The sequence below is a fragment of the Lactuca virosa genome, chromosome 6, assembly GCF_052849685.1.
Source record: "Lactuca virosa cultivar CGN04683 chromosome 6, Lactuca_virosa_CGN04683_v6, whole genome shotgun sequence".
Taxonomy (NCBI): Eukaryota; Viridiplantae; Streptophyta; class Magnoliopsida; order Asterales; family Asteraceae; genus Lactuca; species Lactuca virosa.
The window spans coordinates 249,160,817-249,232,905 of record NC_136431.1 but is presented as its reverse complement, the minus strand read 5'-3'; the positions used below and the strand labels follow the sequence as shown (position 1 = coordinate 249,232,905).

General features: G+C 39.7%; 5 protein-coding genes across 5 annotated transcripts; 3 read left to right on the top strand and 2 right to left on the bottom strand.

The window, feature by feature from the left end:
* Nucleotides 1-22,554: 22,554 nt before the first annotated feature.
* On the top strand, nt 22,555-23,193 carry LOC145122430 (uncharacterized). The gene has a single exon (XM_079058034.1). It carries the CDS (start codon nt 22,555-22,557, stop codon nt 23,191-23,193), a length of 639 nt encoding a protein of 212 aa, XP_078914160.1.
* Nucleotides 23,194-23,226: 33 nt separating this feature from the next.
* On the top strand, nt 23,227-25,227 carry LOC145122429 (uncharacterized). Its single transcript, XM_079058033.1, has 4 exons — nt 23,227-24,077; nt 24,202-24,253; nt 24,359-24,554; nt 24,917-25,227. Exons 1-4 carry the CDS (start codon nt 23,227-23,229, stop codon nt 25,225-25,227), a joined length of 1,410 nt encoding a protein of 469 aa, XP_078914159.1.
* A 13,258-nt stretch (nt 25,228-38,485) lies between these two features.
* Nucleotides 38,486-40,353, top strand: LOC145119596 (protein PAL OF QUIRKY-like). Its single transcript, XM_079055272.1, has one exon. The coding sequence runs from the start codon at nt 38,664-38,666 to the stop codon at nt 40,077-40,079; it is 1,416 nt and encodes a 471-aa protein (XP_078911398.1). The 5' UTR covers nt 38,486-38,663; the 3' UTR covers nt 40,080-40,353.
* Nucleotides 40,354-41,132: 779 nt separating this feature from the next.
* Nucleotides 41,133-43,721, bottom strand: LOC145120156 (putative pentatricopeptide repeat-containing protein At5g52630). The gene is made up of 2 exons (XM_079055967.1): nt 43,462-43,721; nt 41,133-43,306 (listed from the first exon to the last, which is right to left on the bottom strand). The coding sequence occupies exons 1-2, from the start codon at nt 43,552-43,554 to the stop codon at nt 41,216-41,218; spliced, it is 2,184 nt and encodes a 727-aa protein (XP_078912093.1). The 5' UTR covers nt 43,555-43,721; the 3' UTR covers nt 41,133-41,215.
* A 2,212-nt stretch (nt 43,722-45,933) lies between these two features.
* On the bottom strand, nt 45,934-49,842 carry LOC145119128 (serine hydroxymethyltransferase 2, mitochondrial). Its single transcript, XM_079054756.1, has 15 exons — nt 49,590-49,842; nt 49,459-49,509; nt 49,259-49,345; nt 48,761-48,882; nt 48,595-48,671; nt 48,381-48,505; nt 48,206-48,298; nt 48,025-48,117; nt 47,696-47,893; nt 47,384-47,488; nt 47,223-47,288; nt 47,054-47,131; nt 46,661-46,772; nt 46,418-46,528; nt 45,934-46,323 (listed from the first exon to the last, which is right to left on the bottom strand). Exons 1-15 carry the CDS (start codon nt 49,683-49,685, stop codon nt 46,175-46,177), a joined length of 1,563 nt encoding a protein of 520 aa, XP_078910882.1. The 5' UTR covers nt 49,686-49,842; the 3' UTR covers nt 45,934-46,174.
* Nucleotides 49,843-72,089: the final 22,247 nt, after the last annotated feature.

Sequence of the window (72,089 nt, the reverse complement as noted above, 5' to 3'; positions counted from 1 at the left end):
GAGATTTACCGAGTTACCCGAGGTGAGTCTTCTCACTATACATTACCTAGAGTGGTATTTGTGTGTAGACCCGAGGGTCTTGTATGCTATGTGTATATATGAGTTTATGTGCATTGTGTTATATGTATGCTATGTGTTGAACAGACCGGGCCGGAGGGCCCAACGATATAGACCGGACCGAAGGGTCCAACGACACAGACACACTATTGGAGTTTTATACATTTTGATCGCGGGAAGGCACTGGCATTATCAGTACACACTATTGGAGTTTTATACATTTTGATCTTGGGATGTGTTTTTATATATTCGATATGTGATACATTAAGATTTGAGAATATTTATGAATGAAATTATATCCTTAAAAGTGAAAAATTGTTTTGAAATTTACGGTGTTACAAGCATTTTGCCCAAATCCTATAACAGTAATAGGCGACTCGGGCATCGAAGTCATCGGGTCCACATCTCATTTAGGGACCACACCATTCACTACAATGGACTCGGTAGAGATATCACCAGCCAAATAGGATATGAGCTGAAAGGGGAATTTACTCCCATCTACAATAATAAATGAGCACGAGAAAACACCATGAGGTAGCACTTATATCAGGAGATTACCCACAACCAAGGAAAGAGAAGACAAAAGAACTTATGCTAAATTCAGTAAAAAGGTCAGACAAACCTGCATGACATATAGATAACACTGGTAGTTGACAACGGGCTTTCCAGATGGGGCTCATATGACACAAAGCAAGTACAACTTCTGACAAAAATTCCCTCTTTACACGGAAATGGGAAAATGAAAGCACAAATGCACGAATATCGGCAGACAAATATACAGAGTCGTCACCAAGTGAAACATAACAAGGGACAAATGGTAAACATAAGCTATGTATGTCCACTTAGCAATACCCAGTTCCAATTATAACGAGATAAATCTAGAGAAAGAGGAAAGTGACGACTACTGAAAGAAAAACAATCACTATACTTCTTCAAGCGGTAAAAATAGCGAAACAAGGAGACGTCAAGTCGTATCTCATGAGCAACACAAAAAACTTCGAAAATAACAATCTTTGACACTGCATTCAGACATAGTTGCACAATATGAACTTTATAATAAAAAAGAACTTCTAAGAAGAAGCGAGAAGGGGGTAACCGTAACCCACACACCAGATGTCGAATATAGAAACCAGTCTTACCAGGTGGGGCATCAAGAACATACGAAGATGAAGATGGAACTTGGAAACCCAGTACGGGCTAAAGGTGATATTTATGAGTGTATCGCTCCAGCATGCAGTAGTCCACTTCGGACACAACTACAGACATATCATCATCCATAGAGATGGGAAAGTCAAAGGGAACATAATGTAAAGAAGTTTCCACAAGAACAAATCAGGATTACCCGATAAATAATCAGAGGGACCGGTTAAAGTATTTATTAAGGACAATCTAATCAAAGCAAGAAAGATGACTTGTGACGGCGCAAGCATTTAATGCACAACATGCGAAGGATTTTACAGTACCTGATATGGATTTACAAGTCCGAATGACAAAAATATTTCGGCAATATTCTTTTACCCTTCATACGGGGGGCTTAATGGTGTACGAGGCTGATAGTTCGAGGAAACCCAGTACCGTCCCGGTACTCACCATGTCAGCGTTACATGCATTGCCACTTACTTCGGACAAATATCAATTCGAATACATCGTACGCAAGCATCGGAATCGTATCCCATGAAATATGAAAAGTAGTACGAAGCAAATAAAATAAACAAGGAAATGACAGGAAACACGCCTGCTCGTAGACAGGGTCATAGGTGGAGGTCCTGTCAATGATATGGAATTTTCTAACCACATGCAGCCTATAAATACCCTCAGAGACATAATAACCAGTAGGGTAAGTAAGGAGAACATATATTCCTTAACACCAAAATTCTTAATCCAACTTAGGCATCGGAGAGCTATGTCGGGGTCCGACCCTCGACATGGTTCTCTAACCTAACTCTTGTTTATCTTACGCAGAGTGAATTCTCAGACGCTTATTAGACCAAGACCCTTTGGGTGGAAGAGCTAAGTATGCACCTGGAGTTCGTCGTACCAACAATCTACGCCCTGCGTAGATCGAAATTCAACATTAAAACTTATGAATAAGGGGAAGGAATTTACCTTCAAGGATCGGTGTTACAAAACATCAAGCGTTTTTTCTTGTCCACACCTTATTAGTACTATAAGATATTTGATGTTCAATTTGCATTCTTCGATATTTCATCATGTGAAATCGTCTTCCTCCTTGATCGATCATATAACATCTTCCAGATATTGCTCTTTCATCATCAAGTTATCACATCTTGAAGTCTTATTCCTTCTGATGCCCTCATCACATTATCCATGTAATCTTCACCTTTCATCACAAATCACATAACTTCTAAGTATGGCTTACAAAGGATCTCTCGTTAAACTACTCATCACGATAGTTTAGTAGCCTAGGGTAAGGTAATCTCATCGGCTTATCATTGTCACCTTTTAGTTTCCATTTTTTTATGATTCGAGACGGCCTTCATATTGTTTGTCTTTTTTTAGGCTCAAGAAATATCCTCATATATCTTACATTAATCTTCTTTCCTTGTAGTAACTTCACTCACCAATCTACTTCATTAGGTTAATGCACTATTTCTCGCCTTTTAATAGTGACTTGGTTTCAAAAGGACACCCTTCTTCCATAGCTACCATTACAATTGACACCTGATCCATATTTACACATCACAACCACCAAACTATGCCACCACCACTACCACCACCACACTTGTAACGTCCCAAAAATGTCAAAAAAATTTAAACTTTTCAAAACGATCCTTTTACTAATAAAATGTTTACAAAAATAGTGCTCTCAACATTAATTAAAAATCAGAGTTTCCCAAGATTTGTAACGACCCAATTTTCAAAAGAAAATTTTCATTTTTAATTAATCAAAAACACTTTTCCATAAACCATGAAATCACAATACATATGTTTTCAAAATTCATATACATACCAATATTATTTCCAAACATCAGAGTGTCCCATAAAATGTCTGAGAGAGTGCATGTCGCGCTATCAAGCCTTGCCCTTTCCCTTGGGCTCAGATGTACCTGAAACAAATCCACAAACTATAAGATAATGCTTAGTGAGTCCCTCAGAGCATACCCCACACCCAATCCACATAACACATATCATATTAGCTATAAAAGCTACACATATCACACAAGCCATGCATACTAACATATAAGGATGTTGTGGGCTCCCCCATGGTATTATACCTTCATGCCATAGGCTCCCCCCATGGTCTTTACCTAGCAATGCCATGGGCTCCCCCACATGGTCTTATATCTAACTGCCACGGGCTCCCCCAGGGTCTTCCATGCAATAACATAATAATCAACTAGCATATCATATATCACAGAAGTATCTATCATACTACACAACTCATACATAAACATATAAGGAGGTCGTGGGCTCCTCCCAGGGTCTTACACCATCATGTCATGGGCTCCCCCACAAGATCTTTACCTAGGAATCCCATGGGCTCCCCCACATGGTCTTATATCCAACTGCCACAGGCTCCCCCGGGGTCTTCCATGCAAATATCACATAATCACTAGCATACCAGTTAGCATAAAGCTAACTATCATACCACATATCTCTACTATAGCTAGTGTACCATATATCATAAAATGGGTCGGCCTTGGTGTCGTAGACCCATAGGTATGGTGAGAAGACACACCTGTTAGATGATGAACTAACAAGCTAGAATCAGATATGTCCCTCGTGCTGCTCCAACTCAACTGCCTATAATCATTATGTGATTAACTTGTCATAATCCCATAACTACCCTTAAAGTCAACCCTGGTCAACCCTGGTCCAAGTCAAGGTCAACAGTCCATGTTGACCTCAACTCGTAGAGTGCATCCAGCAACTCGTCGAGTTCCTCCCGAGTCCATTTCACTGTATCCCACATCAACTCGCCGAATCACCCTAGTGGCTCGTCGAGCTCATCATATGACCAGAAAACCAATGTCTAATCAGACCAAAACCCTAATCCTTCACTGCACTCATTCAGAAACTCAAAAATAAGCAAACCCTATCCTGAATCGTCGAGTCAGCTAAGGGACTCAACGAGTTCCTTCAGTCCTTTCCAAGTTCAGCCCTTTTCAGTGGGATCTAAGGTACCAAACTTCAGATCCAAACTCCCCTCGTGTAGATACCACGTAAAGTTGCAAGCTTTATGTGCATGCAAGGCCCTCCAAGGCTATAACATCAAAATTATGCTTCTTCCAATGTTTTTGTGCATGGAAAGGGGCTAGGCTGCATAAAGTGAGCAACTTTATGCCATTGGGAACCTTGAGAGGTCCATATTTGGATCCATATCCTTGTGATAAGTCCAGACCCAATCCTGACTCCATTTTGCACCAAAAATGGTCATTTACTTCCAAGAAATGGGATCTAATCAACTAGAGATCAAGGTGACGACTTTATACCTCAAAATGATGGCCAAGACAGAGTAGATGTCAAATCTACTGCTCCTCCCCTTGCTCCTTCCTCTTCAAGCTCTAGAATCCTTCAGAAATTCCCCAAAAATCACTCACAAAGCTCTTACTCTCTCTCAAGAAGGTGCAAGGTTGAATTAGGTTTTTCTCTGGCTAGTAGGGTGATAAGGGAGGCCACAAGAGGCGGGTTATGTTCCTTAAATAGGGTGCAAACCCTAAAAATTAGGGTTTCTCTCTACAGCTCCTACTCGTCGAGTTGGGGCCTTCCGACTCATCGAGTAGGACCCAAATCCCGCGTCCCCATATAGTCTCTACTCGACGACTTGGAGCACCCAACTCGCCGAGTCCATGCATAAAACCCTAAAAATGATATAATTAATCAATACCTGGAACAGGTGTTACAAGTCTCCCCCAATTGAACTAGACTTCATCCCCGAAGTCTGCTGGTCCAAACAGATCCGGGTAGTGGTCTCGCATCTCGTCCTCCGGCTCCTAAGTCCACTCGGAGCCCCTGCGGTGCTGCCATTGCACCTTTACCAGCTTTACTTCCTTGTTCCGAAGAACCTTGGCCTTCCTATCTAAGATAGCAACAAGCCTCTCAATGTAGTTCAGGCTCTCTTCCACCTGAATATCATCCAGATAAACGACTACGGCCTCGTCGGTGACACACTTCCAAAGCTGGAACACATGGAAGGTGTTGTGAATCTGGCTAAGCTCATCCGGCAGATCCAAGCGATAGGCTACCTTGCCCACCCTTGTCGTAATCCTGAACGGTCCTATATATCGGGGTCCTAGCTTTCCCCTCTTCTGGAACCTGATGATTCCCTTCCATGGTGACACCTTAAGTAACACAAAGTCCCCCACCTAGAACTCAAGAACCGATTGCCACCGGTCAACGTATCTTTTTTGACGGCTCTGCGCGACCTGCAGCTGGTCGCTAACCTACTGAATCAGCCCAGTAGTCTTGAGCACTACCTCAGTGCTCCCCATGACTCGGTGTCCAACCTCTCCCCAACAAATCGGGGTCCTACATCTCCTGCCATAAAACATCTCAAATGGAGGTCGATCGATACTGGCATGTTAACTTTTATTGTATGAAAACTCTGCCATTGGAAGGTACGTATCCTAAGTCCCTCCAAAATCTAGCACGCGTGCTCGAAGGATGTCCTCAAGGGTCTGGATCATCCTCTCGCTCTGGCCATCCTTCTGGGGGTGGTATGTCGTGCTAAAATGCAGCTTAGTGCCCAGTTCCTCGTCGAACTTCATCCAGAACCTAGATGTGAATCGAGCATCCCAGTCAGAGATTATCGACACCGGCACCCCGTGTCTATCCACGACCTCTCGCACATAAATATCCGCCAACTTCTCGGTGGATATACTCTCAGAGATCGGAATAAAGTGGGCACTCTTCGTCAATCTATCCACAGTCACCCATATGGTGTCCACACCCCTCGCTGTCCTCGGTAACTTCGTGATGAAGTCTATAGTGATCTCTTCCCACTTCCACGTAGGAATGGGTAGTGGTTAAACCTTGCCATGAGGCCGTTGATGCTCGGCCTTGACCTTCCTACAGGTCAAGCACCGCTCCACAAACCAGGCGATCTCCCGCTTCATGCAGGGCCACCAGTAACTTCGTCTCAAATCTCTATACATTTTTGTAGCCCCCGGATGTATAGAGAACTTAGATTTGTGGGCCTCCTCCAATATCTTTTGTCTCACCCCTCCAGTCACCGGTACCCATACCCAGCCACACTGTGTCAGAAGAGCTCGGCTATCCTTAACAAACAAAGGATATTGTCCCCGAATCCGCTCAATCTTCCAATTTTCCTTCTTCACACCCTCAACATGGGCCTCCTTGATCATATCCAACAACGGAGAGCTCACGGTCATCCTCAAACAAACGTTTCTAATCGGGGAACCTGCCGCCTTTCGGCTCAAAGCATCGGCCACCACATTGGCCTTCCCTGGATGGTATAGGATCTCGCAATCATAGTCCTTCAGCACATCCAACCACCTCCTCTGTCGCATATTGAGGTTCTGCTGATCCATCAAATGCTTCAAACTCTTGTGATCAGTATAAATGGTGCACCGCACTCCATACAGGTAGTGCCTCCAAATCTTGAGGGCAAACACCACTGCCCCCAATTCCAGGTCGTGAGTGGGGTAATTCGCCTCATGAGGCTTCAACTGCCTCAAGGTGTAAGCTATCACATGCCCCCTCTACATCAGTATCCCCCCTAACCCTGTGATCGATGCATCACAGTACACCACCAAATCATCTAACCCCTCAAGTAGTACTAGAATTGGAGCCTCACATAACCTCCGTCTCAGGGTCTCAAAAGCCAACTGCTGGTCCGTGCCCCCACCGAAATGTCACATTCTTCTTGGTCAGGCGAGTCAAAGGCACAACAATCTTGGAGAAATCCTGAATGAATCTCCGATAATATCCCGCTAGACCCAAGAAGCTTTGGATCTCGGAAGCATTCTTCGGTGCTTCCCACCGTATTACTGCCTCAACCTTGGCTGGATCAACCAAAATACCCTCTTGGTTGATGATGTGCCCCGAAAACTGTACCTCTCGAAGCCATAAATCACACTTGCAGAACTTGGCATACAGCCTCTCCGCCCTCAACGTCTCCAATACCTCCCTCAGATACTTCTCATGTTTCTCCTTGGTCTTAGAATAGACCAAGATATGTCAATAAAAATGATCACCGACCGATCTAGCATCGGTCTACACACCTTGTTCATGAGATCCATGAATGTTGCTGGGGCATTGGTGAGCCCAAATGGCATCACCACAAACTCATAATGCCCATACCGAGTCCTGAAAGCTGTCTTCGGTATGTCCTCATCCCATATCCTCATGTGATGGTATACTGATCGAAGGTCAATCTTGGAAAACCAAGACGCATCCTACACCTGATCGAACAAATCATCGATCCTCGATAACGGATAACGGTTCTTCACCGTTAGTTTGTTCAGCTCCCGATAATCAATGCACATCCTGTGTGATCCATCCTTATTTTTCACGAACAGGATCGGACCTCCCCACGGGGAACTGCTCGGAGAGATGAACCCTTGGTCTAGCAGCTCCTGAAGCCGCGTAGATAACTCCTGCATCTCGTTCGGTGCTAACCGGTATGGTACCTTCGCTATCAGAGCGGCACCCGGCACCAAATCAATGCGAAACTTCACCTGCCTCTGTGGAGGCACTCCTGGTAACTCTTCGGGAAAGATGTCCCGAAATTCCTGTACAACCGGCACTCTGCCCATATCTGTCGTGGTCTCAACCCTCGTATCCGAGATATAAGCCAAAAATACCATACATCCCTGCTGCAGAAATCTCCTAGCCCTCGCATCCGAACAGAGGGTTGGACCCTGCGAGGCCCTCTCACCATGAATAACCAGTTCTCCCTCACTTGGGGTTCGAACCCTCACCAACTGGCGCTCACAATCGATCATGGCCCCATTGGCCCCCAACCAGTCCATCCCGACAATCACCTTTAGCCCACGCAACGGTATCGGGACTAGATCAACACAAAACCTCTCCCCAAGCACATTCAGGACATAGTCCTGATACACCCTCGCAACACTCACAGTGTGGTGATCTGCAATCTCTACCTCGAGCAGGGAATCCAAAGTTCCCAACGCATCTCGAAACTTCTTGCTAAGTGCAAGAGACACGAACGATCGAGTAGCACCCGAATCAAACAAAACATGAGCCGACATACCATTGACCAAAAAGGTCCCTATACATAAGCATGATGTGTACATAAACAATGCAAATAATATAGAGTAGAGAAGAATGAACACACACCAGCCACAACGTCTGGCGCTGCCCGAGCCTCCTCAGGAGTCAACTGAAATGCACGGCTCTTCACCGCTTAAGCATCCGCCTTAGCAGGGCGGCCATCAGTAATCCTCATTGTGGCGATCGCAGGCGCCACCACTGCTCCTCCCCCTCCCTGCAACCGCGGACAAATGGCCTTTTTATGGCTAGTCTGGTTGCAGTGGAAACATATCAAGCCCTTATTGGGGCAATCCCTGCTCAAGTAGCCCTTCTGGCCACATGCGTAACATGCTGAGCCTGCTGTCTGACAAGCCCCAGCGTCTGATTTACCGCCCTGGCACACAGGCCATGGCCCTGCTGGCTCCTGCTGGAAGTATCTGAGGTCTTAGGCTTTTTAGCCTGACCCACCGCTGTTTGTGCTTGCTCCGGCTTCCGCTTGGTGCAAAAGTCCAACTCCATCTCCCTCTCGCGGGCCTTCTCTACTATCTCATTCAGGGTCTTGTACCATGTAAAGTTCACAAACTCCCGTATATCATCCCTTGGCATGGAATGGTATCTCGTCCTCCGCATGTCATCATCGGTAGCATAGTGTGGGATCAACAATGCTCGCTCCCAAAACTTGGAGGTGATCTCCGCCACAGTCTCGATGGTCAGTTGGAGCTCCTGGAACTCCCACACCATCCGTTTCACCTCAATAGCTTGTGCAAACTCCAAATCAAATTGTTGAACAAACTCGGCCCATGGTATCTCAGCTACATCGGCTGCTCCCACCTTACTAGTCACCTCGCCCTACCAGTCTCGTGATCTGTCTCTCAGCATACATGAAGCAAAACCCACCTTTGCTGCATCTGGGAAAGAACTCGTGCATTGGGCGTTCTCGATATCTGCCACCCAGTGTCGGCTCACAATAGGGTCCCTGACCCTGAAAAACTCCGGTGCTCCACACGCCTTGAACTCCCGAAACGAGGGAGTCCAGGCCCCGATCTGGCCCGCCGTAATCTCGGCTCTGAATGACCTGAGCCACTCCTCCATAATCTCCATCATCTCCTCCTTGACCTTCCCAAAGATCACTGGGGTAATGTCAAGGATGCCCTTCGTAACCTAAGTTGCGATGATCTCGCACAGCCTCTCATCATTGGGCTCAGTACCACTACTCGATCCTGATCCTGATCCCCCTGTCTCAAATCGTGTCACCACCATGCTGAACTGAAATGTCATAAATCATAATGATCAGGATATCTATATATGGGATCTTCCCACACCAGTCCTCCTTAGAGCTGTCAGATCTTACATTGGTTCGGGTACAAGTCCTGTGCTTTCAGTAGTACAGGCCCAATACTACCTTCCACACCTACCTGTACCTTTCCCAAGGCTCTACCTGATAACCATAATTCATCCCAACATAAATCATATCCTACAGCCTACCGCATATCTCAAATCCTAGGTTGTCCTAAGATTTTCTCTACTCACATCAATCAGACCAATCATACCAGGTTGCCTTTATGAATGCAAATTATACACAGAAGAGGATCAAATAGACTTTCGAATAAAAGATTCTACCCTAGGACCACAACCAAATGAGATACAGGAAATAAGGCCAAATCAATCATTCTAAGGCTATAAGCTCCTAACCGTATACAATTTTAAAAGCATACACATAGCAAGATCCATACGATTATCATAGCTCAAATATCAGTATAACATGGCTAACATATTGGGGAACTACTTACTTGGCTCGGCTGATCACGCGTATTGCACTCTCATCTTTTCCATTCTTTAAAAGTTTTTAACTTTTATTTTTGAAAACAGTTTTACCATTTCCTTAGTTTGTGTCCTGACACACTCGAGAGTGAGCCCGAATCCCTCAAACCAAGGCTCTAATACCAACTTGTAACGACCCAATTTTCAAAAGAAATTTTTCATTTTTAATTAATCAAAACACTTTTCCATAAACCATGAAATCGCAATACAACTGTTTTCAAAATTCATATCCACAACAATATTATTTCCAAACATCATATTGTCCCATAAAATGCCTGAGAGAGTGCACGCCGCGCCATCAAGCCTTGCCCTTGCCTTTGGGCTCAGATGTACCTGAAACAAATCCACAAACTGTAAGCTAATACTTACTGATTCCCCCAGAGCATACCCCACACCCAATCCACATAACACATATATTAGCTATAAAATCTACACATATCACACAAGCCATGCATACTAACATATAAGGATTTTGTGGGCTCCCCCAGGGTCTTATACCTTCATGCCATGGGCTCCCCCCCATGGTCTTTACCTAGGAATGCCATGGGCTACCTCACATGGTCTTATATCCAACTGCCACGGGCTCCCCCTGGGGGTCTTTGTTAGGTGCATAAGTTGCACCTTTTCATAGGTTAATTTCATGTTTATTATAGCATTGCATTGCATATTTTGTGTAATTTTCATAAATTTTGCATTTGAGGACATTATCAAGGATCTATCGATATTTCATCATTTTTTGTTGATGTTTCAGGGTGATTTGAAGATTGGAGCATGCTTAAGACAGTCAAGGGAAGCTCTCGGTGAAATTTCGGAACTTTTGGAGCTAAAATGAAAAATGAAGGAAATTAGAAAATGACTTGTATGTACTGCATTACACGACCCGCGCTTTGGCAAGGCATACATTACACGGCCATGCTTTGGAAGTATTTCAGCACATCAGGGCCATTACACGGTCATGTAACAGCAAGGCATACGTTACACGGGCCGTGTAACGTGATCTGATGGATTTTCAAATTCTTAACTTCCGATTTATCTATGGTTAATGGCACATTAAAACAGAACTTCGACTTGGAACTTCAAGGGGACGATTTTGGGAGATTATATCATCATCTAGCATCTTGGAAACACTTTAATTTTCTTCTTGTAAGTTAACTTGAAGATCAAACTTGTTGAATTTGTAGTTTAACTTAGACATGTGTGGCTGATTTCTCTATCATTTTCGATTCTAGATTTCTAAGTGTTTGTTATTAGATTGTAATTTGCACTTGACTTTGTGTTTATCATCTAATAATCTTTGATTTGATCTTAATTATATGTTTGATTAGTTCTCTTTTTCACTTGATCAATGCATTAGGGTTCTTATCAATCTAGTTAATCAAATTGTGAAATTTGTATACGTTTTATGATTTGATGTTAGTAACATGCACTTAATTGATTGTTATTAGATCAAAGTTAGTGTAATAAAAGATTAGATATTCATATTCCCGAACTTATGAGGAATGTTGGATATTGTTGGTAATTATGGCAAGATCTTAATATCATTTAATGATTTGATGCAAGAGCTTGTTTGAATTGAATCAATTAAATGACTAAGTTATTCAAACCATCCGCAGTCGATAATACATTGGAAGTAGGTATTAAGGCAAGATTGTCATGAAGCTGGTTTGTAGATGTCTAAGGTACTGGACATAGCAAGAGTTTCTACAACATTCATGAGTGCTCATAAGTTCTGAGTATTGGATTAAACCTACGCTCATTTGATTCACTTCATGGATTTATCACGAGTGATCATGAGACGATAATATCTTATATTCTGCAAACCTAGAGATATGAGTTGTTGACTATGAGTTGGTTATACATTGATTGCACGAAAACGCATCAGTAACTTGATGTTATAAAACGTGCCTTTGTGTATGATTCAACAAGTAGTAGAACAAGCATATGAGTTGAAGTTTATCCATTCCTTTTACCCTTGAAGGGATAAAAGCGATATATGTGGGCCCCTCGATGATTTAGTGATGACACCTCTAAGTGCTTGGCCAAGCCTGAACTGATTTGATTTGTTCAATTAGTCGGTCGTCATAAATCGGAAATCGGGAAACAACAGATGCACATAGAGAATGATTATAATCCATGTCTCAGTCCATATGATATCTGGAATAGAGGAATATATGATCCTTTATCTAATGGACGCGTCATTGATTTGTTCAGATTTCAGCAGCGGCTTTAAGAGCTACGATTGCTAGTCGGGTTTTGGAGTCATACACAATAATAGTTTTAGACTTATCCAAGTGTGAGACTGTTGGATTAGTGTCTAAGCCCATAACTATAATTGGTATGTACTTGACCCGACTTGGCATGGTCCGATTTGGGTTGCACTTCACCGGAACAATTTGTATGGATAGTCTTTTGAGAATAGTATGTTTATGATTTATATTAATATATTATAAGTTCTAATATATTAGTATGGAATCATATTATTTAATTATTATTGATCAAGAATTAATTTAGAATTAATTTAGTGATCAAAAAGGAACTAATTAAATATGGACTCTTTTATATATATATGGAATGGGCCAAGTTCATTTAGGTTGGGCTAAGCTTTCATGGATAGTCCATGGAGTGTTTAACCCGTGGATCCTATGGAAATGAAAGGTCATGGGTATTAGGGTTTACATGAATGTAACCCTAATCCTCCATACTATATAAAGAGGTCCTTGGCACTTGAAATTGGCACTAGTGTGTGAGGACAAAGGGTGGGCCGATTTCTAGAAGTGCTTGCTATTCTCTCAAGTTTTCCAAGGTGGTTTTGGTGATTTTTGATTCTAGTTGAGGCTTCCACACTATTGGGGCTAAGCTCATAAAGGTTCAAGACTTCAAGCTCCATAAAAAGGTATGTCATTCTACTAGTCTCTTGTAGTATAGTTTCTTCATATTATGCTAGTTAGGATAAAACCTTGGAATATAGAATATTTGCATGTATAATAGAGAAAACATAGATCCAAGGTTTATAGGGTTGCATGTACACCATAGGAGTGTTATAATGCTCAAAACCCTTCAGTGGTATCAGAGCCTAGGCCTGTTTTCAATTATACTTGATGCAACTTATTTTTCAAAACCAAGAAACTGTCCATACTCAAAACTCGACGAGTTCTTCCTATAAACTCGACGAGTTCATGTGTTAAGGCATGAACTCGATGATTTCGTGTAAGGAACTCGACGAGTTTGTATTCCAGTTGGCAGATTTTCGAGTTTTAAGGCTGGAATTGGTCTAGAATCATTACCTTAAACTGTTTTGGACCTATAAAACCTGTTTTTGATGTGGTAATGATTATGGTAAACCAATTTTAAAGTTGTTATCAAAATTTCAAGTTTTATGTGTGTTTATGTAATTCTTGAAATTATTGATATGATTGTTCATACACTTATGAGTTTTGGTAGATCATAGGAATTATTTGCAAATTGGTTGTTAGTTAATTCTTGATCTAAATGTATTTTAATGGAGTCCATAATTTGTCCTCAAGTTATGGATTACCAAAAGACATTTCTTTTAAAGATTCATTAAAGTATATAGGTTACAAAATTGAAGAGTATTTTTGTTTTATAAACTCCATAAATTGTCCTCAAGTTATGGATGTTCAAGAGTCTCTTCATTAAAGTTTTTTAAAACCTTAATTAAACTCATAAGTTATGAAAATCCAAAAGTTTTTGAATAGTTCAAAACTTGCCCTCAAGTTTTGGAATTTGTAAAGTCTCACACACACTTTAATTCCAAACCCCTAGAATTTTAAAAGTTAAAATTCAACCCTTATACTTTATAGTATTATAAGTTAATAATATATATATATATATATATATATATATATATATATATATATATATGTATAAGATCAAAGTCAGTTTTACCGTTAGTAGGCCTCATTCACGAAGTCGGTCTATAAGTGGGTATAAGGTTACTGCCTATAAAATGGCAGTTGAATGGGTGTCCACTCTCACCCACCACTTCCTTGACTGGTGGAGGGTCGTTAGCTGAACGGGTAGGACAAGGACTATAATTCTCATTATAAGTATAATGATAAATATAAAGTAACTAAACCTTTTATAAATTCCCAATCTTAGTTACTTTAGGAAAATGTGAATTTGGTGCTAACCCATGAAATTACACTTTGCACTTTGCTTAAGTCGTTAGTGGAGCGCGTGTGGTTAACCGGCACGCTAACCTGGATTTAACAAGGTAGGAAAATGGTAACTTAGTGTTTATCATAGGATCGGTGGAGCGCGTATGGTTAACCGGCACATTGATTAAGTGATAAATATTAAGGGTACCAAGTATATTTGCATGGTTATTCACACCTTGTTTTGTGATCATCGGCATCCCAGTCACAAAAATTGAGAGGGCACAATCGTGATTGAAACATGCCATTGAAAAGTTCAATGAATCTCAAAAGATCTAGGAATTTCAAATCCGATTAAAAACCTAATAAATTATTTCGTTTTTCTTGGTGGGAATTGGTGAATCATCATTCGCCTACCTTCAAATATTTTATAGCATGGATTACGGCATCCCTCTTCCAAGTTATAAAATATTGTGTTGGGTCCTAGCCTTAATATTTCATATAGGGTGTTATATTAAGGACTTAAATCAATTGACTTGAATATCTCCCATATTAGATATCTAGTTTAGACATCTATGATCTTCCCAAATCCCTTGGAACAAGCTTTCCTAATGAATATGATGTTCTGTGGTTGGATAATGGAAATCATACTTCTCTTCCTCCACCTCCTCCAATTATTCTCCCTATCCCACAAGTTCTTGAATAGTTCAAGGTCACTCAAGCCCTATTGGCAAGCAAGGTCTATGTGTGTTCACATCTTGAAGATGAAGTCACATATTGACAAGCTGGGAGAGTTGGGTGTCAAAGTCTTGAGAAAATTGGTTGTTCAATCACTTTCTAAGTCACATAGTGAGTTTTCTTTGGGACTACTATGAAACAGACTATGACATGACCCTTAATAATCTTATCTATTTGCTTGGTACTGCTGAATCAGCAATGACTTGGAGGACTGGTAAAGCAAATTTGATTAGAAGATCAACTTCCCAAACTTCCATGGACATTGACAATGGTAACATTGGAAATCCAGAAAAGCTATCTCTTCCCAATGGAAATGGATCGGCCATAGTCAACTCGGTTGACCAAATGGTAAAGAGAAAGGCTAAGTCTGAGACAGTCTTGTGTACCATTCCCAAAGAGTCCATATGCTTATATTGCCAAAGGAAGGGGGCATTGGTTGCAAAGCTGCCCTATTTACCTGAAAGATCATAAGTTTGGTCAAAAAGTTTGACTCTACTTCAGGTAAGTCCACTATCTAACTCTATTAAGTTCCTATTTGGAGATTCTTATTACATGATGTGACTGGGTCACATGTTGAAGTTTTAAGAATCAAAGAAAAGAGAGGAAGCTTAAAGAAGAGTAAGTTGATTCTGGACGCGAAGATGGATTTCGATCGCATGGTTCGGTGATCAGAATTTTTGAGCTGCTGCTTAAGAGTTGTGATAGATTGCTTAGGAATAGATAACAACATAGTTTTCATATTCATTTGCATTGTAAGAATAAGTTTTTCCGCAAGTTTTAAAATAAAAGGAAAAGGTTTTATTTATTTGAAGTATCCTTACAATGGCATTTGTGTAAAATTGTTGTTTATATGTTTCCATTGATAGCAATATTGGAAAAATAGATTTGATTCTTTCATGTGTGGTAGTGTCATAATTTACCAAATAAGGAAAGATTCTCATCACCCAAGTTTCAGTTGGATAGAAACTTGGAATCATGCAACTTGTATTGTATGATGAATGAGAATTTTCATCTTTGGGAAATGGAGACTAACTCCTAGATCACATGTATATGTGAGTCAAGTGAAGGACTAAGGGATCGAGTACACATTCTTGTGCACTGGTCAAGTCCACCACAAAAGATCGATAAGACTATTCGTCATGATTTACTAAAGTTTAGTAAATATGGTTATACTTAAAAGTTTAAGTATAATTCTGAAGCATTGGAAAACTTTCGATGTATGGCAGAACGAATAAGAATAATCAAATTTGGCAAAAAGATAAAAGTTTCTCAAATCTGAAAAGATGGGAGAGTACTTTAGTATCATGTTTTATGACCATCTTAATGATTGTGAGACCATATCACAATTCATCCTCTAGGGACATCTTAGTGCATTCTTATGGCTAAGAAGAGGAGTCATGAATTATTGAAATGGTTAAATCAAGAAGATGAATCATACTTCGTTCCAAAACAATTCTTAAAGTCATACTCCAAGATTGTAACTTGAGTGACATATCTTAAAGAAGGTTTATTAACACTTATCAAATGTAAGAGTAAAATGTGTCCTACTCTTATACATTTGAAATTGGTAAGTTGTGATGTTTTGGATAAAACAGAGACCAACTTAGGCCAATTGTGTGAAGTTTTTGCCTTGATAAGAATCCGCACTATCTCTTGAATATTTGTTTGTCAAGTAATGGTTCTTGGCAAGAGAGTCTTATATGTCAAGAGGACAGTGGGAGTCTAAAAGATCTTGAAAGAGTCTAATCAAGAATAAAACCTGTAGTTTATCACTAGCATACGACTTGAGGTTTAAAACCTTTCGTGTTGATATATTCCTATTTTTGTGCCCATTCTAGTTAAAGTTGGCTTTGCATATGAGTTCTGAGAGTTCTCAATTGATTGCATAACAACTTGGAAGCAATGGCAGGCCCTTGTGCTGCCAGGTGGCAAGAAGTTAAGACTGTATAAGTTCAGTCCATATGAATTTGTCACTAATTGTGTCTTGTGATTATGGTTGTAACAAATTCACATGGAAAGGAACACATACACCATAAAATCTAAGTGTCATAAGGTTTCTCTCCGATTCATGAAAATGATGGTGAGGAAACGCTTTCACTAAGTAGATTTTAAATAGATAGCAATTGTGATATTTGGATTCTCAAAGTCGTTAGTGGAGCGTGTGTGGTTAACCGGCACACTAACATGGACTTGTGAGAAATGGCAAAGGTCTAAACAATTAAGACTATGATTACGGCATCCATTTTCATAGTTCTAAAATTGTTTAGACACCCATATGAGCTATCTAAGGGAAGGTGTATGACTTTTATAAAGTTTTATCAAAGCATCTCGTATCAGAAATCTGAACTTTGGTAAGAAAGTTAATAAAGTATTGATTTCTAGAAGTCCAGCTGATTTCTGAGTACATGTCAAAGCTAGTGGGAGCATAAGTGTTATGCTAATAATCAGCATGTTAGTGGGAGCATGATAATTATAATAAGTGTTGCAAGTAAGAAATGTTAATTATAAAAAACAAAAGTTTCAATTGGGAAAAAGTTGTTTTGCTATAATTAAGGGAGAGGAAATTATACTTCATTTCAAATCTAAAAGCTTAGATCGTGAGATTTTAATCAAATTTAGTCAAGCATATATATATATATATATATATATATATATATATATATATATATATATATATATATATATGAATGTTATGTTGGAATGGTTCAACATAAGGAAATTCTATATATGGGAACATTATTTGCGTTCTAAAATTCGATTGTGATTACGGCATCCCTTTTCATAATCTGAATTATGAGAACATGGCAAATAGAAATTGAAATATTATAGCAAAAGACTGGTCTAGTATCATGTCTCAATCGTGAGATTTTAATCAAATTTAGTCAAGTATATATATATATATATATATATATATATATATATATATATATATATATATATATATATATATATATATATATGAATGTTATGTTGGAATGGTTCAACATAAGGAAATTCTATATATGGGAACATTATTTGCGTTCTAAAATTCGATTGTGATTACGGCATCCCTTTTCATAATCTGAATTATGAGAACATGGCAAATAGAAATTGAAATATTATAGCAAAAGACTGGTCTAGTATCATGTCTTTATGTGAGACATCATGAATCGTATCCCATATGCTTCGGATATAGGATCGATTGCATGTGCTGTAATATTCATCCTTTCTAAATTTTCCAAATGCTCAGGACATTAAGAGGGGGAAAGTCTAGAAATGGATATGACTAAAATGATTAAGCAATTGTCGAGGACAATCTAAGGTTTACCAAAGATTGGTTGCTCAGGAACAGTTGGAAGTATAGTGTTAATTTTGAAGGACCATATTGACATATTCTGAAAAGAGGCAACTCTTGTTCAGAAGTAATAGTCAAAGTCGGAATATGGAAATGTTTCCATAGGTGGATGTTATTCAATCTGTGTAAGATTAGAAAATTTTAATGCAAGAAGGATGTTCAAAGCAATGTACTTTGAATATGAGACTTTGTTTCCATGGAATTGATCTCCATTGGAATACTCTGTAATGTCTGTTGACGGGTCTTTGTGACTTTGTGCATAATTATTACAAGAGGATCAATGCATATAAGTTTAACATCTAACAAATTTCGGTAAATGGCAGGAATTTGGAATTCTTGCATTTGCAGTAAGGGTTTGGTATTGTGAAATGAGATACATTGGAATTATGTTCAATCGATCTATTTCACAAAGTAAAATATCATAGACAAACTTAGTGTGCATACTCGGTGTATGGCATGACTATTGTTTGGATAAACATAGTGTGCATGCTTGGAGCATGGCATGACTATTGTTTTGATTCAAGTATAAAGTTGATTAATTGAAACATTATACAATGAATAATGTGTAATCAATATTGTGATAAATAAAAGGTGTTCTATTTATATTCATAAGTTCTGAGACCATATTGGATTCGATTATTATTGTGTTTCACTTTGTATGTTTTGACTTCCAGAATAACTAGGTCATTCTTCATGAATGACTAAGTTATTCAAACCATCCACAGTCAATAATACGTTGAAAGTAGGTATTAAGGCAAGACTGTCATGAAGCTGGTTTGTAGATGTCTAAGGTACTGGACATAGCAAGAGTTGCTACAACATTCATGAGTGCTCATAAGTTCTGAGTATTGGATTAAACCCACGCTCATTTGATTCACTTCATGGATTTATCACAAGTAATCATGAGACGATAATATCTTATATTCTTCAAACCTAGAGATATGAGTTGTTTACTATGAGTTGGTTATACATTGATTGCATGAAAACGCATCAGTAACTTGATGTTATAAAACGTGCCTTTGTGTATGATTCAACAAGTAGTAGAACAAGCATATGAGTCGAAGTTTATCCATTCCTTTGACCCATGAAGGGATAAAAACGATATATGTGGGCCCCTCGATGATTTAGTGATGACACCTCTAAGTGCTTGGCCAAGACTGGACTGATTTGATTTGTTCAATTAGCCGGTCGTCATAAATCGGAAATCGGGAAACAACATATGGACATAGAGAATGATTATAATCCATGTCTCAGTCCATATGATATCTAGAATGGAGGAATATATGATCCCTTATCTAATGGACGCGTCATTGATTTTTTCAGAGTTCGACAGCGACTTTAAGAGCTACGATTGCTAGTCGGGTTTTGGAGTCATACGCAATAATAGTTTTAGACTTATCCAAGTGGGAGACTGTTGGATTAGTGTCTAAGCCCATAACTATAATTGGTATGTACTTGACCCGACTTGGCATGGTCCATTTGGGTTGCACTTCACCGGAACAATTTGTATGGATAGTCTTTTGAGAATAGTATGTTTATGATTTATATTAATATATTATAAGTTCTAATATATTAATATGGAATCATATTATTTAATTAGTATTGATCAAGAATTAATTTAGAATTAATTTAGTGATCAAAAAGGCACTAATTAAATAATGACTCTTATATATATATATATATATATATATATATATATATATATATATATATATATATATATATATATATATATATATATATATATATATATATATATATATATATATATGGAATGGCCCAAGTTCATTTAGGTTGGGCTAAGCTTTCATGGATAGTCCATGGAGTGTTTAACCCATGGATCCTATGGAAATGAAAGGTCATGGGTATTAGGGTTTACATGAATGTAACCCTAATCCTCCATACTATATAAAGAGGTCCTTGGCACTTGAAATTGGCACTAGTGTGTGAGGACAAAGGGTGGACCGATTTCTAGAAGTGCTTGCTATTCTCTCAAGTTTTCCAAGGTGGTTTTGGTGATTTGTGATTCTACTTGAGGCTTCTACACTATTGGGGCTAAGCTCTTAAAGGTTCAAGACTTCAAGCTCCATAAAAAGGTATGTCATTCTACTAGTCTCTTGTAGTATAGTTGCTTCATATTATGCTAGTTAGGATAAAAACTTGGAATATAGAATATTTGCATGTATAATAGAGAAAACATAGATCCAAGGTTTATAGGGTTGCATGTACACAATAGGAGTGTTAGAATGCTCAAAACCCTTCAGTTTTATTTGAAGAACATGCTTTGAATAGAACACTTTTGTCAATTTAGATATTAGAGTTTATTAATATCTAAATTACCAACCTAGATTGAATATGGATCACAGTCATATTACATCTTATAACACAACACTTGTATAGGAATCGGAATCAGAAATGTATTTCTTTTACTGAATTTTGTTATTAATCTTGTTTATTTATGAAGTCTAATTCGAGTTCAAACATAATCCCCCATTTTAACATTGATTGTATGATGTGTGAGAATGTGGCTAAATAAGTAGTCATGTATTCCTGTGGACCGACCTTGCTTACTCTATACTATCTTTAGTGTAAGTAATAGCAGTGACTAGAGTTTTATTGTTATTATTTTATCCCATTATTTGTTGGTTTGACCACCAAACAAATTGGCGTCGTTGTCGGGGATACGGTAGTACTAATTGTTTATGCCAAGATCTTTTAGCACGGGTACACCTTTACCAGTTGATTTGGAGATAGAGAAATATGCAAAACAAAGAAGGAATCAAGCCAGAATTTTAAAGAAACAACAACAATCCAGAGTTTCTTCATCAAATCCTTCAACCACATCTTCACCAACATCCAAAAATTCCACCCCACTATCTTCACCTTTACCCGAATCTGAAACTTTTATTCCTACGCCTACCATGGGAGACAACCATGGAGGAAACCAAAATCCCCCAAATCCACCACCCCGAACAAACCTTTAGACAGTGGGCCACTCAAGATGTTACCCAACAACCATTATGCATCAATTATCCTGCAGCAATAAACTTTGAACTCAAATCCAGACTCATTCACTTGTTACCTTCATTCTGTGGTCTTGAGAATGAAGACCCACATAAATTCCTCAAGGAATTTCATGTTGTCTGTGTGGGTATGAAGCCACATGAAGTTACTGAAGATCAAATCAAGTTAAGGGCATTCCCCTTTGCTTTACAAGATTCAGCCAATGATTGGTTATATGACTTACCACCGGGGTCAGTCACAACACGGAATGAACTTGCAAGAATGTTTTTGGACAAATATTTTCCAAAGATAAGAGCTTCAGCCTTATGCAGGGAAATCATTGGTATCAAGCAACAAAAGAGAGAAGCCTTGCATACTTACTAGGAACGGTTGAAGAAATTATGTTCAAGATGTCCAAAACATGGGATTTCAGAGTATCAATTGTTGCAATACTTTTGTGAAGGAATGTCATCTTGGGATAGAAGATTGCTCAATGCATCTAGTGGTGGATCAATAGCTGATAAAAATCCAACAGAAATCAGAGCTCTTATCAAGAACATGGCAGAAGAGTCCAAGCATACAACTCAAGAAGAAGAATGGTACAGTGATGCACCAAGAGGAGTGAAAGAAATTTCTACCCCAAAAATTGAGAGTCGACTTTCTGAGTTGACTAAAGTAGTGATGATGCTTGCTAAGGACAAGGGTGTGCAACCACCAGCAGTTAGACCTTGTGGTATTTGTACCCAAGTTGGACACCCCACTGATATGTGCCCGATGTTACAAGAAGATATAGAGCCAGTTCAAGCTATGGGATTTTCAAGTCAACAGCAAGGAAACTTTCATCCAAGAAGAAATCCAAATTGGCACCAACCCAATGCCAATTTTCAGCCAAGGCCACCATCTTATCAACCAAGACCTCCATTTCAAAATCAAATGCATCACCAACAAAATTATCAACCACATTTCCAGCCAAATCAACCTCCTCATCAATCTCAATTCCAACCTCAAAACATGCAACAAGGAAGTAGTTCAAGCGGATCAGGAATGTCTTTGGAAGACATTGTCAAGAGTTTATCCATGATTACTCAAACATTTTAAAATGAGACCAAGGCGAGTATCGAGACTTTGGAGCAACAAATGACTCAACTCGCCACTTCAATGAGTAAATTGGAGTAACAAGGCAAACTACCCGCACAAACATAAAAGAATCCAAAGCATAGTGCATGTGCCATCACTTTGAGAAATGGCAAAGAATATGAAGCTCCAAAAATGATTGAAGAATAAGAAGAGATGGAGTTAGAGAAAGAAGAAGAAAAGTTAAAAGCACCTTTAAAGCAAGTTCCCATTAAAGTAAAAGTCACTCCTCCTCCATTTCCCACAAGGTTAAGCAAGTCAAAGCGTGAAAGGGAAGACAATGAGATCATGGATATGTTCAGAAAGGTTGAGGTAAATATTCCTCTTATTGATGCCATCAAGCAAGTCCCTAGGTATGCTAAATTCCTTAAGGAATTATGCACTTCTAAGAAAAAATTAAAAGGGAATGAAACAGTCAAAGTAGGTGAAAATGTATCTGCAGTGTTACAGAAAATACTACCTCAAAAATACAAGGATCCAGGTGTTTTCACGGTTCCTTGCAAGTTAGGTAATCTTCATGTTCCACAAGCTATGCTAGACCTTGTAGCTTCTATCAATGTTTTGCCATATTCTATTTTCAAAAGTTTAAATATTGGCATATTGAAGAAGACCGGGGTGATCATTCAATTGGCTGATCGATCTTTGATACATCCAAAAGGTGTGCTAGAAGATGTGTTAGTCCAAGTGAATGAACTAGTATTTCCAGCAGATTTTTATGTCCTTGACATGGATGATGATGACTCACCAAATTTGAGTTCAATTCTTCTAGGAAGACCCTTTTTGAAAACAGCCTAGACAAAAATTGATGTTTATGATGGTACATTGTCCATGGAGTTTGATGGAGAGGTGATAAATTTCAACATCTATGATTCTATGAGATATCCAAGTGATATTTCATCTTTGAATTTTATGGATGTCATTGAACCATTAACCGAAGAGTGTTTTGATTTGTCTAATCTTGATGTGTTAGCTCTTATTTTAGACAGGAATCTTCAAAAGGATGGAGTGGAAAAACTTTCCAAGAAATTCAAAATTGATGACGAGATTATGGAAGTTGTATCTTACATGGATCAAAAGAAGAAAATGAGGTTTGATGTTCCAAAACTGAAATTATCGATGCCTAATGAGAAACTCGTCCCATCTATTGTGCAGGCACTAGAGTTGGAACTCAAGACTTTACCCGAGCATCTCAAGTATGCATATCTTGGAGAGAAAGAGACTTTACCCATAATCATTCCCACAAAGTTAACAATAAAAGAAGAAGAAGAGCTTGTCACCACTTTGAAAGAGTATATGGAAGCCATTGGGTGGACTATAGCCGACATCAAAGGGCTAAGTCCTTCACTTTGCATGCACAAGATCCTTATGGAAGAATATTACAAGCCTTCACGAGAAGCTCAAAGGCGTTTGAATCCTCCAATGATGGAGGTTGTGAAGAAAGAGATTATGAAGTTGTTGAATGCGGGGATGATCTATCCTATATCAGATAGCAAGTGGGTAAGCCCGGTCCAAGTTGTACCAAAGAAGACAGGTATTACCTTTACAAAGAATGACCAAGGTGAATTAGTCCCCACACATGTGCAAAACGGGTGGAGAGTTTGCATAGATTATAGAAGACTCAATTCCTCAACCCGAAAAGACCATTTCCCACTTCCCTTCATTGATCAAATGTTGGAAAGGTTAGCATGAAAAACACACTATTGTTGCTTGGATGGGTATTCCGGTTTTCACCAAATACCCGTTGCACCCGAGGATCAAGAAAAAAACCACTTTCACATGTCCCTTCGGAACATTTGCATATAGGCGGATGCCTTTTGGACTTAGCAATGCTCCCGCCACTTTTCAAAGGTGCATGGTATGTATTTTTTCGTAGTATGTTGAGGAAATCATTGAAGTGTTTATGAACGATTTCACTGTATATGGTAATTCTTTTCATGAATGTTTGGGTAATTTGAAAAAGATTTTGCAAAGATGTATTGAGACCAACCTTGTTTTGAATTATGAAAAATGTCATTTTATGGTTCATAAAGGTCTCATACTTGGTCATGTTGTGTCTTCTAAGGGTCTAGAGGTAGACAAAGAAAAAATTAATGTCATTAAGTCTTTACCTTATCCCACTTGCATTTGTGAGGTACGCTTATATCTTGGTCATGCAGGTTTTTATAGAAGATTCATCAAAGATTTTTCCAAGATATCTCGTCCTATGTGTGAGCTCCTACAAAAAGATGAGAATTCGAATTTTCCAAAGAGTGCAAGCAAGTTTTTGATCAGCTGAAGGAGTTGTTAATTTCTGCACCAATACTTCAATCACCGAATTGGAGTTTACCATTTGAAATCATGTGTGATGATAGCAATCACGCGGTTGGTGCAGTGTTAGGGAAAAGAAAAGACCGAGTTCCTCATTTCATTTATTATTCCTCAAAAACACTTGATAGTGCGCAAGCCAATTATTCGACAACTGAGAAAGAATTGTTATCTATTGTCTTTGCTTTAGAAAATTTCTGTCAATATTTACTAGGTTCTAAAGTGATTGTTTATTCTGATCATGCAGCTATTAGGTACCTACTTCCAAAGAAGGATTCGAAGCCTAGACTCATTCAATGGGTATTACTCTTACAAGAGTTTGATATTGAAATCAAGGACAAGAGCGGAAAGTCAAACCTTGTGGCTGATCATCTTAGCAGGATTGTTTCTCCCGATGACTCGACTCACATTCATGATGCATTTCCTGATGAGAATCTATTTTCAGCAAAAGTTGCCCCATGGTATGCCGATATTGTGAACTACATCGTCACAAATCAATTTCCACCAGATTTTACTCAATGGTAAAAAGATAAAATCAAGAAAGAAGCCAAGAGGTACGTATGGGATGAGCCATATTTGTGGAAATATAATGCTTATCAAATGATTAGACGATGTGTGGAACAACATGAGGTACTTTCTATCTTAACATTTTGTCACTCTTATGCTTGTGGAGGACATTTTGGTCCTCAAAGAACTGCAAGAAAAGTATTAGAGAGTGGATTTTACTGGCCAAGTATTATCCATGACTCTTACGTTTTTTGTGCAAGCTGTGATATGTGTCAAAAGATGGGTTCTTTAAGCTCAAAGAATAAAATTCCCCTTAATACCATTTTAGTTTGCAAAATTTTCGATGTTTGGTTCGTTGATTTCATGGGACCTTTCCCATCATCTTCGGGTTTTACTTACATCCTTTTAGCTGTGGATTATGTTTCAAAGTGGGTGGAAGCAAAAGCCACCCGTACCAACGATTCAAAAGTTGTGATAGATTTTTTGAAGGCTAACATCTTCTCCAGATTTGGTGTTCCAAAATCCTTAATCAGTGATCGTGGTTCACATTTTTGCAATCGTATGCTTAGAAGTGTCTTGAAGAAGTATGGTGTTACTCATAAAGTTTCCACAGCATATCATCCACAAACAAACGGACAAGCAGAAGTGAGCAATCGACAAATCAATGGTATTTTGGAGAAAACTGTCAATACAACAAGGATAGATTAGAGTACTCGTCTTGATGATGCCTTATGGGCATATCGCACAGCATTCAAAACTCCAATTGGGATGTCTCCATATCGTATTGTTTTTGGGAAGCCATGTCGATTACCCGTTGAGTTGGAGCATAGAGCCTATTGGGCAGTCAAGCAATTCAATATGCATTTAAATATATCGGTAAAGAAGAGGAAGCTTGACATTCAAGAGCTTGAGTAGATCCGCGATGAAGCGTATGAAAATGAAGTTCTTTACAAGGAAAAGACAAAAGCATACCATGACAAGATGATTTCATGCAATGTATTTGAAAAAGGTCAAAAGGTATTACTTTACCACTCTCATTTTATATTAATTCCTGGTAAATTAAGGTCCTGTTGGGTGGGACCATTTGTTATCACTAATATTTTTGAGCATGGTGCAATAGAAATCACAAGTGAGAAAACCGGGAAGATCTTTAAGGTGAACGGTCATCGTTTAAAGCCTTATTATGAAGGATTTGAAGTCAAAAATGAGGAAGTGGAAGAAGTAGCGGATCCAAAGTACCAAGATTGACAAATTATTGGGGTCCATGTCGAGCTACCGACTTTAAACAAGGGCAGCTACCCGAGAGGCAACTCGAGGGTATTTTAGTCATATTTGTAAAAATTTTGTATGGACATTTTCTTTCAAGTTTTTGTGTTCCAAGGTTCTTAGAATAATTAGTGGAGTCTAAAAATCATTTTTATGAGCATTGGAAGTGAGCGGGTGTGAAAATAAGAAAAATATATGTGCGTCTCACAGAGCATTACACGGGCCGTGTAATGCATACCTTTGCAAAACACGGCCGTGTAATGGGTTTTAGTTTCCGGAATTTTTATGTTACACGGTCGTGTAACATTACTCTTACCATTACATGGGCCGTGTAACATGGTCTGTATAGAAAAAAAACAAGTTTTAAGCAAATCGCAGCTTCCTTTCTTTCATTCCAGTCGTGACTCTCATGTTCTCTTATTTCCCTTCATCGCACACGACCGCACATACACATACATCTCAATTATTCAATTTTCCATGGATTTAAGAAATCAAGGTATGATTTTTCACTCTCCTTTCTTCTTCCTTACACTCAAGAAGCTTCAAAACAACATTTTAATGGTGATTTTCGGATTTTTGGAAGAACCCTAGAAATTGGGGTCCGAAAATTTTGTTCTAATTTCTTCAAATTGCTTGTATAATAAGCTTGGGGAAGCATTGTGGAAGAGTTTACAAGTGATTTCAAGCAACAAATTCGTGTTTCAAGCTCTAAATCGGGTATTCTCTTTCCAATTCATTGACTTTGCATTGTTAGTCAAAAAGCTTCAATCTTTGTGCTTAAACTGTTAAATTGAGTGTTAATTGTGTGTTGGTCCTTTGAAGTGATTGTGTATTGTGCTTAAAAGTCAAATTTTTGTGTCTAAGTTCCGTTTATCTCATGGCTTCATCATCTCGTGGGGGTGGTAAAAAGGGTAATTCCAAGCGTTCTAGAGTCGTTGACTCTAGTGTTAGTCAATGTGTCCCAAACCCTCCATGCCAAAATTCGAGTGAATTGGCATTCTTAGACTCTCAACAAGAAGCTAGGTATCATAATTTTCTTAGTCGGGGGCGCGCAGCACAGAATTTGCGGACATGCCCACTCTTGAGTCCCTCCATATACATGACCAAGTCCGTGTTTTGTTCAGAAACATTGGATGGGAAGGTTTGTTGTCATTGCATGATGTTGGGTATGTCCAACCTACTCTTGAATTTCTGTCATCTGTTTCCTTCAATCATCGAACCGAGTATCTCTCATTCCGTGCTTTTAGCCGTAATTATCAGTTGCATAAAAATCAATTACATGAACTCATTGGTGCTCCAATTGCTAACACTTGCAGCCCGTTTCACATATTTAATTTTCCATTTCAAGAGGATGTTAAAGCTTTTTGGGAGAGAATTTCAGGATTGAGATATTTTCCAAGTGCTACCAAAGCATCAAGTATCATTCATCCTGTTTTTAAGGTCACTCATCGCATCATTGCCTCTATTGTATTTCCACAAAATGAAATAAGCAAGGCTGGCCAAAAAGAATTAGAGCTTATGTGGTGTATGATCCACAACCCAAATCAACTTCCTGATTTTGGATTATGGATTATTTTCAAATTGTTGAAAAATATCCCGCAGCACCAGTGGTAAATTACTTTGTGGGGGTATAATCACAATTATCCTCGAACACCCAGCTCTTTCCATTTGCTTTCCACCCGGTCTCGATGTCATTGAAGGAGAAACTCGCCTTACGGAAAACATCTTGCAACATATGCATTTGTTCCATATAGATTATGCAACAGAGGCCATTTATTGGGCTGTTGATAGCCGTGATTACCTCAGCATCGATCATCAAAATTCTGAGCTTCTTCGATTTTCAAACCCCATACACAACACTGTTTGGCGCCTTTGTTCCAATTTAGGTGTTCCGATGCCCGAGCCCAATCCTGATTCTGATGAGGATGAACCCATTCCTGATGCAACCATACCTGATGCTGCTGCTCTAGTGCAGCAAGAGTCTGTCATGCATCCCCATCATGACATGTATATGCAATAATTTCGTAGGTTGCATGAAGACAATCGACGTTTGCATCGTGACTATTCTGAACTTTATGATAGTGTTTGTGAGATAAATACTGAGATGGTGGAGTTTAGAGAAGAGTTCTATACCTTTAGAGACAATCAACAAGCACGCAACCAACATGTGGATTCCCTTGTGACAGACATGCATAGGGTACTTTGTTTAGGTGGTCAAGATCACCTTATTACCCTTAATATCCACATTACCCTCCATCGTACAATCCAGGTTTTCCATCCATCCCGGGGCGACGAAGATGTACAGGAATCTTCGTCTTGATTATTGGTGGCCCTGTATGAAGAGGGACGTAGCATGGTTTGTGGAACGGTGCCTGACCTGCAGGAAGGTCAAGGCTGAGCACCAGAGACCTCACGGTAAGGTCCAGTCGTTGGATATCCCGTTGTGGAAGTGGGAGGATATTACTATCGACTTCATTATGAAGCTTCTCAGGACCGCGCGAGGGGTGGATTCGATCTGGGTCATGGTTGATCGATTGACGAAGAGTGCCCATTTTATTCCGATCCAGGAGAGTATTTCGGCCGAAAAGTTGGCCGACATCTACATCCGGGAAGTAGTGGCGTGGCACGGGGAGCCAGTTTTAGTGATTTCAGACAGGGACGTGCGGTTCACTTCCAGGTTTTGGAAGAAGTTTCATGACGAGCTGGGTACTCGACTGCATTTTAGCACCACCATCCACCCGCAGACGGATGGTCAGAGCGAGCGGACCATCTAAACTCTGGAGGATATGCTGCGGGCGTGTGTTTTATACTTCGGAGGTAGTTGGGATACTTACCTCCCGTTGGCGGAGTTCTCCTATAACAATAGCTATCATGCGAGTATCGACTGTCCTCCTTTCGAGATGTTGTATGGGAGGAAGTGCAGGACCCCGATATGCTGGGGAGAGGTTGGGCAAAGAGTCATGGGGAGTACCGAAGTGCTACTCAAGACTACAGAGAAGATCCAGCAGGTTAGGAGCAGGCTTCAGACTGCTCAGAGTCGGCAGAAAAGCTATGCCGACAAGCGACGGTCAGACCTGGAGTTCCAGGTCGGGGATATGGTCCTCCTGAAGGTGTCGCCATGGAAGGGCGTCATCCGATTCACGAAGCGGGGCAAGCTGGGCCCCAGGTATATTGGACCCTTCAGGGTTATAGCCCGGGTGGGCAAGGTGGCGTATAGGCCGGATCTGCCAGCGGAACTCAGTCAGATCCATAGCACTTTTCATCTCTCCCAGCTGCAGAAGTGCTTGGTGGACGACTCGGCAGTGGTACCTCTGGAGGATATTCAGGTGGATGACAGCCTGAACTACATTGAGCGGCCTGTGGCGATCCTCGACCGGAAGTCGAAGGATCTGAGGAACAAGAGGGTCAAGCTGGTGAAGGTGCAATAGCAGCACCGAAAGGGCTCGGAATGGACGTGGGAGCCGGAGGACGAGATGATGGAGCATTACCCAGAGCTTTTTCAGGATCGAGCAGCAGACTTCGAGGACGAAGTCTAAAATAAGTGGGGGAGATTTGTAGCACCCGGTTCCTGGTACGTACTTTCATTCAAGTAATTATAACATTTTGGCCTGGGACTCGGTGAGTTGAAGGTCCAACTCGTCGAGTAGAATCGACTTTGGACACGGGAGTTTAGTGACCTACTCGACGAGTTGGCAAACCGACTCGACGAGTAGGCGCTATTTGAACAAAACCCTAATCTAAGGGATTGCACCCTATTTAAGCATCTCATTCAGCTTCCCTTCGTCCCTATTGCTCTCAGAACTCTCCATATCAAACCCTAATCGTTTGTGTAAAGATATAAGGCCTTTGTGGTGGTTTTTGGTGATTTTGGAACATAAGAAGGAAGAGAAAGGCTTGAGGAATCAAGAGGAGGCCAGAGGAGTTCAAGTTTGTGCACCCTTTGCAGTTCTTTAGAGGTATAAAGTTGATACCTTGCTCTTTCATGTTTTAGATCCCCTTTTGGGGTGATTTAGGGCTTTTAGGAGCCATTCTTGGTGGTCAATCATGAGTGCAAGCATGATTGGGGGCTAAGACTTCAGATCCAAGGTCTTTAAGGGGTTACAAGGCAGAAAGGGACTGATTTTAGAGCCTTGGAGATCCCCATGCATCTTAAGAGTCTCATTTAGGGCCATTTGAGCTCATAGTCCCATGCATGCACGTAAATTTTGTAACTTTACGTGCTAGATCGATCTTAGAAGCCTAAATCTATCTTTTGGTCAAGTGTTGTACAACAGAAATCGAGAAATGAGACTTGGTAATTCTCGACTCGGCGAGTCGTTCTTGGGACTCGGCGAGTCCATGACTTCACTCCCCTTTTCTGTTATGGTTCGAAGGAACCCAGTGAGTGTTAGAGTGGTCTTAGAGGGGTCCGGGGGAGTGACCCAACGCATTGGACTTAGCCATAGACCTAGAAATCATAGGAATCGACGAGTGTATGAACAGACTCGGCGAGTCCAAGGCAATCTCCCAACTTTCGAAGATGAACTCGACGAGTTGTTCATACAACTCGGCGAGTCAAGGGTAGGACTTGTTCATAGGATGGAGATGAACTCGACGAGTTGTTCATACAACTTGGCGAGTCGGATGAAGGTTCATTCGGGGTTGTTTTAGAAGGAGAACCCGTCGAGTCGTTGCCAAACTCGACGAGTAGAGGCGTGAAGAAGGACAGATGAAAGGATAGGGACTCGACGAGTTTGCGGCCCAACTCGGCGAGTCGGCTCAACTGGAAGTTGACTTTGACTTTGACTTGGTCAGGGGTAAGGTAGTCATTTTTCCCAAAGATTAGTTATCAGTGTCTGATTAAGTGTTTTATGGACTTATAGCCGGAGGATCACCGGAGCAGCAGTCGGACATCTGCCAATCAGCATTTCAGCAGTCAGCCTTACGAGGTGAGTTACCTTCCAGTAGGGGTGGGTCTAAGGCCACAATGCCGACCCACCAACAGGGATATTTAGCAGATAATTGTCTTTGTGATAATTATCTTGGTTTGATAATTATATATAATGCTCTGGTCCAAAACTCTTGTGCAACAAGCCCAAACTCCAGGCCCAAAATGAGACTTAGCCCAAAAGTCCACAGTGAGGTTACACGGGGCGTACCTCCCTTGGTACTCTCAGCGTACTCACGATTCCAGATTAGCCATCGGGGACACTTGGTCAGTACGCGGGGCGTACTGGAATTACGCTCAGCGTACTTCACAGGTTCACTCTTTCTACTCATTTGGTCTTAATCAGTTTAGACCTTAGCTCATATCACAGATCTCGACTCCCAAACAGCTCTTACCCCATAAAGTCAGTGACTTTAAGCCTTTGCATGGCTGATAAAGTCCAAAACCCAGATACACTCACTATTTACTCCCACGAATGCTCATATCTCATGCATGGAGAGATCCTGACGACCAAGATCTCATTTGTATGATTCCAAACGACTAAAAGCATCTATAAGGACATATATTATACTCTAGAGTTCATCAAACTCATAAAGTTCCAAGGTTGGGACATAAAACCCTAAAAATGGACTCAAAACAAGAACTAGCACAACAATGAGCAAGTTTCGAATTTGATACCTCTGGAAGATGCACCAACAGGTGTATAACTCAGATCCAAAAGCTAGATGCTCAAGCTATTCTCTTTCAAGGTTCCTTCTTCTTCCAAGGACAAACATAACAAGTCATCACCCCACTAAATCCACATAAGAAAGCCACCAAGATTCAAACTTTAAGCTTCCTGGAGCTAGATCAATATGATTAGGGCTTGGATCCACAAGCTCCAAGCCAAACAATGCTTCCTCAAGGAACCCCTTCTTCCACAATAAGCACCAAAAACTTCACTAAATCACCAAAAAGCTCAAGAATCAATCCAATGGAGGCTTAGGGTCGATTTCTAGGGTTTAGAGGGATGGAGGCTGAAGATATTAGGGTTAGGTTATGAGATAAGGAGCTTAAATATGGTCCAAGACCCTAAAATAGGGTTCAGGTCTGATTGGCGTACGCCCAGCGTACATATGGTACGCCCAGTGTACTCCGAAGAACATTCGCGACCATCCTGGTCAGTACGCCCAGCGTACTCCAAAATAAGCTCAGCGTACTGCCTTCTTCACTAGTACGCCCCGCGTACGCTTTGTGTATGCCCAGCGTACCCGGCTAACCCTGAAACCATGAAACTTCCGAAGGCCATAACTTCTTCGTTATAAATCTGATTCTGACGATCCTTATATCCACGAAAAGGTAAAGAGAATCCCCACACTTCTATAAACTTTATTCCTCCTGAAGCCCACTCGAACTCAGATCCAAATTCATGAAAACCCCGCACCAGCGCCTTTAACAATACATTTGGGCTCTAAAGCACAAATCGAACTCTTTTATCACACAACCTACCTTACCCATATCCCAAAAAGGGCCTAAACCTTTCTCCTTCAAAGCCTCAAAACCTTCTCATACTCGGATTAAGGCCCACGGGCCTTAAATCACAAAACAATCCAGAACACGATGTTACACATAACTACCCTTAAAGTCAACCCTGGTCCAAGTCAAGCTCAACAGTCCATGTTGACCTCAACTCGTCGAGTGCATCCAGCAACTCGTCGAGTTCCTCCCGAGTCCATTTCACTATATCCCACATCAACTCGCCGAGTCACCCTAGTGACTCATCGAGCTCATCATATGACCAGAAAACTAATGTCTAATCAGACCAAAACCCTAATCCTTCACTGCACTCATTCAGAAACTGAAAATTGGGCAAACCTTATCCCGACTCGTCGATTCAGCTAAGGGACTCGACGAGTTCCTTCAGTCCTTTCCAAGTTCAGCCCTTTTCAGTGAATCTAAGGTCCCAAACTTCAAATCCAAACTCCCCTAGTGCAGATACCACATAAAGTTGCAAGCTTTACGTGCATGCAAGGCCCTCCAAGGTTATAACATCAAAATTATGCTTCTTCAAAGGTTTTTGTGCATGGAAAGGGGCTAGGATGCATAAAGTGATCAACTTTATGCCATTGGGGACCTTGAGAGGCCCAGATCTGGAACCATATCCTTGTGATAAGTCCAGATCCAAGCTTGACTCCATTTTACACCAAAAATGGCCATTTACTTCCAAGAAAAGGGATATAATCAACTAGAGATCAAGGTGACCACTTTATACCGCAAAATGATGGCCAAGACAAAGTAGATGTCGGATCTACTGCTCCTCCCCTTGCTCCTTCCTCTTCAAACTCTAGAATCCTTCACAAATGCCCCAAAAATCACTCACAAAGCTCTTACTCTCTCTCAAGAAGGTGCAAGGTCGAATTAGGGTTTTCTCTGGCTAGTACGGTGATAAGGGAGGCCACAAGAGGCGGGTTATGTTCCTTAAATAGGGTGCAAACCCTAAAATTTAGGGTTTCTCTCTACAACTCCTACTCGTCGAGTCAGGGCCTTCCGACTCGTCGAGTAGGACCCAAACCCCGCGTCCCCATATAGTCTCTACTCGACGAGTTGGAGCACCCAACTCGCCGAGTCCATGCACAAAACCATAAAAATGATATAAGCAATCAATACCTGGAATAGGTGTTACAAGATTCAATCTGTTGTAAAACCAAGGATGTGTACGGTTACGCCTTCGCCTTACCCCTCTGATCATCTGAGGAACCTAAAACCATAAACAAAACTGTAAGCACAAAACTTAGTGAGTTTCCCCCAAAATACCCCCACGCAAAACAAGCATAAACACAAATACTCATGCCTGGACCAATCAGCCTCGGGCTGGAATACCAGGCATGTCCACGATGGGTCCAGACATCATCGGGATGGAATACCCTCGTATCATAAGCATATTGCCCAATCAGCCTCTGGCTGGAATACCAGTATGTCGGGTCCAATCAACCATCGGGTTGGAATACCCAGGGTTTGTTGGCATACCGCCTCAACCCTACCGCTCCTCCCGAGCCTCCGTGCCTACAGCTTACAATTGGCCCACACCGGGTATCTTGGCCTACCACACGAAGCAGGACCGACTCAACCCAACCAAACACGATATGTCGACATATAAACGATCATGATCAAGTAGGCACATAATACATGCAACAACAATCATATAGCTCACTACTGCCTACTAATCCTCTCACCACATATAGTCCTGCCACCAGCTACCCCCATAGAATGTGTAACCATAAGTAACCAGATGTGAGATAGCCACCCGAACAGATAGTCCTACTCTAGAGCCACAACCAAACAAGGAACATGCAAGAGAGCCTAGACCAAGAGTTCTCAGGTTATCCTACATAACCACCGACAGTCCCTAAGGGCACTCCATAGTTGATAACCAGCAAGCACAGATAACATACAGTTCTACAGGTTATTACCACAAAGCAACAGACTCCATACCAGGAGACAGATCTAACTGGTCACTATAGTATATCATCATACTCAATACCAGAACACAGATCTAGCAAATCACTACAGCATAACAACATACTCAATACCATAACACAGATCTAATAGATCACTACAGGATAATAGCATACTAAATATCAACAATCCAAAGAATGCATAACCGTATATACTCAGAGGTGAGATAGTCACCCGGACAAGTGATCCTACTCTAAAACCACAACCAAACAAGGAACATGTAAGAGAGCTTAGATCAAGAGTCCTCATTCTATCCTACATGACTATATATAGTCCCTAGAGCATCCCTTTACTAGTAGATAATCAATACTAGTGGGCCGACATTGGTGCCTTCAACCCACGGGTACAGTGAGGCGAAACTCACCTCGATGTGCGTGCAGAAACCACTGTAGCAATGAAGGACTCTTCCAGCTTCAACTCACTTCCAATCACCTACAGGAAGATACTTGAGTCAATACCCAATCACAGGTCATAGTCACTTGCAACAGTGACCACCTCACATGAAATGATGATTAGGGTTTCACATGAAATGACGATTAGGGTTTCACATGAAATGGCGATTAGGGTTAAGTGAGAACACTTAACCCATTAAGGACTTAATGACTTAAGGGTATGATTGATTAAGGTTTGACTTAGTTGTTTTCGAGTGAAATAATAGTCCAGTCAACAGCCCAAATACGCGCCCGATTATTGCCCAAAATAGAGCGCCTCGATTCTAGGGTTTTTACATAAAATGATAACTAGGGTTAGTGTTCCTCACTTAACCTGTTAAGGACTTAATCCATTAAGTCCATTATCACATCAAGTTAATTGTGGAGAATTATTAAATATTGTTTTAGGTTTAATTAATAGTTTTAACGCGGGTCCCGACCAACTCCAAAATTAGGGTTTTCTTGATATTAGGGTTTCCAGCCCCTAAAGTTAAATGATTATCTAATTAAATAAATATTTAATTATAAATTGGGCACCACCCACTGCCACCTCGGGCAGTGGTGGTCGGTGGCGGTCCATGGCGGCAGGAGGCGGCAGCCACCCGCACACGGCGGCGGTTTGAGTAATAATCCCAACAATCCAATACACATACAATTTCTTACAACACACACACACACACACACTAGCACCAAAATAGCAAGGCTAAGCCCAATACAGCCACCAAAAATAGTGGTCGGCGGCGGCAGGAAGCGACAGCCACCACCTTATGGTGGTGGTAGGTTTTCTTCTTCGTTTTCCGGCAATACCTCACCATTATGCAAACAGAAAACAACACCCATACACACACACATGCGAAATTACATTCAACACAGTGGAATACTTACGTAAAACACACACACATAAACACAGCCACTGCCGACGGTGGCAGCGACGTCAACGAGAATCAGAGGGTGGTCGTCGGGGTGGCGGCGGCGTAGCAGTCAGTGGGAGAGGTTCGTTACCATAGAAGGAACACGGGGCAAAAGGGTTGAGGTTTAGCTTAGCGAGAACGATGCAACAATCTGCCACTTTCGCTCGATGGCAGCTTCCCTCTACGGTCTCGACGGATCCTCCCGACAGCCCTCGTCGTCACCGGCGGTAGAAGCAACGGTGGAAGAGAAATGGAGAAGAAGAAGTGAACCGGAACAGCAACAATGACAGTCACGACGTTCGGCGATGGCTTCTTCTGCAATGGAAGCGGTGCAGCGACGGCAATGGCTCCGGTCTTTGTCCTCTGATCTCCCTGACTAGCACGATGTCGGCTAGCAGATCTGGCCTTCATCGATAGCGGAAATAGCAGTGATGGTGGTGTTCGATGTCTCACGATTTTGCCGGCAACAAGGGTCCACCGGTGTCTTGGTTGATCGGAACGACAGAGAATGGGGTGGCGGTGGCTGGATACCAAGTGGCGGTTGATCTTATGAAAAACTAGGTTTTGGGTTTGGTGTTTCCGTTAACAAGAGGGTGGAGGGAACGAGTTTTATTTCACGTCTCCAACACCAAACTTCATACTAATTTTGACACTTCCGGCCCCTCCCTCTCTATTCTTTCTCAATTCAGATCCAGTATTTACTCTTTAGCCCCTGCTACCAAAAATCTTTCAATACAAGTCCATATGTTACAATATAGATCCCAATTTCCAGAAATTATGACACTTAACTCCTTATGGCTAACAGAAATAAATTATTACGAATTAAGGCTAAAATAAAAATATAAATTACATCTCGGGGTTTATTATTTATTTATTAATTAATCTTATTTATTTACTTATTTTATTTTATTTATTTTATTTTTAAACGGAATGTTACAACACTCTACCCCCCCCCCCCCCATTCGTCACTACAACCACCATTACCGTCAATAAAGAAACCATCATCTTCACCATCTCAACACCAGCGTTATTCAGAAGATCATCTTCGCACAGATATCTAAGCCCCAAAACGTCGGAGTTCTTCTTCCAGTGAAAACGTATAAGTGTAGCATTTTAGTCACAAAGGTTGCCCTTATATTTACATAAAAGCCCTTAAGTGACCGACTACTTGTTCACAACCAGATAAAAAGCCCAAAATGACAAAAGTTACCTAAATGTGAGACATTAATGAACACAAAGTTGGACTTAGGACATAACCGCACACTTCATGTAAGTATAAGGGTTTTTATGGCAATAAACCTAATATAAGAGCTACAATAGTTATAAAAACATATGCTAAATACAATTAATAAGACATTTGTTGATTTTTCGTAAAGAGTGTGTTTCTAGGCCACATATATCATGGAATTCTATTTAGAAATTGTATATAGATGGTATATTTATGATTGTAGAAATGATATATAAATAATTATTATTCTGTTTTTTAATAAAAAAACATATGAGTTTTTTAGTAAAATGGATGTAGATGATATCTTTATTTTATGTTTTTTAATAAATAAATATAAGTTTTCTTCAAATAACTTTAATACGTATATAGAAAAGAAAATCTCCAGAAAAATCCTTAAACTTTAACCTTATTAATGAAAAAAAATCATCTAACGAATTTTTTTTCTTTTGCAGTTTAACCCTTAAAATCAGCACTAACCATGTATAAGGGTTCTTTTTGCAAATGTTTATCGGTTTCAATGATTAATTGTAATAATAAATAAATAAACAAAAGTGATTTTTTTGTCAATAGAGCTAAAATATAAGGATTATTATGTAGACTTCTCTTTTGAATATGTTTTGTAAAATTAGTTAGTAGTTAGAAGCTATAACTTTTAATTTTATAACTTTTTATTTTTATTTGTAAGAAAACATTTGATAGAAATAATTGTTTGTTATTAAATATATAAATTTAAATAAAAATCAAAAAAGTTAAAATCTAAAATAAACTAAAGTAATTTATTTTTTGGAACCAAACTTTTATATATTTTGGAACTAATTTTAAAAACTAAAAACTAAGAGCCAACAAAATCTCTTCAAAAGCTACTCACCGAACATGCAACACGCCGATCCTTAAAGATCCCTATCCTAAACAGCTAAAGTAATCAAATAGCAAAAGCACACAGATTGAAAAAGTTACACTTCCAGTCCCTGAACTTCCGCAGGTGGGTTCCACAATAAAAGCTATAATTATAAATTATAATTATGCACTATGAAAAAAGATACACCTATCGCCTTGGCTTGATCCTATCCTCCTCCTGATCTCCACCACCTCCACCTCCAATGGCAGCCAATTACGTTAATTTCTCTCCGTATAACCGTTAGGAGGCCACCACCATCACCCTCCGCCATTAAGATTCCGTTAAGATCATACAAAAAATGGAGAATAATTACTCATATTCTTCATATCCAGACTCCAACACCTCCACTCCTCGCTCCCGGGAAGTCGATTGCGAAACGGCCTCATACGACGAACAGCTCGCCAACAACAACAACCCTAACCCTAACCCTAACAATAATGCTTCCAATTACAAGGTCAAGCTTATGTGCAGTTATGGAGGTAAGATACTGCCACGGCCACATGATAATCAACTCACTTATATCGGCGGAGATACCAAAATCCTCACCGTGGATCGTAACATTAGGTACGCTTTGATTTTACAAAAACTTGGTTCGCTTTCCGATTCGACCGATATCTGTTTTAAGTACCAATTGCCTGGGGAAGATCTTGATGCGTTGATCTCGGTTACGAACGATGAGGATTTGGAACATATGATGACCGAATACGATAGGATATTCCGATCTTCTGTTAAGCCGGTGAGGCTTCGGTTGTTTTTATTTCCTTTATCTCCGTCGAGTTACGGTAGCGGTGGCGAAAGTAAGACGGAGCAGCAGTGGTTTGTCGATGCGTTGAACGCCGTGCAGATCTCGTCTGCGCAGGCTTCATCGCCGGCATCGGAAAATCCTGATTTTCTGTTTGGATTCGATAAAGGGAATGCGCCGGTACAGGCTCCGTCAAAGGTGCAGGATGTCGCGGCCGTTGTCGTGCCACAGGCGAACGTTTCAGAAGGCGCTCGTCCGGAATCGGAGTGCGGTTCCGAGGATAGTAATAGCAACCGTCTCGTGATCTCCGATCCGGTTGTGTCACCGACGGTAGAAATCCAGAGACAGATTCAGGAATCTCAAAGGATGCAGATTGCAGCTAGTCACGAACAAGCTATGAATATCGACCCCAGGGCTTATTACGGAGACTATTACACTCAGAAAATTCAACCGGCGCCGGCGACAGGTCAACCGCGGTACTGGCAAGAACAACGACATATGACAACAGGTGGTTACACTATGTCGGTGGCGGGAACCGACTCTCCAGTTTACCTAATTCCATCGTCGAATGGTGTTTATTCGTCTCAAGCTCCATCTCCGGCACCGGCGGCGCCTGCGAGTCAGACACTCCGACCGGCAACAGTTCAGGTGAATCAAGGTCAGGCGTACTATGGGATGCAGAGGATGGTTAATCAACCTGAATTCTACCGGGAACAGCCGATGTACAGCACAATGACACAGACTCCAGTTCAACAACAAAAGATCGGAACATATCAAGAAGCAATCGGAATGGTGAGACCACAGGCTGAGATGGGGTATGGTCAGGTTGGTATTGACGCCACCGGCCGGCAGGTTTATTATACAACATCGCAGGGAGGAATGCCCACCTCCTACCAACCGGTGGTTGCCGGCCCTGGTTTGGCCGTTAATCAAGAGGGTAAGATGGTTGTGAACCCTAATAAGGCTCCCTAGAACCCGAAGTCCCTGATTCCTTCCTTCTTTTTAATTTACTTGATCTTATCATGATCATGGATTCACGGTTAATAACTATATATATATATATATATATATATATATATATATATATATATATATATATATATATATATATATATATATATATATATATATATAATAGGTGTATGTGCCTGTTGGGTGTGCCTATATGTTCTTTGTTTTGCACTTTCTTTGTTGTATATACTTTTTTATATATTTAACTTTGAGAGTTTACTCTTTGCCCGATGAATTAATTGCATGCATCTTTTTAGAAAGGCACAAGGCACAACCAGTGTATAAAATATAAATGTTGTCCTTTGTTTGTAGTCTAAACTCTAATATGAAAATTGATGGTTCTTTTTAGAAGCAAGACATGGCCAGTAGTAATTTCCCTTTTGAGCTTTTCTAGTTTTTCCTGGACCCCTTTTTTTGAGCTTTAAGGCTGTCTTTGTTAGCGTACGAAATTTACAGACATGAGTGTGAGTATTTCCAACGTTATTTCATCTTTTTCTACAAGATTGATCTCGTACCTATCATATCATTTCAACATTAAATTTTATAGTGTTTTGTTCATTTGTTGTATAAATAAATATAGAAAATTGTTATTATTATGATTACTTTGAAATTTCTTTATTATGATAGTTTGTACCTTTGTTAAAATTATATCATATAAATATATACTAGAAAATAAATTGTTGCATTAACTAACTAAACAAGCATTAACCAACTAAACAAGCGTCTGAAACACAAACATGTAGTGGAAACACGTAGTAGACAATGAAAACACAGACTTATCTACCACCTAGTAAAGAACGAACTGTTACAAAAAATTCATTAATGATGTAATTTAGCTAATTTATACAGTTTTATAGATAGTTTATCAGCATATTAGACATAAAGTAACTTCATCACAAAATATCACAAATTTTAGTGAAGTCACTTGATTGGATTGGTAAAGCGAAGTTTTTGGTTGTTGTATGATAGCCAGATGAAACAATGGCCATACAAATATGGTGATTTTAGTGGATATGTCTTAATGTTGTGTCTTAAAATTGAACTAAACAAACATACAAATCCTAAACATTCTATATTCCATACACCACAATCCCACATCACAAAAGACTACCAAAATCCCCGCATGAACACTTCCCCTTAACAAATCTATGAAGTCTTTTACTATCTCTCACTACAATTTCCCTCTCAGTCAACACCGAAACAATCTTAACAAAATTATGACACTCTCTACACATACTCGTACTCTTAACCACACGTATCGCTGCTCTTTTTTCCATCTTTAACAAACCAAACACCACAGCAAACTTTTCACTATGATGCTCTTCATTTTCCTTCCACTCATATCCAAGATTTCTTGATTTCTCAATCAAATCCTTCAACAAATCTTGAATCTCTTCACATTTATCGTCACATCTAAACGAAAAAACCTTATCTTTAATACTAACCCAACTCCAATCTTTCAATTTCATAACTTTTTCATCTTTCATCAACTTCCTTAACCTCGACACGTCTTTCCATCTTCCCGCTGAAACGTACATGTTCAAAAGCATAACATACAACTCAGGATCTTTAGGGTTTAAATCAAGCAACTTTTCAGCAGCATAAAAACCCATTTCAAGATTCCCATGACTTCTACAACCTGCAACAAGTAATGACCAAATGAACTCATTTGGTTCAAATTCCATCTTGTTAACAAACTCAAAAGCTTCATCTAGCTTCCCTAATCTCACATACATATCAATTATGCACCCGTAATGATCCATAATCGGGTCGATTTTGTATTCCTGTTTCATCATTTCAAAAAAAGTCAAACCCTGGTCAACCATTCCCGCATGACTACACGCTGCAAGAACACCAACAAATGTAACTTTATTCGGTTTGTCGCCTGCGAGTCTCATGTCGTTAAAAAGATCCAACGCGTGTCGGGAAAGACCATGTTGAGCAAATGCAGTGATCATTGAAGTCCATGAAATCAAAGTTCTTGTAGGCATTTCAACAAACGCTTTACATGCACCTTCAATTGTCCCACATTTGTTATACATGTTGACTAAAGCTGTCCCCACAACCACATCGGATAAAAACCCTGTTTTTATAGCTTGACAATGGACTTGTTGACCTTGTTCTAAAGCTAAAAGATTGCTGCAAACTGTTAAGATGCTAGAAAAGGTGAAAAGATCGGGTTTTAATCCGGATTTTTGTAGTTTCAAGAACGTGTCAAGAGCTTCAAACCCGTTTCGGGTTGCCAGAAGGGTATTTTCGGAAACTTCCATCATCTGGGCGTGGCCCGCAATCATCGCGTTCCATGTTACTAAGCTTACGGTTTCCAATCCTTCAAATAGCTTCTTGGCTTCGGTAAATGATCCGGCTTTTAAGTATAAATACATGATGGAATTAGTAACAGGAATGTTGGATTCATATCCGATCTTGATGGATAGTGAATGGATTTGCAAACCGAAATCTTTAGCTTGGATTGTAGAACACAAGCTTAAGACGCTTGTTAAAATGAACTCATTTGGTTCAATTCCATCTTCAAGCATTCGAGTGAATAGATACAAACCGGAATCAGGATTCCGATTGTCGCCACAAGCGGAAACGATTGTTGTCCATGAGATCACATTCCGTTCCCGGATCCTCCAAAATGCTGTCATGGCGGAATCCAGGTTTTCGATGCATTTAGAGTAAAAGTTACAGAGTGTATTCCCGATGCTTGTTTCATCTTCCAGGCCGTATTTAATGACATACCCATGAACTTGTTTTCCCAATTTAAGATCTAATAATGCAGAACAAGCGTTTAAGATAACTCCGAGTGTATAATTTGTGGGATAAGATCCGGTTTCCAACATCTGTGAAAACACACGGATTGCTGTTTCGGGTTGGGAGTTGTGAACGTAGCCTGACATTAAAGAAGTCCAAGTTACGACGTTTCTTTTAGACAATTTAGCGAACACCTTGTGCGCGGCTTCCATGGCACCGCATTTTCCATAAACGTTCACTAGCGATGTCATAACGAATAAATCTTCTTGTGTGCCGGATTTGATAATGTGAGCATGAATCATCTGGGTTTCTTGAAGTGAGTTCTTTTCGACGCATTGTTGTAGAAGTGGAACGTAAGTTGAAGATTCGACTTCTCTGAAGTCCAAAGTTAATGCGTCAAAAGCTTTATCCGGATAGCTTGAGCTAAAATTCCTCTGCTAACAAGAAAGATAATGAACTTAGCAAACATGGTTTGATGCAATTCGAATATCAAACTACTGTACTTTCATCGTCCTGTAAACGAACTAACCTACTGTTATAAATGTAAATTAACCACAGTTGTGATAAATGAATTATAAGAAAGCTTTACCTTTTCAATCGAAGGGAAATTGGCGGTGCGTCTCTTGAACTCTGATTCGAGTTTGATCGTGTTGCCGATTACTACTGAAGGTAGAGATGCCATGAAAGCTAAAGATTCTACTTATCGATGAAGGAATTCTTATGGTTTTATTTGTGCGATCTTTTTTACATTCAGAGTTATGTTGAATTGGGTGTGCGAATTTCACGTTATCTTCATCTATGTGTGTTTGGATGAAAATGGATTTCGGGAAACAGGGGAGGGATAGAAGGAGAGGGGAATGAGCGAGTCCAAATGCCCAATCCTCATTATTTTGCATGGGGTCCACCGACCAACTAGATAATTAAAAAAGTCAGAGAAAACTTTAAATTTGTTCCATTTGTTTGTCAAAAATTAGGGTCTCCCATCTAAAATTTATTTTCATTCGTCCCAAATTAATAGTCCATGTTTCCTTTTTGGTTTGTCTCAAAATAATTGTCCACTTCTAAAAATAAATATTATTTTTACCAAAATATTCATTCATTATTAGTAAAATTACAATGGAATTAAATGCAACTACCATAGAATTACATGCAAAAAAGAGTATAATGGTCATTTCATTTAATAAAGTTAATGTTAATTAACTTTTCTTAATTTGTGTGTTTTTTGTCTGTGGACAATAATTTTGGGACCGAGGAAGTATATAATATTTGTATGAGTCTTTGTATTAATTTCTTTTTAATTTCAGTTGTTAGTTAAAACATATGAGTTGTTAGTTAAAACATGTGTCACTTATGTGAGGATATTTATGACATCTTATATCTCTTCTACTCTATTAGCATTATTACGAAACCATCACTCTCATACTTCTTAGAATTGATCACCGAAGTTGGGACTCAAAATTTCATCCTCATTCTTTTCATCTTTTTCATTTTTTATCCCTAGTTTCCATTTTCTACTTTTCGAACAAGTTTGAATTAAAGCTTTCCTACAAACTTTTTGGAAGGATAATGGTGGTGACAGTGTGGAGCTTAAGACCTCTAAATCAATACATCGAGGCTGAAAACATATATGGTAATGCCTCTATTGTTGTTTTTTTTATTCATGATTTCTAGGGTTAGAAAGTAACATATATGACAAGCTTTTGAAACCATTTTCTTCTTATTTTTTATAGAGGGTCATCCACAATGTTCTCCATGGAACATCATCACAAAGGTAAGTTCACTAGATTCCCTTAAAGGGGTACAAGAAGGATGAGTTCGTATCATTGACATATTGGACATCGATGAATTTTTTGTCCATGAAATGGACAATATAATGGAAGAACTAGGTTATCAAGTACCCCACTTGAGAGAACTAGGTAGTGATGATGATGTGTGTATCCTACCTAATTATGTTGCTGCAAATAAGCTTATAAAAGTGTATACATAGTATTATAAAAGTGTATACAGAGTATCAGACGATCTTCGTACTAACCTATTTCATGTCTCCTAATAACTCTCACCGTGTGATCATTAGAGAATTAGATGAGAATTAGGGCCTTTTCAAGGGACACATGAAGTAGAGGATGACAATGAGATGATGGTTGAGGAGAGGGACCAAGTAGGACAATATACCATAGTGTTGAGGGATGATATACGGCCAATTGCCAGCCATGAATTAAGGTGGTGTTGATGGGCAATGTCTAGGGGAGGAGCGTCATCATGCAACAAGAAATTGTTCCATGATGATATTGATATTCGTGAAAATGGTAATACACAAAAAGGTACACAAGAAAATGCTCAACAAACAAGAAACAAATTGAGTAAATGTGAACCAATGTTCTTGCTTAATTTCATGAAAACCAATTTTGGTTTTAGGAAATAAAGCTCTATAAGAGATAAAAATGGACAATAAAAATGTTATAAATGATAAAATATATATATATATATATATATATATATATATATATATATATATATATATATATATATTAATATAATATACATATAAGTACAATTTACACAAAAAAATATATATTACCATATCCTTAAACTCAATATTTTTATATAAAAAACATTTGGTCAAAATACACAGATGTTCACAAAAATGGAAATATTTACGAAAATGATACCACCTAGGCACCTATGCTTAAAATACAAATAACAAGGTGCAAATTGTATACTTGTCTAAGCTTAGTTTGATCATGACATACAGGGTGAAAGATAACGCCCTAAATCCAAGTTTCATTATCACTATACGTAGGTGAATTCAGAATTCCCCTCAACAATATTTGAATCGGATAAAAATGTATATTCAAAAACCATGTATTTTTCCTATAAAAATGTATGTCACCAAAAAAACCTTGTACATTTGCTAGATTATAAACAACACAAAGTTAACAAATAACAAAATATAATAATAATCCTAGCAAGAACTACAACAGTTTAATAAATTTCAACTTTTCTATAGTGTGCATTTATTACTATACGTGTGATTATCGATAATAACAATAACAACTTGTAGTAAACTCATAACAAACAAAATCTATTTCTTATAAAAATAAACAGAACCATCATCCATTTTACACAAACTGACGAACAAGAAAAACGTGAACTCTCGATGACGGCCAAACCTCCAAAACGAATCTTAGCATCTCCCGAGGTTTTCCATGTGCACAACTTTAAACCACAAACAGGTTTGACAAACAACCTTAAATACTCCAAAACCAGAATCCAACCGATGGTTTTTACTATGTTTGGATTTGTTAATTTTTGTACTTCATTGTTTCCTTCTCAAAACCAATTGTTGGGAATTGTTTAGCATACTCCTCGACCTCCCCTCGAATCTTTACAATTTCTGATTGAAATTTCTCATCCCCGTTCATAGTTGCAACAAAGTCCTTCAACTTTGTTCCTGGTATTAATTAAATTGTTCACTTAATATAAAGTAAAAAAATATATATATATATTTCTTCTGTAACAAATGGGGCCTAGGCTAAAAGTCAAACCTGTGGAAGCAGCCTTAATTTTCAAGGCTAATTTGACAGAAGCATCAAATAACTCGGCAACTTTAACAAAATCATCCTCAAGAAATCCTCTAGACGTTAGCGCAGGAGTTCCTGAACAAAAATATTTCTTCTAATTCAATAAAAGATTCAAAATTTATAAATATGTAACGATATTTTTTTTTTCTTTGGGCCCACTTTTGATTGGAGTTTATAAAAGCAAGATTTGAAGATGGTGAAATTTACCCATACGAATGCCGCCAGGTACCATGGCTGACACGTCACCGGGAACAGTGTTTTTGTTGGCGGCAATATGCACCAACTCCATAACCTTTTCCACTCTCGACCCGTCAATACCCTGTATCCACAAAGAAATTACTAAATTGCCCATGAAGAATGACAAATATGGGCAAATAGGTAAATATCACACTAAGCATCTGTGGTGTAGGAGTTTCAGTTGCTATGTGGATTGGGTAGTGGGCCACACTGTGTATCTAATTTACATCTCACATGATGCTTTTATGGGACAAGGACAGTGTGGGCCAGGTCAGGTATTGTTGGAATGATAAGCTTTTTTTGTAGAAATAATGTACATTCTATAATTATGCAATTTTTAATTTAATTTTAACGTGAAATTACCTTGTTTCTTAAATTTACCAAGACCAAATGATTATCGGTTCCACCGGATACAAGATCATATCCCTTCTCTATCAAACTCTGCAATTACATTTTAATTTCTTATTATAAAATATAAATTAGATGCAAGTTGGTGAATGAAATAAAATTTAATTAATGTATGTAGTAAAACCTGTGAAAATTTCTTGCAATTGGCAAGAACTTGTTCTTGATATGCTTTGTACTCTGGAGTTGTAGCCTATAAATTAAACAACAAATATAGTACATGAGTAAATTCAATTGGGTTAATAGAAGAGACAAGTAATGTTTAATTATTAATGAATAAAAATAAACCTGTTTTAATGCAACAGCTAAACCAGTAATTGTATGATTGTGTGGACCCCCTTGAAGTCCTGGAAACACTGCTTGATTGATTTTATCTTCAAAGTCATACATCACCTACACATCGACACATATGTAAAAGCTAAATAACAACCTACTTTCATTACTTTTCTTATTAAGGCATTGTATTTTTAATTTGTTTCTTATAAAACATTATACTCTGAAAAATCTATCCAATTATAGGAATGAAAATTGTTTAGTAATTGGATTAACATTGCCATAATAGTAAAGATATTTAATTTATTGCCATCAACCAAAACTTACTTCTTGGCCTTTTTTATTTATCTCTTTTAGTCCCTTCCTGAAAAAGATCATTGCTCCACGGGGCCCACGTAGTGACTTGTGTGTTGTGGTTGTCACAATATCTGCATATTCAAAAGGTGATGGCAAGACACCAGCAGCAACCAATCCACTGATATGTGCCATGTCAGCTAATAAAATAGCTTTTTGTTTGTCACAAACCTGTCAAAATAAAAAAGAGAGATTTGAAATATTATTTTATTTTGTTATGTTATGTTTTTGTCTTGTGAGGGCCTAAACGGAAATATGATATCTTTAAGGGTAGATTAGTCATTTTACATGAAAAGATTTACCTTTCGCATACGGGCATAGTCATAAACTCGAGCATAGGCACTTGCACCAGCTACGATTAATTTTGGCCTAAAAAGCACAGCACTTTTCTCCATCTACAACATACAATAAACTTTTTTCATAAGGAAAAAAAAATAATCTTCACAGGAATACAAAATATCATACTAACTCTTATTAACTTACTTGATCATAATCAATATAACCTGTGCTTTCATCCAATCTGTATGGCATTGTCTCAAAAAATATTGAGACAGCTGAAATCTTCTTTGTATCGGTCTACATAAAAAAAATCAAAATGAGATGCTTTTTAAATATATCTCATACAATATGTGACCAAATTTAGCTCATTTCATTTCACCTGATAACCATGTGAAAGATGTCCACCATGAGGGAGATCTAGTGCCATGATTCTCTCATGAGGTTTCAAAAGTGCAGTATAAACTTGAAAGTTAGCAGGTGATCCAGATAATGATTGCACATTAACTGCAACAAAGATGGAAGCATTTTAAGCACAAAATGTAAAATTATCTAATGGTCAAAAAAAGTCAATCACTTGGGATTCAATGTATTACCTCCCCATTTTGAAGGATCCAAATTGAAAGCTTCTAATGCACGCTTCTGACACAATCTTTCAGCCATATCAATGTACCTTTAAAAAATAAAGTGTAACACAAGAATGAATATAAATGCCACTTAATTATAGGGAAAAATCAAGAACTTTAAGTGGACTTTTCATACTCATTTCCTCCATAGTATCTAGCACCGGGATAACCTTCACTGTATTTGTTGGTCATCACTGATCCAACAGCTTGCATTACTGACAATGAGGTGAAATTCTCTGAAGGTATGAGTTCGAATCCCTATATAGACACAGAATAATCAATTTCAAGCATATAAGAAGTTTAACACGGATTTTATGCTATCCATGCTGCTTATTGTGGTTTTCATATCAAACTATTGCTCATAATAGCTTATATAATTTATGTCCTTTTGGATGTGAAACAGATTACTTTCGATCTTAACATTCAACTTGATTTATGATTACTAACTGTCAATCGATTGAGCAGAAGATCCAATAAGAGATCGGTGATGAATTACTGAAAAACAAAAGGTAAGCTTTCTTTCTTAAATATAAAGTTTGACGCTCAAAGTCAAAAGGAGGCGAATTAATAAGAAATCGTTTCAACTGTAACTCAAATAAACAGAAAAGATTGGGGAATGGAAGTTTAAAGTTACCTTCCATTGCCTAGCTTTTTCGAGCTCAATAATGTCGGCAATTTCAGGATCAATTTCTTCAAGTGGAGCATTCAATTGCTTCGTCCACTGTCGATCGAAATTCACAATATCACAAAAAGAATATCAAACCCTAGATGACAAAATCGAGATCTAGTAACACCGTAAAAATGAATCCAATTGAGTAAATGATGAGTACTAACATTAACACGTGATACTTCAATATCATGAGCTGCTTGATTCGGCAAAGAAGACTGGACAAAACACATCAATACATTAGATTGAAAAGAGAACCAAAACCCCATGAATTACAAGAATGGGTGGAGAAACAGACCATGCAAGCGAGGGAAGATCCATTGGAGGGACGACGGAGATGGTGATGCTTAATGTGTGAAGAACAGAGCCTTCGAAGTGCGATTGCCATGACCATTTTCACTTGGATGTGATTATGGGTATTGGATAAATGGATTGGATCTACCCTCAATTGGTTTCTTTTGGAGGACTTGGTGAAGATAGTGAGTTCGTGAGTGGGTTGGTGGATGACGAGGTAACCTTACCTAAAATAAGAAAGCGATTGTCGTCTCCTTTATCATATTCGTCATTAATAAGTATCAAAATGATCAATATATATCCAAATTAAAATAAATTTTTACTCGCACTTTTTTTTTTTAATAGTATCTTAATTTTATACAACAGCAACAACCAGACAATTGTGGATAGATTGAAATGAGCGAAGGAGAGATAGATATCAACCGGAAAAATGAATTATAAGGATAAGAATGTTTCATAAATGTTCAAAAGAAACCATCGAAGTTTTGGTTGTTCAAAAAATATCATCCAAGTAAGGGTGTTGTATAAAAAACACCAAGAAAGTATACTGTTTGTTCAAATGTTACCTAATGGTAACCGGTTCTTGTGGGTTACTTGATGAGTAGGATTAAAAAATTGGTGAGGTGGCCTAAAATTAATGACATGACATTTATGTGTATTTCTTTAAAACGAATTAGGGCGTTTGCTCATAATAAGGGACGAGCACTCTTGGGTTTCTTCTCCTGCATCGTTTCCTTCTTCAGCATTTGTGATGGCTTCATCTTGTTCTGTCAAATCCATAATTTCATCCTCAAGCTCTAACGTTTCAAAGACAAATAAGATGGTTGATGATTCATACCCTTGTGGTTGTGGTTTCCTATCGCAAATTTGGACTTCAACCACTAAGAAGAATCCTGGAAAAAAAAAATTAGGGTTTGTCCCAACCGACTTGTGAGTTATCATACCTTTTGTTTACATACTTCCTTAGTTAATGTCGGTTTCCCTCTTTGGTTGGTTAATTAATTGATTTATTTTTTCTGCATATGAAGGATCCAAACACACCAAATTGTTCTCTTTGGAAATAGGTTGATGACGATGAAGGACTAAGAAACACGAATAAGAGAGATGAGACAGAAATAAAAGTAGATTCCATTGAAGTAAGGATATCAATTTTGGAAAAAGATTGCAATGAGCACAAAGGGATGACAAATAAGGAATATATTAGTTTAAGTAAGGAATTGGCACAAATAGTAGGAAATTACGATTTCAGAAGTGGTTCATAATCATGATTTTTGTTGTGTTTTTAGTGAAATTAATGATGTAGTATATATGTTTAAACCTTTGCAATGTACTTCTTTTAGTATGTATGGTAAGTTGTAGCTTGACTTTGATTTTAACAATGTTTAGAAGAAATATTAATGTACTTGTTGTAGTTTGACTTTGATTTTAACAATGTTTAGAAGAAATATCAATGTACCTTTAGTATATATTTGTTGTTTGTATAGAGGGTATAACTGTCATCAAGCCATTATAATGGAGGAGCATGCAAGGAAATAGCAATGTACTTTTATTCAATGATATAGAACCCTATGCAGCCCCTCACAAATGGCTGCTATAACTTGTGTTATCAAGAAATAGTAACGTACTTTCTTATTTAAAACAACAAAAAATCAACAAATTGGAAGTGTGTTACTATTTCAGAAATGGTATAAATGGTATATTCAACATACTTTCTTAACCATTTTCTGCCTTTTCTTTTCATGATTTTCCCTTCTCCTTTTTTTTGCATATGTGTTATTAAGTTTGGTCATTAATTTTGAAACAGGGGTAGTTTGGTCATTAATTTCGAAACAGGGGTAGTTTGGTCACATGATGTTAAAGTAACTAATTTTTAACCAAAAAAATGTATATAAGGGCATTTTGATCACAATCTGTTAAAAGTCACTTAAATTTAACCCAAAAAATGTATACGAGGGTAGTTTGGTCACATGATGTTAAAGTAACTAAATTTTAACCAAAAAATGTATATAAGGGCATTTTGGTCACAAACTGTTAAAAGTAGTAGAATAGGGGCAGTTTGGTCGAAATTCTTAAAATTAGTAGAATGCATCAAAAAGATCTTAAAAACCATAAAGAAATTCGATAAAAACAGGGTAATTTGGTCAGAAACTATTCAATGTACTTTTCCATTCGGTTTTATAAATAAAAATTGTATACAATGGCAGTTATGTGCAATTGTATACAGTGGCAGTTTGGTCTAAACAATGGATTTGTAAAAAAAAAAAAAAAAAAAAAAAAAAAAAAAAAACTATTAAAATCACTATTTTTAAAACCAACAAAACAGTATATATGGGCATTTTGGTAAAAAAAAACCATAAAACATTAGATGTACAAAAAATTTAAAGGGCATAAACAGTAAATGATATTCATTCAAAAATGTGTATAAGGCACTAAATGTTGGTAATGTGCACATAGCACCAAAAGAGGAGCCCTTACAATACATAATTGTTTTATGTGTGCACTAAGCACCAAAAGATGTACCATTTCATAGTTTTTGGCATAATTCAAACAAAAGCAAATATCCTAGATTAAGGTGACTGGATGTTCAACACTTGCCTAACTACCATCCTTTGTCACCACCTTTCTCATCAACTTAAGCTTTGTGTTCCTCTGCGAAGGACCACCCTTTCTCCTATTACACTTTTGAGCAACAACTCGTACATGTTGAGAAGCTACATGTTCGGCTACTTGTTCCTCAGTTGCTTGTTCATTAGCCACCATTTCTTCAACCCTAACCTCCTCATCAACTACTTGTTCATCAGCCACCATTTCTTTAACAACCTCCTCATCAGCCACTTGTTCTTCAGCCCCAAACTCCTCAGCAGCCACTTGTTCTTTAGTCCCAACCTACTCAGCAGCCACATGTTCCTCAGGTACTTGTTCATCTATAAAGCAAAAAAATTATTAGTGTCAAAATCTTAATAAAGAAATAATGTAATTAGGAATCCAACCTTGTTTCAACAATGGACACCGTCTCTTGTTGTGACCTTCTTGATGACAATTACCACATTTTGGAATGCCCCCTTCTTGCTAACAATATGTTTTCCTTCTTATTCTGTAGGGCATTTCTTTCTCTTCACTTTTGGTCTCCCGGACATTCTCCTACGCCTTGGTGGCAAGATGCTTTCAAGACCTGTTTTCGCCCACATGTCAGCTCCATTAGTTGGTTTCACGTTATATTTATAGCAACTTCGAAACATATTCGTTGTGAACCAAACTGCAACATACTCCTCTGCATTCCCATTCAAAAACAAGATTGCAGCAATGTCATGTACACATGGTATACTAGTCAGCTGCCATGCTCTGCACCCACAGGTTCTTTGGTCCAAGTCAACTGCATAAACCTCATGCAATTGTTTCACTTCATATACTCGTGGACCATTTGGAGTAACATCCCAATGCCTATGATTAAATGGTATAAAGTAAGTAATTTCCAATACAAAAAAGTTGCATTACAAGTAAGTAGTATACCTTTGTTGTTCTTTAAGTTTCTCAATCCTCCTTTTAATGGAAGGACATATATCCAAGTTCCATTTTTGCCCCTTCTGTTTTTGTTTGTACATCCTATCTGTAACGACGTAAATTTTCAAAACAATTTTTTCATTTTAAATCATGTAATTCTCATAATGTATTTCACAAAAATCTCTTTTATTAAGTTTACAACTCAAAACTTCATAATTGCTCGGTTAAAATCCAGGATCCTCAAAACGTAACTCTCTCACTGGTGTGTACAATCAAGCCGGTGCCTTCCCGCGATCCGGAGAACAACCTGAAACACATAACACATCACACGGTAAGCACGAAGCTTAGTGAGTTCCCCAAAATACCACATACAACAAATTCGCCACTCGAGGCTATACTCTGTAGGACCCTCTGGTCCATGTGCCTCAGCGGGACCCTCCAGTCATGTAGCTCGTTAGACCCTTAGGTCCGGTCTAGCTCGTTGGACCCTCTGGTCCGGTCTGGTTGAGCCTTCCGGCCTCACAAATCGTTCGACCTTCCGGTCCGGTCTGGTTGAGCCTTCCGGCCTCACAAATCGTTCGACCTTCCGGTCCGGTCTGGTTGAGTCGTCCGACCTCACAAATCATTGGACCTTCCGGTCCGGTCTAAATAACTCATAACATAATATCACATAGACAAGATGCACAACTCAAGCAAGCACATAAGACCTTCCGGTCACACATAAATACCACTCTAGGTAACGTATAGTGAGAAGACTCACCTGATGGCTAGTAGGTAATAGACAACACTCAAAAATCCTGGACTAGCCTCCGCCTACACATTAGACAAGCATCTCGATCATTATTCGCCTTATTACTCATTTACTCCTTAAGTCCTCTTTTCCCCTTTTTACCCTCGGGATGGGTAAAAGTCTATTTTATCCCTCCTTGGTCCCTCCTACCCCTTATTGACTCACCCAGGAAGTTAACAGAAAACCAGACCAAGTCAACAGCCCAGATTGACCTGACTCGCCGAGTGCACACCTGTGACTCGCTGAGTCCACTCGTATTCTCCACGTTCTTCCTAGGGTTCACTCAGCTCACTGAGTTGACTCCCAACTCGGTGAGTTAACACTGGGTCAAGGCTACTGGGTCACACCCGCTACAACTCGTCGAGTCATCCCATGGACTCGGCGAGTTGGCTCCATTGGGTTACTCACTCAGCCCCCTGAGGTCAGATCTGTAGCTCTAACTCATAGATCTAACCTCCTACTACCCAAAAGTTGCGTAAAGGTCCGATCTTGATGTCCATGCATGGTGTATTTTGCATTATAAACCATAAAAAATCCATTAATGGTTCCTAGCTTCAAAGCCCAATGGTTTCTCCACCATGGCTTCCCACTTTCGTACTCTCTGGACCCTCCAAGGTCCATATCTATGCTATCAGCTCATAAGAGGGGTTTGATGCATTCAAAACCCCACCAAGAAGGTAATACAAGCCCTAATCCACAAAAGAAAGATCTACTCAAATATGGAAGAAAGGAGTCCGAATTGATACCTCCCACTGATGCTCCTTGGTTGCAAATCGCGGATCTACAACCTCCTCTGACCCCTTTGGCTTGAAACCTTCCTCCTCCTTGCAAGACACCCACCAAGAAGCTCAACATGGCTCTCTTTCTTGCCCAAAGCACTCAGGACTCATTTATGATTTTCTCCTCTGAAGGGTAGCCGCAATAGGAGACCTTAAGTGCCTTTAAATAGGCCAAGGTCCGGGAGAATTAGGGTTTCTGCCAACAGCGCTGACTCGGCGAGTCATCTCTCCGACTCGTTGAGTCCATTCATTAACCACGTCACCAGGTCGCGACCCTACTCGACGAGTTGAGGCACCAACTCGTCGAGTCCCTCCAAAATCCTTGAATCAAATACTTAAAACAATATACCTGGGAAACCGGATGTTACAATTCTCCCCCACTTGAATCAGATTTCGCCCTCGAAATCGCTCCTTAATGACACATAGATTGAATCCAGCAATCCGTAAAACACTACCGAAAGGATCTCCTACCACACCGATATCTTTTTCCATGGACACCTGAATTTACACAGAAATTCCCAAGTCCAGAACCAAACCAACCCTTCAGCCGCTAAGCTACCCCTTTCTGACATTCCCAAAATCTGGAAACTCTAGTGGCCTGGCCTGCCGCTAGACCGCCCATTCAAGCTATCACCATAATATATGCTCCTCGAACACCAACCTTGATAACTCACTGCTCCACTGATCCACACAAGACAAAGTCCAAAAATCGGCGACCAATCACTCATACCAACGATCCGAATCATGCCCCAAGGAACGAAAGGGCTCACATCCCACCAGGGGCTCATCCACTGAACTATAATCAGAACCCATCCGAACAATAAACTCTCATCACCCTGATCTCAGACACAAGAGAAATAATCATGCTCGCTCGGAAGTCCTCAACCTCTAGAATCGTAATCCTTTACTTTCTCACATATATCTCTTTTATCATTTAGCACCTGGTCTACTCTCAACCCTACAGTCGGACCTCCAAAGGTTACCCACTACATGTCTCAAAACGTCTCGCCGCCTTCCCCCTCTCAACAACTATCTCGGTTCATTGTGACACACCAGTCATGAAATTCTCGCTATCCCAAGTGAATACTAAAATCCCCGCTGAAGATCGGCTCACCCCTGACCTTTATCGTCTACGGCTCATTAGTTCCATGCATCCCACGGTACCTCCCGAACCAAGCACTAAACTATACTGGTCTAAGACGCCAGATGACAACCAATACCCTTCAACATGGAACTCACCTCTGAATCTGGTATCTCATCTCGCCTACCCGATGCACTACCAGAGCCAAACTCAAACTCGAGAGTTTGGTTTGACCCAGAGTTGGAACCACTCGTCCCAATGAACCACTCAACTCATGACTCATGACCCGCAACCCATGCGTACCTCACTGATCCACTTCCCTTTAGTTGCGACAACCACTACTCAATTCAGAATATAACGACTCCCGACAAATATGGAGACCCCAGTCTCGCCCCTGGTTCGACCACCAGGCTCCCGCAAACTCAAATATTAGTGCTACCCAAGCCTAAAACTCTTCTGCGTCATGCTCTGATCAGAGAGTACTTCATCACAACATTCTCTCGTTGACTAGTGGGTACTACGGCTCCCCGCAGTATCACAACGACCTCTCACTGAATAGTAAGTACTACGGCTCCCCGTAGCATCACCACAACCTCTCACTGAATAGTGAGTACTACGGCTCCCCGTATCATCACAACAACCTTTCACTGAATAGTGAGTACTACGGCTCCCCATAGCATCACCACAACCTCTCACTGAATAGTGAGTACTACGGCTCTCCGTAGCATCACCACAACCTCTCACTGAATAGTGAGTACTACGGCTCCCCGTAGCATCACTAAGTCTCTCACTGAATTGTGAGTACTACGGCTCCCCGTAGCATCACCACACCCTCTCACTAACTCATTGAAACTGCAGCTCCCCGCAGTCTTACCACACTTGCTCTTACCACTTCACAATCTCCTCCTCAGGTTGACGCCACACTGCAATCATTAACTCATGCCCTGCGGACCAACCATAGATAGGTGTACACACTTACCCAAATTATGCATTGCTATTTCTGACGACATCCGCCATAACAAAACACATTTCCCTGCTGCAATCCACATTCTCGAATAATCTCGCTTGATGTCAATTGGCCGAAGGGCCCCCACTGGAACCATAGACACTTGATACACCACTTTCCATCTCAAACTCAAACTCAAAATAATCCGAGATTTAGGACATTAAACTCGGATACCCCGGTACACCATCGCAGCACCTCGCAGTGTCTTAACTCTACCACTTATCTCCTTGTCACACAACACGAAATCTCGGAATATTCCAATTCTCAATTTGAACACGGAGAAATGGTCACTGACCCAGAAAATGTTGACGACAATCCGAAACTCCCTCCTATAATGCTCAGAACTCATACATGCATACCCATAACGACCCGGAAGTTGGTTGCCTAATCAACTTCTGCCCCTTCCCAACTGCATATACCAGCCCATACATTGCACCAGAAATTCTCAACCGCCGAACTATCCTTACGAGCCAACCCCCTCGAATTCACCATTACAACCTTGAAAATTTCCTGACCACCACAAGGTCTCCGATCAACAGCCACCTGCCGTTGAGACCCTCATCCTTTCTCGAACACATTTCTGATCCCCTCAATAAAATACCCGGTTCTCCCCCACTTAGGGTTCGACCCATCACCGATTGGCGCATTAACAATCTATCCCACAGACTGTTTCTACCAGTAACATCGCACCTACTCTTGGAAGATGCTCCAATGCTCGATAATCTCCCCACTAGAGATCAAGCAACTTCAAACACCCCGAATCTCAGATGAAATCCTAAGTAACTTCTCATCATGACTGCCTCTAGTCATTCAGAATCTCATACCATTCCATTACCGGACATCTCAACTGTCAAGTAGTAACCCTGGCTCTTAGTCTGGAAATAATGAACTATCATACTTCTCATCCTCGACTCCTCAACCAACGTTCCATCATGTGAATTATCATAAGAGCAGAGACCTCATTACTACACCCGATACCCATCATAGACAAAAGAGCCACTGCCCCGATATACTCCTCTTGATCGTCCGACGCTGCAGCTAATACATGCCCTACTATACTCAAATAGGGTGTATCCTTGTCCTTGACCATCTCAGTCCCCACTGACAACCTGCTCATGCCATAGCATTACCCCGCGGCAGACATACTGCCCAAATACTCTGGTGGAAGATCGCCATCAATGCTACCCCACAGGGTTTACCCCCAAGCTCAGAAACCGAAATCTCAACACCTCTTATGTTTTCCCACAGGAACGAAAATATCACCACTCAGGTCATAGAAGGTGACATCTCCACTATCGGCTGATTGCTCAACTCAGGCCACAATCCTCCATAAACGCCATCTCTACTCATCCTGGAGTCTCGCGACTTCGTCTGACATCTCTCTCAAAAATACCTTGGAATCATCTCGACTTCCCTCACAAGGGATGCTTCGTGGAAACTCGTTCAACATGGCCCTCTGACCTCATACTCTATCGCATCCGATCTCCACCTAATCAATCACAACGGAATAACTGAAAAATACAAGCATTAACTGCTACGAATCATGGTACTCGAACCACTACACCACCTCTCAATCTGCCACAAAGCATGGTACTCAAACCATGACATCACTTCTCAATCTGCTACTTAGCACGGTACTCGAACCATGACATCACTACTCAATCTGCTACTTAGATCCTCCGGAATACTCCCTGCATCGAGTATGGGTCCTCTGCTCTCAGTAGTACAGGACCATACTACCTGCCACATCTACCCATACTTTCTACACGGACCATCCCAGAGTTCCTAAGTAGCTGCTCAACCTTCTCAATCACCAATCCCGTTGTGCGTGCTCGCTCCCCAACGAAATGCTCTACTCTGTCAGTGCACTCATCTGACCATGGTCACTCCCTAGGCTCTTCCTAGGTTCTCACACTTCTCCGCCATCAGCTGCTGAGAAACTCCTATGATGCCAGCCATCTACCTCCTGAATATCGTCACATTCACTTGGTAGCTGACTCCCATCATCAGGAGTTCCACAAAGCACGAAGCAAGCAGCATTCGGGCATCGACTAAACACGTAAAACCCACTCTAGGTTACAAATCTATTGCTCTGCTCATACTTAACAGGTGTCACCGAACTCAGGCAACTCTACCCCACGCGGGCATCTAGCTACTCTCTCAGTAGGTTCCTCCAATGCTCATCTAGGTGTCTCTCCTAGATTACTCCTCTACTCGAAACTCTATCTCTGTACTATTCCTGATGGATACTCTTACTCAGCACATACTCGGAAGCACATCACAGATAACAGCAACTCCTAGGCTAAGGCATCACAAATCAGGCCACTCTAGTCCTAAAATATGAAATACCTAGCCTATCCTCTAGCATGCAGAATATCACAAAATATCTCATAACACAAATAGGGTATTTTAGGAAATCACCGTTCGGGCTCTGGCTAATTGTACACACTGCTCCTTCTCGTATTCTCTTAGAAACTCTTGCTCGTTTTAGAAAAATCATTTCCTTGAAAAAATTTCTCAAATCCTCAGTTTGAGTCCAGATTTACCCGAAGGTGCATCCGAATCCCTCAAACCAAGGCTCTGATACCAACTTGTAACGACGTAAATTTTCAAAACAAAATTTTCATTTTAGATCACGTAATTCTCATAATGTATTTCACAAAAATCTCTTTTATTAAGTTTACAACTCAAAACTTCATAATTGCTCGGTTAAAATCCAGGATCCTCAAAACGTAACTCTCTCACTGGTGTGTACAATCAAGCCGGTGCCTTCCCGCGATCCTGAGAACAACCTGAAACACATAACACATCACACGGTAAGCACGAAGCTTAGTGAGTTCCCCAAAATGCCACATACAACAAATTCGCCACTCGAGGCTATACTCTGTAGGACCCTGTGACATCCCCTAATTTCTCGGCCAGAAAAGACCGATTTAATTTATGCTTTTTAAAATAAAATCAGAGAAATCTTTTTAAAATATGTTGAGGAATTGGTCCCCAAAACAAAACATGATAAAAGTTTGTCAAAACCTTTCTTTAAGAAATATATAATTTCCTTTTATATCAAAACCTCGGGATGTCATGTTCCGATACAGATCAAAAGCATAAACAAGACATTATAAGCCTTACAACAGTTATTTATAACTACTGGCTTATAATCCAAAAATCACTCATCGTCATCATCCGACTATGCTCGGGGTCCACTACCTGTAATATAAAAAGCTGAGTGGGTCAGGCTTGGAAGCCTGGTGAGCATATAGGGTTTTCAACCCACAATACATAATTTAATATGCTTAAACATCAATCAATCAACCGAATTACCCCAACCCCATTATCTTATTTATTTCTTAAGGGTTTACCCTAAGAATCAACTATCACTCCTTCCTAAGGATTCATCCTAAGAAATAGACACAAAGTCACCTCGTCACCGGGGTTTATACAACGGGCACTAAGTCCATAGCTGCCAAGGTTTATTCAACATATGCTAAGTTCATAGCTCTCATTTATCGACAGTATTATTTACAGGTATTCCCCCCTGCAATACATGTCAATGGGTTTTTAGAGTACAACAAATGAACATATAGTTCATTACACCTACAGGTTGCGGGCCTGCTAGTGTTCCACATACTGTCTAGAATAGTCCATGGTTATCATCCATACTCTACTGAATGACGGGGCCAACATTTTGGGTAAGTGATTCTCAAATTTCACCACTCACCCTCAACTCATGATCAATATTACTGATCATCTCCTTTATCCAACTCACCTTTCATCACACCCACTATTTCATCTACCCATGTTTTACCCAACATTTTTCGTAGATAAAAATACATATACAGTTTAAATTATTTAAAAACCTGTATAAATCATTCCTTCAACACCCATCTCAAATAAACAAACAATATATATTCACACAACACGTATTTTATGTAAAATACTTCATATCTATGTGTAAGGTGAAAGTAACTACACACTCACTTGATTTAATGAAAATCGGGCAGCAATTCGTTTCCTAAAACGATCGTTTCTAATAAAACCGGGAGTTTTATTAAGAAACCGGACTCTGCGAGGGTCGGGCTTCGAAACCGAAAAGATAAATTTTCTGGGCTTCTCGGGCACTTCGTGGCGTATTCCGGGGGTTATAATTGATACCGGGGCTTCGAGGGAAGTTGAAATGAAAGAAATATTGAAAAAATGGCTAAAAATGACAAGTTTTCAAAGTATACCCGGGAGGTCTCGCACCCTCCTATTTATAGGGGCGAGCCTCCTGATCCAACGGCTGAGAAGCCTCCAGATGGCGAAGATTCGAAGCTCGCAGGAGAGGGATCGCACGTGCGAAGGGTCTGCTGGCAGCCTCTTAGTGGACCGCGGTCTAGTCGGAAGTAGGGATGGTTCGTGACACCTGCGATGGTTCGGACGCACGAGGGAAGAGGTACGCGTCGCACGTCTACTGGACCGAACCTCGGACTCGAGAAGAGTGCGACACGCCTCGCCAGCTGGCCTCGGTGACTCAGCAGGTTCCGGACACGCGTCGGATGCGAAGCGAGGACACGTGGCCGAAGTTCACGTGTGCGAAATTCCTCGGTTTTGGGGATTTTTCTCGATTTTCGCGCCAAAACTTCTAAAATCCATAACTTTCGCATACGAGCTCTGTTTTTGACGTTCTTTATATGCACGCGTAGGTAAAATTACGCTCTACAACTTTTGTTTAGACTTCGTCGGCTAATTTTGACTTTAATTTTTATATTATTATTTTTAACAGATCGGGACAGGAAATCCGTTAAAAATTCATAACTTCTTCATCCGACGTCCGTTTTCGTTAGACTTTTTACTGTTGTGCTACAAATGACGATACCTTCGATTCTCGTTTAGGTCGTGTCGGCTAAAAATGACTCGATCTAAAATTCGAGTTTTTAGCTGTCTACTGCTAAGCTGAAACTTCGAAAAATCATAACTTCCTCATACGAAGTCAGATTTGGGCATTCTTTTTATACCTACTCTCGGTTTAACGCACACTACGAGTTTCGTTTAGATTACTAAGGCTAAAAAGTGGTTTATCAAAAACTCACTTTTTACGACATTCGGCACCGTGCCGGTTTATTGCGAAACTTCGACAGGTCATAATTTCTTCGTTATAACTCGGACTTCGGCATTCTTTATATATCCGTATTCCTTGTCACGCCCACTACAAGTTTCTTAATAGATATCGGCTTTATCTAAAATTTAATTTTTGACGCTCATTTTTATTCTTAATTAATTAAACCCTAATAATTAAGCATAAAACACATAATATTCACATAATTCCTTTTCATTTCTTCAAAATGAGTCACAAAGGTTAACCTAGATTATCATGTCAATATTAATGCCTAGCCTAGAAACACGGGCATTACAGACCCTCTGGTCCATGTGTCTCAGCGGGACCCTCCAGTCCCGTAGCTCGTTGGACCCTTAGGTCCGGTCTAGCTCGTTGGACCCTCTGGTCCGGTTTGGTTGAGCCTTCCGGCCTCACAAATCGTTGGACCTTTCGGTCCGGTCTGGTTGAGCCTTCCGGCCTCACAAATCGTTGGACCTTCCGGTCCGGTCTGGTTGAGCCTTTCGGCCTCACAAATCATTGGACCTTCCGGTCCGGCCTAAATAACTCATAGAATAATATCACATAGACAAGATGCACAACTCAAGCAAGCACATAAGACCTTCCGGTCACACATAAATACCACTCTAGGTAACGTATAGTGAGAAGACTCACCTGATGGCTAGTAGGTAATAGACAGCACTCAAAAATCCTGGACTAGCCTCCGCCTACACATTAGACAAGCATCTCGATCATTATTCGCCTTATTACTCATTTACTCCTTAAGTCCTCTTTTCCCATTTTAACCCTCGAGATGGGTAAAAGTCTATTTTACCCCTCCTTGGCCCCTCCTCCCCTTATTGACTCACCCAGGAAGTCAACAGAAAACCAGACCAAGTCAACAGCCAAGATTGACCTGACTCGCCGAGTGCACACCTGTGACTCGCCGAGTCCACTCATATTCTCCACGTTCTTCCTAGGGTTCACTCAGCTCACTAAGTTGACTCCCAATTCGGTGAGTTAACACTGGGTCAAGGTTACTTGTAAGTCCCCAAAATGCTTATGTATCAATCAGATCCGTTTGATGGTGTGGAATCCCAATCAAACGGATGATGTCAGATCAAAATAGAAGAGAAGGAGGAGAAGAATAACTTGAATCTTGAATGTATTGATGATATGATTGAAGTTCCTTACACAAGATTCACTTTCTCTCTCTATAAAACACCTTAGAATACACACACATAAGCTCCTGTCTCTCTCTCTCTCTGTTTGTTTATCCCGTTTCTTCCTCACACCCCTCACCCTATATATATACATGAGAAACATGGGCCGTAAATGGGTTTACGGCCGTAAACCTGTTTAAAGCCGTAAACACCCCACCTGGCCGTAAACCTGACCGTAAACTCATAAAACTTTACAGAAAAATACAATTGCCTAGAAAAGCAAAGTATAAACCATAATTTTGACCCAACAATCTCCCCTTGGTTTATAGCTTTCTTTTCTTAATTGACCCAACAAGCTCCCCCTAAAAAGTAGCTGGCTTTTCTTGTCAATCTTCATCGAGAGCTTGGCTTCAGCATTAATCTTAAAATTCTTCACAACTTCAAGATGAACTTGATGAATCTTCAATGAATGACTTCATCTTGAGCAGTTGGGCTTTTCTGCAGAATTTGACATTGAACGCACATTGGGTGAGGAGGCTTCTTGTACTGATTCTTGAAAGATAGCGCTTTCAGCTTGAGAATCTTCAGAGAGAACTAATCTTCTGGATCACTTCAGCAGGTTTAAGATAGCAGCAGACTGATTGAGGAGGCTTCAATGCAATCTGTCACATAATCTTTAACTTAGCTTCACCTTGCTTATGGGGTTGAAGGATTGAATGTTGAAAGAATAATCTTCATTTCTTGCTCCTTCGAATGAGAATTCTTCAATGCTCACGGATGAAGCCTTGGCTCAGAAATTTTCGATTCAGTCTCCATGAGTCTCATCTACATCTGAATTCACTTGTCAAGACAAAACAAAACTAAAAGAAAACTTAGCACACAATATTTTTGGATTTTTCATATTTTAAAAAATAAAACAGAAATAACACTAATTTTTTGGATTTTTAATTTTCTGATTTTTGTTTGGTTTTTAAAATTTTTAATTCTCCCGTAATATTTAAATTAGAAGAAACTATGAACAAATTTAACAAAAATAAAATGATATCTAACTTTAAGAGTGATTTCGGATCAAAGTTTTTAGACAGCCTTTATCCGTTTATCAGTACCTCTCCCTTCATGAATTGATCTGGTCAATCGCCGGTATTGTGGTCCACTTAAACACGAGAGATTGTGACAAAATTAGGACATATTATAAGTGACAAGACAATGTGATCCTAAGTTCCTAGATAATATTCCTTAAGGACCATTCAGCTGACGACGACCAAAGATATTGTTGTCCACCTAAATTGAGCAGCGAAATCTACAGACAACCTAGTGATTGTTCAATTTTAAATGTACTAGAACATGTTTCCCGCTTCCTGACATACCCCAATAATCAGGAACTTCCAAAGTACTCCTTACTTTAGGTGAGCAGACAATTATTATGAGAGAAGTCAGATTTAGAGTGCATATGCTATACACCCAGGTCGGATCTCTTCCAATCTCGCAGAGGGTGAAACATATGACTAACCAGATTTAGAGGGATTGAGAAGTAGAATGGTGCATATGTTGTGTACCAGGTCAGATGTATTTCAATCACGCAAAGGAGACAACATATGACTAACAGACATGAAGAATTGCATAGATAGAAGATGCAGAGAAATAGAATTGCATATGTTGCAGTCCAGGTCGGATGTATTTCAATCACGCAGAGGAGGCAACATATGACTAACAGAAAGAAAGCAAGAAAATAATTTCCTACAGACCTACTTTATCCGAATTCCCCAGTCACCCCATCAATACCGGAATTAAGGACAAAGTCCGTACATCGAGGAAGAGTTAAACCATGGTTCTAGATACATATTATTTTAGTGTGACCGGTGGATTATCATGTATATCTCCCTGCTCAACCTATCCGGGCGTCGTATTGTCTGGCTAAATGGATCTATCTAGGTCAAGATTTTTCAAGTCTCTATATTCCTTAAGTTCATTAATGCCTAGTCAAGTCCATTTTAATCTTTCGCGCCTACCAGCGCATCGAACACAGAGCCTAGACAATTCAGATTCAGTCCCTTACACAGATTCAGATTGCCTGTTATCACATGATTATATCACTTCCCAAGACATCTCCCTCAAGCACATTTCATTAACACCATATTTTTGGATTTTCTGATTTTCTAATGTTTTTTTTTTGGATTTTTTTTTTAAAATTTTAAAATTTTTGTTTTGTTTTTATTTCTCCCCCTAAATTTGTGCATAGGAGAGAAACGAAAGTAAATGCGCAAATTTAAACTATCCTAAAACAAAAATTAGTCTTTAAAGTGAATCAGCTTAAGAAAAACTTAGGAGTATAGAGAAGAAAACTCAAACCGTAAGTCACCGATTGACTTTGCATCCAGAAGGTCTGAGAACAGCCCGCGTAATCTCAGAACATATCCAAAAAATTTTCACATCGTTAAGCTCTAACCCCATGAGTGATCCCTTCCTTTCTTCCCTTCCCGCAAAGGACACATACTCCCAAACAAAGTTATGAATGTTGTACAGTTGAGAGATGCCTCCTATCATGTGCCTGGAACAGCCACTACCAACAAACCGAAGTCTAATGATATGCCTCCACAGCTGCTCCGACACAGAGCGGGATCAGTTGGTCTTTGGAACCCAGTCCATTTTGAAACTGGGTCGACCTTTGTCATCTTTGCAAGGAACATTCTCCCACGACATGTCCTGTTTATCAAAAACAGAAGATGTAGAAATATTAGAGTCATTAGGTGATTTGGGAGAGTGAGCCTTTGGAACCCATTTGTAGTTGGGTTTAACCCATTTCTTTTTCGATCTGATGGGTGGCTCAGCACTTGATTTTGAACTTGATGTCGGCCGTTGAGATGACTTTGATTTTGGCTTCACGGGAGCATCTCTTGGATTTGGCTTCTTGGCCGACATTCCCTTCTTGCCCTTGGGATTCGGATTCTTGGCCTTGTGGGTTTTATTCTTGGCCTTCTGCGCGTTCCAGTCACCATTGTCTGAATGTGACCTTGAGGGGTTTCTTTTGGAGTATCTCCCTCTTGACGCGTTTTGCCATCCTTGTGTGTAGTAGGGAACGTATGCGCGATTTGGACAGTTTCGGGCAATGTGACCAGGTGTTCCACAGTGAAAACAAGTCTTTTTCTTCACTGGGAAATTGTTTCTTCCCGCCCCTGGTGGCGTGTCCTTGCCTTGTCTCTTATTTTTCCCACAAACACAATTGCAGCAGGCACTCTGTTTCACTGGAATTGGTGTCCTGTATTTCTCAATAGCAGGTTGATCAGAAGCAGCTGAGTTCGAAGCAACAGATTCAGAGCTCAAGGAGATGTTGGTTTGTTCAATGGTTTTCTCTTTGTTCTCATCCTCTGCTACTTTACCTGCACATGAAGTAGATGTGCTAGAAACAGGAACATCAATATTTTCAAACAAATCATCAAATATGTCAAAAAAATTTAACTCAACATGATCCGGAGCAAAAGCATCACAAGATGTATCATTGATTTTAACATCGGAAACAAAAGAGTTATCATTTGAAACAAAAACATCAGGTTCAGACTCAGTTTTGTTATCAGAAACAGATCCTTTAACTTCGTGCTTTGACTGATCTAAGGATTGATCTGCAGGGGAAGTAGAAACGTTAGTACTTTCAACATTAATAAATCCTCCTGAAACAAAACCAGATGGCTTGCCATAAACCATGAATGGTTCGTGGGCAATCTCCTCTTTCGTCAAAGAGTGATACTGATATGTATGATTAAAAGGAGGTGGTACATTATCGTATCCTAAACCCTTTTGCTGGTTTCGTTTGAACTGCAGGCAATGGTCAATCATGTTGGCAACTACCTCGCTTGATACATCAAACCTTTTAAAATCAAAATTTGCAGTTTCAAATTGCCCTTTTAATGTATCAAGCTCAGTAATTAACTCAACATTCTGTCTCTTGATATAATCATAGTTTTCACATTTGTTACTGTAGTCTTCCTGAAGTCTCCTAAAGTCCTTTATTTTTGTTTCTAACTGGACCTTTAGGGGTTTTTGTCCTTTTCTAAGTTGATATCCTTCATATCTCAGGTCCTCAACTTCTGTTTTTAATAAATCAATTTGTTCCCGAAGAAATTTAATCGTAGTTTCACAAGCTGGAGTACATGAAACTTCATTTATCGGAATGGATTTGGAACTCATTTTTTTGTTATTATTATTATTATTATTTTATTTTTTTAAAAATTATTTGACTAAAAACTCAAAAGTCAACCTTAAAAGTCAAATTTAAAAGGTCAAACTTAAAAATTCAAACTTAAAAGTCAAACCGAAAAGCTAAATTTGAAAATTTGAAGATTAAACGAGAAAGTCAAATTTTAAAGTCAAAGGTCAAACTTTAAAGTCAAAGTCAAAATTTTAAGTAAAAAGTCAAAATTAAAAGTCAAAAATTAAAAACTAAAAATTTGGGTTGAAAAAGAAATTTTAAAAATGAAAGAAATTGATTTTTGGGGTTAAAAGTGTCAATTTTGCGAAACTAGAAGCGACTGGGAGTGGTTTTGAATTAAATTTCGAAATGTTTATTCTATCTAACAGGCTAGATCAGCTGGTAAGGCGCCTTGCTGATGAACACGGGGACCCAGGTTCGATCCCTGGCAACCCCAAAACTCCTCGAATTTTTTTAATGAAAGCTGCGAAGACTGAGCGGACCAGGACCTCCGACCGAAGACACGAACACCGTCCGAAGTCGCTTTAGCCGTGAACACCGTCCGAAGCCGCCTAGCCGTACACGAGACCGAGCCGCACACGTCCGAGGTTGGCCGCAAACCGCCGCCCGCAAACTCCGGCAGCAAACCGCCGGCCGTAAACTCCGGGAAACCCTAGCCGTAAATGTCGCCGCCGCCGCCGACCGTAAACCCTTCAAAGGCCGTAAACTCTTTGCAGATTACGTGAAAAACAACGTTTTTCACCTCTTTTTGCTCCAAAACTCGATCAAAAACTCGTTTTTATCACAAACGCGAAGAACAACCCCCCCCCCCCCTAATTTTCAGAGATCTATCCAAAAACGCAAGAATCTTTCCAAAATAAGATCAAATAAGCTCTAGATCTGACAAAATTGAATGATACAAACCAAGCTCTGATACCAATTGTAAGTCCCCAAAATGCTTGTGTATCAATCAGATCCGTTTGATGGTGCGGAATCCCAATCAAACGGATGATGTCAGATCAAAATAGAAGAGAAGGAGAAGAAGAATAACTTGAATCTTGAATGTATTGATGATATGATTGAAATTCCTTACACAAGATTCACTTTCTCTCTCTAGAAAACACCTTAGAATACACACATAAGCTCCCTCCTCTCTCTCTCTCTCTATCTGTTTATCCCGTTTCTTCCTCACACCCCTCACCCTATATATACATGAGAAACATGGGCCGTAAATGGGTTTACGGCCGTAAATGGGTTTACGGCCGTAAACACCCCACCTGGCCGTAAACTCATAAAACATTACAGAAAAATACAATTGCCTAGAAAAGCAAAGTATAAACCATAATTTTGACCCAACACTACTGGGTCACACCCGCTACAACTCGTCGAGTCATCCCATGGACTCGGCGAGTTGGCTCCATTGGGTTACTCACTCAGCCCCCTGAGGTCAGATCTGTAGCTCTAACTCATAGATCTAACCTCCTACTACCCAAAAGTTGCGTAAAGGTCCGATCTTGATGTCCATGCATGGTGTATTTTGCATTATAAGCCATAAAAACTCCATTAATGGTTCCTAACTTCAAAGCCCAATGGTTGCTCCACCATGGCTTCCCACTTTCGGACTCTCTGGACCCTCCAAGGTCCAGATCTATGCTATCAGCTCATAAGAGGGGTTTGATGCATTCAAAACCCCACCAAGAAGGTAATACAATCCCTAATCCACAAAAGAAAGATCTACTCAAATAGGGAAGAAAGGAGTCCGAATTGATACCTCCCACTGATGCTCCTTGGTTGCAAATCGCGGATCTACAACCTCCTCTGACCCCTTTGGCTTGAAACCTTCCTCCTCCTTGCAAGACACCCACCAAGAAGCTCAACATGGCTCTCTTTCTTTCCCAAAGCACTCAAGACTCATTTATGATTTTCTCCTCTGAAGGGTAGCCGCAATAGGAGACCTTAAGTGCCTTTAAATAGGCCCAGGTCCAGGAGAATTAGGGTTTCTGCCAACAGCGCTGACTCGGCGAGTCATCTCTCCGACTCGTTGAGTCCATTCATTAACCACGTCACCAGGTCGCGACCCTACTCGACGAGTTGAGGCACCAACTCGTCGAGTCCCTCCAAAATCCTTGAATCAAATACTTAAAACAATATACCTGGGAAACCGGATGTTACACTATCCATCACGTACACTCTAACTTCTTCCAAGATTGATATTATAGGTTTTTTCTTGGCCTCTATAATTGCTGCATTGAAAGATTCTGATATTCCATTTTCCACGGCATCACAACACCTATCAAGCTCAAAAAATGCCTTGCACCATGTCTTTGGGTCTCTTTCCATTAGGTGATCATAAGCATGTGTAGACATCACATTGATTTCCCTCATATAAGATCGGAAAACTGACTCGGTTGTAGACTTTGCAACTCTCCAGAATAACTTCCTAAACTCAACACCTGTGTATTTCTTCTTAAAGTTAGCATAGATGTGTCTATCACATTGCCTATGCTCACATGTTGGTGCTCTTTCCTTAACAACTTCTACCAAAGCCTTCCAGATGAAAATATTAACATTAAATCTAAAAGAACATACAAATAAACATATAAAACACTAAGTTATGTATTTACAAGAAGTTAAGAACAAACCTTATGATGCTCAGAAATAATGGTAAGACCTCTGCCGTCTCCTATCTCAATGTCCTCAAGTAGCAGATGTAAGAATCACTTCCAGGTTTCCTTGTTTTCTACTGCCACTACAACCCTTGCCAGAGGGTACATTTAGTTGTTGGAGTCCCTGCCAACAGCTGCTAATAGCTCACCTCTGCAAATACCCTTCAAAAAACACCCATCAACACCAATCACCCTCCTGCATCCTTTAATCCAACCATCTTTCACACCCCTCAGGAAAACATACATTCTCTTAAAGTAAGTTGTAGAATCGGTCATAGGATTCACCTCTATTGAGACTTTTGAACCCGGATTAGACCTCAATAACTCAGCACCATAATCCCACAACTTTTCATAGTGTCCCACCAAGCTACCTGAAATTTCATCTAGTGCAAAACTCTTGGCATTTCTACATTGCCCAACACTTACATGCAAACCAAAATTTTTCTTAACTAATGCTACCATGTTCCTATAGCTGAGGCGGGGCTTTTCCAAAATGTCATTGGTTAACATTTTACCAATCCACCTGTATGTCACAATAGACCCCAAATTAACTTGTCTGCAACAGTTATGTTCATCAATTAGCGATTTGATCTGGAATGAATTTTCACTATTCTTTGGAGTAGCCTATAGTCTAAAAGGGCAAGCTGCCTTCCCTTCTTTATTTTTATAGCATCTCGCTAACAATCTAGTTGAGTCATTTTTTTCATACCACAATGCATAACCTTTAAACACAACATAATTTGTTAACATTTGCTTGAGTTCATATCTGTCATAGAATCTCATGCCTAACACAGGTACCATTGTGTCCCATTTCTGGTTGGGATTATGAATAGGAAAGTGGTGGGCCTCATCATCAACTTCATCATATATCCCTCCTTCTGGAATAAGATTTTTCTTGGATAAAAAAGGATCAACAAATTTAGGAATTTCTATAACCTCATCATCAGCTTCATGGTCTACTGATATATTATCTGACATGACCGAGTTCACATCATCAGAACATGGATCAGTATCATCGTAAACTCCATCTTCGGCTATCTCTTCTTCAATCCATTGCATAAGTGGCTCGTGGTCGTGATCAATGTAGATACTGATTCTTCTCTTATTTTTATATCCAACATCAAGAAACCTTACATAATCATCTTCATCTCTCAGCTCCCTCAACCCATCTACTATGGCCCGGTTTGGAAGACAGTAGTACATATCACGACACATACCCTTCGTCAAATTACGGATGTGGATAATCAAGTCCTTAAACTCCATGTTTCGTAAGTCTACCCCCATGACAAAAGTCTTATCAGGATTGAAGTACATAAAGGGCTTAGGAATAAATACTCTTTTATGGTAAACATATATACTCAATGCACCATCTGTTGAGAACAACATTCTTGTTTTAACGGCCACAGTCAACTACTTGAAAGTTTAAGCACTACAAAAGCCAATGTTAATGATTAGCAAGTCACATAATCACATAAGAGAAATAAAGGTTGAACAAATGACTAATTAAAACAATACAGTTTCAAGAACGTTCAACAAAGTTCAAAACTATGAGGGTTGATTTAGGGTTTGTTACCCCTAATTTAGGGTCTGTTGCCCATGAGAATAAGTGATGGTCTGATTTTTATCAATGAACGATGACTCCAGAAACCTCCATTATAAATCCAACGTTCATCTAATTTAGAGGGGTTGGGGTATCGAAGCCAGTGATTGAAGCAAAAAATAAAAATAAAGGTCGATTTCTAAGAGTATAACTTACATGAAGATGAACATATCCGGTTGTATCAAGGGATCGACTTCAGATATTTTGATCGATCAACCCTAGAGGAATCGACTTCCCTCTCTTCCTATTGTTGACAAGAAATTGGGTAAAATCTCACGTATGACTAAGTTAATCGATCGTATACTCCATGTCATTTTCTTTTTTCTTTTTATTTTTTTAAACGGTCGAATAAGAGAGGTAACCTACACCGACCGGTTACCATAGGTAACATTTGAACAAACGGTATACTTTCTTGGTGTTTTTTATACAACACCCTTACTTGGATGGTATTTTTTGAACAACAAAAACTTCGATGGTCTTTTTTAAACATTTCTGAAACATTCTTACCCTTATAAGTCATTTTCCCGATATCAACCATTATGTTTTCATAGGGAGTAGAAATATATGGCATGTGCAACCGGTAACTATGGAATAATAGAACAAGTGAAAGTAAAAAGTAAGAAAAAACATGAACGAATCAAATTGGAGCATATAGATCTGAGAA

Coding starts and splice junctions, on each gene's coding strand:
- LOC145119128 (XM_079054756.1), bottom strand. CDS start 49,685: ATGGTCATGGCAATCGCACTTCGAAGGCTCTGTTCTTCACACATTAAG. Junction 48,118..48,205: donor GTTATATTGATTATGATCAA/GTAAGTTAATAA, acceptor TGTATGTTGTAG/ATGGAGAAAAGTGCTGTGCT. Junction 47,289..47,383: donor TAGCTGTTGCATTAAAACAG/GTTTATTTTTAT, acceptor TTTAATTTATAG/GCTACAACTCCAGAGTACAA.
- LOC145120156 (XM_079055967.1), bottom strand. CDS start 43,554: ATGGCATCTCTACCTTCAGTAGTAATCGGCAACACGATCAAACTCGAA. Junction 43,307..43,461: donor ATTTCCCTTCGATTGAAAAG/GTAAAGCTTTCT, acceptor TCTTGTTAGCAG/AGGAATTTTAGCTCAAGCTA.
- LOC145122430 (XM_079058034.1), top strand. CDS start 22,555: ATGGAGTTAGAGAAAGAAGAAGAAAAGTTAAAAGCACCTTTAAAGCAA.
- LOC145119596 (XM_079055272.1), top strand. CDS start 38,664: ATGGAGAATAATTACTCATATTCTTCATATCCAGACTCCAACACCTCC.
- LOC145122429 (XM_079058033.1), top strand. CDS start 23,227: ATGGAGTTTGATGGAGAGGTGATAAATTTCAACATCTATGATTCTATG. Junction 24,254..24,358: donor CCACTTTTCAAAGGTGCATG/GTATGTATTTTT, acceptor AATTTGAAAAAG/ATTTTGCAAAGATGTATTGA. Junction 24,555..24,916: donor CTTATATCTTGGTCATGCAG/GTTTTTATAGAA, acceptor AATATTTACTAG/GTTCTAAAGTGATTGTTTAT.